This window comes from Amphibalanus amphitrite, unplaced genomic scaffold, assembly GCF_019059575.1.
Source record: "Amphibalanus amphitrite isolate SeventyFive unplaced genomic scaffold, NRLGWU_Aamphi_draft 001903F_arrow, whole genome shotgun sequence".
In the NCBI taxonomy this organism is placed as follows: Eukaryota; Metazoa; Arthropoda; class Thecostraca; order Balanomorpha; family Balanidae; genus Amphibalanus; species Amphibalanus amphitrite.
In genome coordinates this window covers 5,176-74,203 of record NW_024883396.1, presented here as the reverse complement: position 1 = coordinate 74,203, position 69,028 = coordinate 5,176, and the positions used below count along the sequence as shown (strand labels likewise).

Genomic DNA, 69,028 nt, shown 5'->3' with positions numbered 1-69,028 from the left:
CGGGTGAACAGAGTGCTGGCCGCCGTCCCGGAGCTGGGGGAGTTTGACCTCAGAGAGGTGCTCCGGTCGCCCTACTTCTTCAGCTAGTGGGTGGCGGGGCGGCAGGAGGTGCTGCTCAACGGAGGTGCTTCGGAAGAGATGCTCTGGTGCTGCGTTGTTTGAAGAAAAGAGATGAAGGCTCGCAAATTATGTGCCTGTTGCCGATTCATCACCTCTTCGGATATAAACGTGGATGGTATCTCCCGTAGTCGGATTCATGCAATAATTATTCAGCATCGTGCTGTGTCATTTGTTCTCGATGCCCTCCTAGTCTGCACAGAGTTGCTGGCATTGTTGGCTGAAAAATTTGGAGTTTTCGAGAGGTGTAGCATATGGCTGTGGTAGAACTATGCGTGAAACTAGCCGCTGCAACCACGGCGTGTGTGTGATTGCGTAGCAAGAGATTTTATAGATGTTTTATAGAGCGTATAGTCATTTGACTTGTACGAGTAGAATATGTCTGAGAAAGTTGTGTAACCGCACTTGTTTTGCTGAACCGCGAGAAGTTGTTGGTGGTCGGCTGTGAGAATATCGTGCAACGGTCATTTGGAACGCAGTAATTGTTTTCAAACGATGGAACAATTCAATCCCGATAGGTACTTACCTGTCCTATTGTCAATGCGAGTAATAGACGTTCATCGAAAAATTGATTCGTTAAGTTATTACATGCCGAGACTGAGCACTACTTTGTACGGCGGTTTCCATAGACCGGCAAGTGAGTGGTCCTGTCATTATAGTCAATATGTATTTGTATTTACGATCATGGGCGATCCACACATGGCGTGGCGATTACTGCCCAATACTGTGCTCTGCTGTCAGTTGTGCAATGAAATGAGTCGTGTCGAAAAGCATACTGTTCACAACGGATACATCTGGACTGCATTCCCGCTCACTCCGAACGAACAGTGTCATTGAGAGAGCGTGCGTGTGGGCTTATCCACCGATACCCGTGGTGCCATTTGTCACCTGTGCCGTTCTGAACCCCTCCCCAGTCGCCCATTGGACCATTTCTAGTCAGGAAGACAGGCAAACTCGTCCCTCATCTGTTCAGTACGATGCTCACTGCGTTTTTATAATCAGCGTAGACAGGTGTCACCAGAAACTGAACTCCAATACAGAACGGGTGATTCGTGAACGATATTTGTACACATTCGACAGGGATATGGTTGGGGGATGGATACGCGACAATGATAGTGGCGAGGGATCGTGCAGGCTGCATTCGGTTCATAGTGTGATCGGTGGTGAGAGGTGCACTGTGAAGTTCATATCCGCCTACGTTGTGGTTCGACGATTCAGGCCGTGATTTGGACGGCTTCCATTGTGGTCTGGCGTTGTCACCCTCCTGATTAAACATGGATGCACAGACTCCACTCATGTAGCTGTGAGTAGATAGCAGAAACGTCGCTGCCTTGAGAACACTTCCGTATTTGATTTTATGATTCGCTCTGGAAGGAAGTCCCTCGGCGACCTACTTCTCACATGCAACTCTTATGAGGTATGCTTGTGCTTGTATGCAGGAACGACAGCCCCTTCAAGGCCTCTCTTCCTGTATAGTGAGCTGGTATTTCCATGTTCCGTCCCTCAGCTCTCATGCTGACTAGCACGCTGGGGCCCACAACACCTCTGCTGCATATGTAAATGCGTGTGCCGCTGCCGCCGCCTTGACCGTCTCATTGCATTCAGTGTACCTGGAATGGGAGCGGGCTGCGGCGCCTGGGCCGCTGCCGCGACTGAGTGGTGCGGCCAGAGTGTGATGGCTGGTGAAGACTTGTGACGGCTGTTAACAACTGTCGGGACTGTCTGGTCACTGGTCAGTGGCGGCTATCTGGTGGCAGAGAAGCTGAGATGGCGGCCGAACCGAGGATGCTGGTGTTCTGTCTCGTGCTCGCGAGTTCGGTGGCGCGGACTTTCGGTGAGTGCTGACTGCTGATGGTTGGGAGGGGTACGGTGAAGGGGTAACAATTTGTGGGCTTAGGTTACGTGATCAAACTATTTTCGGTGTAAACTTTGTAAGTGGAATTGCCGTCTGTCACATCAAACACTTGTCTGGTCTCTTGTAACATCGCCCCGCTATCGCCCGTTGACTGTCACCCTTCCCCCTCCCTCCCCCAGCCCAGAGGGACGCGGGCTGCGGCCGGCGCGGGTTCGCCGGCGGCGGCCAGTGCCGGCCGCCCGGCTCCTGCTCCCTGTACGTCTCCGGACTGTGCAGCGGCGGCTGGATCTGCTGTCAGAGGTCGGAGGGAGCGGTCACCTTTCCCGGGCCGGGGGCGGACCGCCGGCCCCCGCCGCTCACCCACCGCACAGTCGGAGCCGGCGCGATCGTCTTCCCCGAGCAGGCGGTCGGACCGGAGCGTCCGCAGCCGGAGAGGGGTGGTCAGGGCACCGGGACCGGCCGCCAGCCGGCACAGGGCCGGCGCACCCTGCTACGACCGCCCTTTGGTGAGCAGTGACTGATGGTGGGGCAGTTAAATCGATGACGTACCAGTCATCGATGACGTACCGGTAGTCAGCAGGGTGATGGGGGCATTGGGCGCTACCAGGGGTTGTGGGACAGAAACAAGCGGATGAAGAAACCATCCAGTGTCTGTGACTTGGCGGGAACGTAATTATCTCGTGAAGACGTTGGTGATCAGATCTGAGGCCTCTTGCACCAAACTACCTAGCTAGGTAAAATCGAAAAACCGGTTTCAGAATAAGCTAATCTAACGGTGGTAAATTTGTTTGCAATAGCCCAATACATAATCCTACATGTGCTTGCTAAATTTTGCACGCAAACTGTTACATTTGAGGCTTGGACTGGGTATACGATGCAAAATAATCCAAGCATTGGTGCAAGAGGATTTTGGTGCAAGAGGCCTCAGATGTATTCACAGCACATCCACAGCACTGTGGCTTTTTAGTGTTGCATGCCATATCAGCATGAGCAGCATGTCATATCAGTCATATCAGCACGATGTGTCCATGTTCAATTTCATCACCGTTCCCAGCTGTCCGTTTTCATTACCAGTATCCGTTATCGTTCTTATATATCTATCACTGTTCTCAGAAATTAAATGCCGTTCTCAGATGCCCGTTCTCAGCTGTTCGTTACCGTGCTCAGATACCATTGCGTATCAGCTTACTAGATACCATTGTCTAGCTGCCCGTTTTCTTTCCCAAATATCCGTTGCCGTTCTGAGATTTCCGTTTCTTAGCTCTGACTGATTGCTTCCTCAGAGTGCCGCCGAGACTCGGCCGGCTCCCGGCGCCGGCGCTCGGCCCGCCGGCGGCGGCAGGCGCCGGGGTTTTTCTGCGGTGCCACACTCATCTCGGAGCGCTACATGCTGACGGCGGCCCACTGTATCACCGAGGAGCGGCCCGTGAACGTGGTCCGGCTGGGCGGGTTCGCGCCCACGGAGGACGGCACGCCCACTCAGTCCGTCGACTATCCCGTGGAAAAGGTGCGCGGAACGGTCAGCCCCTCGGCCGGTATATGTAGTGTCAGAACATTGGGGATAATTGATGCATACTTGGGACTCGGCCTGGAGGTTGTGTTTTATGTTCCCAGTACGTGTGCACGTCTCTCTTACGTTTACGAGTATTACGGCATTTTCTATGTGCATTTACGTCTTTCTTTCACGGTTACGTCCCGCTCCCGTACCCCAACCCTCCGTAACCGGCCCCCGTCTCCCGTCAGATCACCACACACCCGCTGTACCGGTACCCGGTGTTTTACCACGACCTGGCGCTGATCCGACTCGGCCGGCCGGTCACATTCACACCCACTGTGCGGCCCTACTGCCTGGCGGCGCCTCACCAGGACCGGCCCGGCACCGACGCGCACGTGGCAGGAATCGGAGCAAAGGAGTTCGGTACGGGACGGACGTAATGGGGCGGCGCAGCGGGTCGACGACACGTGGTGTCTAGTGCAGCTGTCTTTTTCATTGAATGTAGTGGAGTTGATTTTTTTTTTTGTCAGATTTCAGTCAGGTACTTGACGCTCTGCCGATAATAATTCGCTATTCTCATGCCCCTCCCAGCCTCTTATCTCAGCGTCTTACCCCTCTCCTCCCTCCGACAGGCGGTAAAGTCGGCGACGTGCTGCTGGAGGCGCCGCTGCCGATCGTCTCGGCCGCCGAGTGTCTGACAAACCTGACTGGCGGCCGCACCACGCTCCAGCTGCCCCAGGGGATCACGGACGGCCTGCTGTGCGCCGGCGGCGGCGAGTCCGGCCACGACGCTTGCCAGGGCGACTCGGGCGGACCGCTGCGCGTCGAGACTGACGACGGGCCGCGGCTGGTCGGCGTCGTGGCCGCCGGGGAGGGCTGCGCCGCGCCCGGAAAGCCGGGGCTTTACACGCGCGTGTCGCATTACATCGACTGGATCGACGGCATCGTGTACGGCGATGGATAACTTCGGGCATGGGCGACTGTCCTGACCGGCGTATGGAGGCTGCTGAGATAGGCACCAGGATACCGCGCGGTGGCAGCGCTCAACTGAATTGTCAGAGCTGGCTGACCTACCGTCGGGAAGACGACTTTTCGAAGCACGTTCAGTGTGCTCATGTTTGGCTGATGATGTATAGCATTGCGCCCAGATACTACTGTGCATAAGTCGTGTGTGTATATATTATATTAACCCGCATAAGTACTTACAGGATCAATAAATTACAAACTGAATAATCTTCAAACCGTCCAATCTTGTGGCGGACCAGCAGCAAGAAAGAGAATCGCCATCCGGGTGGGAGGAAGACCGGTGCTAGGGAGAAGAGACTTAGCCAGAGTTTCCAATAACTGCTCCTTTTCATGTTTTACATTTCAGAACTCTTAAAATGTCTTTCAATCACGAAATTGAGCTTCAGGCTTTCGTCGTTCACATTTGGTCGTGAGAGCTGATAACACAGTTAGGGCCCACAAATAATATAGCTGCGGCGTCCATCTTCCATTGTGTGCAAAACGGCGCGCAAACCGCGCCAGAATTCTAATGTGCGCCTTGTGAGGGAAACACGGCTCTCTCTATCGTCTGGAGGTTTCGAAAGATGCTCTCCAGAGATGGCGCTAGTAAATTTGGCTGACATGACGTCATGCTAAAAAGTGATGGGTTTTGTGAGAGCAAATGTAATAATAGTTGAAAATTTTGTACTTTTGCTTAATTAAGAAAAAATAAATATACAATTATTCAAAACAGCGTTTTCCTCATTCATCCTTCATTGTTTTAAGAGGGATATAGACAGTTTAAATATTTTTTCTTGACCGCAATTCGCACACGCACTAAATAAAAAGCTGGAGTTTTGTGCGTTCGTAAATTGTGATTTGAGAAAATAAGTTGACAATAATCTTTTGCACTTTTGCTTTACAATCATTTTTCAATGCAGATAAATGCATAAATTATTCGAAAATAGGCATATCTTTGAAATATTATGATTTTCCACAAGCAAATTTTCCCAAAAACTTGAACTACTTACAACTGACGAACGCATCCAATAATCTGGATGTCTTAGGATGAGTTCGTCATTTTTTTCCAAGGAAATACGATACAGTTCAAGCTACTTTACCGATTTATTAGGGTACTTTTGCCAATGAATTAATAAATCAATGACAACAATCAATCTCATTATCAACCATACTTGGAAGAATTTTCTTCGCATAAGCGCGAACACATCCGCGCTTTCATGAAAAGTCACGCCTGTAGATGTCAGGACTGCTGCTTTATGTTTCGCAAGGTGGCGCAGCGCGCAGGGTACCGACTACCGAGGCTGAGGTCTCCAGACTCTCCACCACGATTTAACTTGGAAATGGCCGATGGGGAAGGTCTCACCCAAAAACGGACGCCCTTTTACACAACTGCATAAAGAGAATGAATTATTGGCATAGCTGACCACACGTCCCCTCCCCCTCTCCGCCCCAGCTCAATAGGAAATATCGCCTATTTTCCGTAGTCAGTTATATTCTGACTAATTTCTCACTATTCCCAGTAAACCTTAACATGCATGATGCAGATGTCCACTGCGTAAGTCGTGTGCTTCCGTAAGTGTGCCAACTATATAGTGTTGCCTACACTCTACAGTGCCTACTGCTTCCCCATTGTCGTTATAATTGGTGATTCTCAGGTCAAAAGTTACACAGTGGTCTCAGAGAACAATCGTTTCAACAAATTAACGATTCAAACCGTTGCATTCTACTGATATTCCGGTCAGTTCTGCTACTAAACGATTCCGGCAAAACACTCTTTAGGTTATGTGTTATGAGGTTATCGGTGGAGCCAACAAATAACAAAATGTACTTACTTTTATTGACGTTTCGGTTTCAAACAACCTTCGTCAGAATAGAATTACAAGTTACGTCTCATATTTCAAAAATGCACATATTTCAAACACACTGAGAACATAGCAGAGATAAATTCAAACTGCGTCAACACTGGCTATGTTTAAAGTCTTCGTGGAACGTGACTTGAACGTGAATTTATCTCTGCTATGTTCTCAGTGTGTTTGAAATATGTGCATTTTTGAAATATGAGACGTAACTTGTAATTCTATTCTGACGAAGGTTGTTTGAAACCGAAACGTCAATAAAAGTAAGTACATTTTGTTATTTGTTGGCTCCACCGATAACCTCATAACACAAATATGTCCCTAAATAATCAGCATCTGTCTTTAGGTTATGTATTAGCGAACCACCACACAAAATTCGCCCAATCAATGGTCAGTTATTACTGCTGGGCTGAACCGTCATACGCTATATAGCCTATTGCAGTCAATATTTTCAGAACGATACTGACTGACGAAACACAACGTATTCGCGGATTCGCACATACGTTGGCACCCAGGTGGCCTGTCAGCAGCCGCACAAATCCGCACAGCGCAGCCGGGATTTGACATTGAGATGGTACACCGTAAAGCATGCCTTTCCACACAGGCACAAGCACAGGGACACAAATTCTCAAAATCCAAACTTATTCCAATACTGGTCAATTACGAATAGGCATAAAGTTTTGAGGTTTTCTCATGTTCATTCTTCTTTCAACACACGCGGCAGACTGCAGCAGCTGCAGAACATCTCACAGAGCTGCGCTGGATGCAGTCATGAGCTGGGACACGGTTTGTGACCAATGACCGATCGGGGGTGCCAGCCTCCTCCCGGCACGCGATGCACTGGCCGCCGCGCAGTCGATGTCGGGGCACCGCCGGCATTCGCCGACAGGGTTCCATCCGATTCGGTGTATTGGTGGCAGCCCGAACAGTGACCCACGCGAAGCTGGCGGACGTCGATGGCCGATGAGCGATGCCCTTCCGCGACCGGCGGTGGCAGTCGGTCCCACATCAAGAACAGATACCAGTCATGCGGTCAGTCGGCGACGGCGCTGTCGCGAGCCGATCTGATGGTCGCGCGGTGGGCGTTGCCGACGTCCACCGGGACCGTCGACTGGGGGAGCGCGGCCGCCTCTTGGCCGCCGCCTCTGGTCGGCGAGCTCGTTGCGCTGTGGGACGGCATCCACTGCAAGTCGTTCACTGTGAAGCGGTCGTTTGACCGGACCTGGCAGGCGGGGAAAGGGGGCCTCAGATGAAGTAAAACCATCCCTCAGGCCAGCTTGAACTGGCTCTCCACCTCACCATGTTAGATAAGCGGACACCCTCGTGATCATCGCAGCGATGATTGCCAATTGGTGTGTCATTATGGGAGAGGATGCCAGCCTCCTTTGCAAGATAGTCTGCCTTTAATATAGTGCAGCCCGACCCATTGCCTGTGGCGCAGACTGGGCTTGATAATGCAGTGCAAGACACACCAAACGTAAGCGGCCATCTGTACCCCCTGTGCAGTAGGGCTGACTCAAGAGCCCAGAGTTGCCCTCCCCCCACCATTCTGTGCACGTGATAACTGGATGGGACATGCCATGGTCAGCATCTGTTCAAAAGCTGCCCTAAGCATGTAAAGCTCCACTGGCATGCTCAAGCATGGTCACAGTCAGTTCTCACTTCTCAGTTGAACCTCCAATGGAAACCCATCACAAAGTAGAGATCAGGGCACCTCTCACACTGCAGCACACTCAACGACTGAGGCACCATCTCATCACTTGCAGGTGGTTCTTGCCAGGAGCAATGCCAGCCACGCACATCAGGTGATAACAGCAGTGTACAACTGCAATCTACAAGCATCCATGTTCTTTCTGGTTTTCTCCTGTTGAGATCCACTGCCATGCATGAACTTGATGGGCTTTTGTTGCGCTCCTCCCATGTGCAGACAGGTTTCTGCTGAAACAAAGCAAAGCAAATGTGATTAATAATGGCCCTGTTTCACCATCCAGACACTGTGTGCACTGGTAGCTACGGCATACCATAGCATCACTCAAATGACGTTGCATGTGATCTCTTAGTTTATGATCAATCGCGTTTGGAACAGAGTGAGAGGTTCTGAAAAACCGTACCAAGAACAGAGGTTTGAGTTCAAATACTGCTAGCATGCTGCTGGTGCTGGTACCGCAGCGTGCAGCGTTCTGGGATGCTGTCATAGCTTAGCGTCACAGTGAAGTTTGTTGACACTGCCATGGAAACCCAATGCTCTGACACACGCAGCGCACTGCAGTGCTGAGCACTGCAGTGCGTGCTCTGCCGTGAAACACCACCCATGAACGTTGGTTGCATGACCAGGATGGAGCAGTGTGGCAGACAGTGATTTTAATTTTAATTGCACTTCCTAGAGATTAAAATGTTGTTGGTGAAATTGCTATTCATTATTCCTATTACCATTGTCTAAATTTCACATTTCAAGACAGCATCAGCATTGACATGTTATATAAAATAAGGTTTAGACTTCAGGTGGTCCCGGGTTCAGCTATTAAGTAAAACAAGGGCAAAAAATTGTCAAAATTTAAAAAAATACCTGCCTTCATCAACACCTCATCTAATCTAACCTCATCCTCATCTAACAAGGCCCTAAAAGCAAAAACCGTTTGAATAACAATGTAATATTTTGCAACCGCTGCACCATTACTGTCAAGTACGCTATCCCTAGATTGGTTGCTGGTAAGTAGTGGCTGTCGTCATCAACTCGTCATGCAGCAGCTGATTGGGATGGGCGGGGCCTATTTTTATCCAGGCGATAGAGAGAGCCGGGAAACACTCATGAATATTTGCTTTCTATAATAAAAGCAAGAATAAAAGCTAATTTTCTGTGTCTATTTTCGTATGCTTCTGTAAAATTTGTTTGTTTTTGTGCCCTAGGAACTGTGATTTTGATTTCTCAAAGGATGCAGTGAGGTGGGTGATGGTGTTGTGTTTTCAAGCATCAGGATCAGGATTGAGATTTATTCAGAGCTTAGCCTTACTTAGGCATAGGTGTAGCAACGTATCTCTTTGGTGAAGGATACCTTTCACCAAAGTTTTAGATTGGTGAAGGATCCTTCACCAATCTTGAGCAATGCAGGTGAGGGTCTTCACCAATGCTAGAACGACTGGGTTCAACAAAAAGGCTATTGCTAAAACGGCAACAGGTACCCAATTACCCCATCCTATCAGTTATGAAGTGTTATGCCCACCTTCTTCACAATTCACGCCATTTAATAAACCAGTATAACGCCTTTTGGGGCGACTAACGGAGCGAGCGAGAGGGTGAGCTTTGCACGTGCGAAATTTCGACGGGGTACCTCCAGCTGACTTGTGCACGGCACCCTACTAACCGGTCTCTAGCGATGTGCCAAATTTGAGCACAATCGGCCCAGTCGTTCAGCGTTCTCGAGATCTGGAAGCGGCACCCTGCACGTGCGCACGTGCAAAATGGGTCCCAACTGACTTTTGCACGGCACCCTACTAACCGGTCCCTAACTGTTTACCAAATTTGAGCGCCATCGGTCCAGCCATTGTCGAGATCTGGAATCGACCCCTGCACGTGCGCACGTGCAGCAGCACCCCAACTCTGGCACATGGATATGCATTGCCTAGTGGGTGCCTACCTACATGCCAACTTTCAGCGCAATCGGCCAAGTAGTTACCGAGATATTGCAACAATTACAAAAGTGACACCTCTTCGTTTTGCACGTGGCACGTGCATAAGGGGTCACCCACATGCATCGGGAATAGTCCAATACTTGGTAGAAGGAATGAAGCTACCGTACAAAAATTACCGCGTGTAAATCGGTCAAGTGGTTGCTGAGATATAAGCGTCGCAGAACCGTGACCGCGGCCGGCCGGCCGACCGGTCGGCCGGCCGCTCATACTCAGAAATTTCCGTCAAAGGGACCCTCCCACCTTCAAAAAAGTTAATGAATTGGCATGAAAGTGATGTCACTCGGTTCAGAAAGAGCAAAAACGAATATCTACCAAATTTCATCGAAAAATATTCACATTAGACTTTTACTTTTGTTTACTTTTTGGGATCTCCGCTGTTCCTAGCGACTTTATTTGAAAGTGCGGCATTTGTTGCGCGCAAAGCAGCATATACCACCGCGTGCTACAAAACGTTTTAGTCAAACATTTAACGGACGTTCGAAAGCCTGATGACGTCATCAGATTCCCGTAATGGTTAAGAGATAGGGACCACGCTGGTCCCACCCTGCAAGTAAAGGGAAGAAATTTCTTGAACACCATAAAGCTGCGGGGGTTGCGACCAGGATAAATGGTGGTTTCTGAGCCTGGCCGCAAACTTGGCTATCTCAACTCAAAACTAATGTTAAGGTGGGAGGGTCCCTTTAATCTCAGTAAATGCCGTGAATATCAAAATATATTGGCTTGTGCTTGTTTTTACTCGTGGGAAAGTTGTAAGACTTTGGTCACGAAAAAAGAGCAGTGGAGCATACCTTTAGGTTCCAAAGGTATGCTTGGATAGTGGATACCTTTGGTAGGTATCCAAAGGTATGCTTGGATACCTAAAAATTCAATTTTAGGCATGTACTGAAAAGTTGGCGTTAATTAGATGATAATGGCGTGAGACATTTGCGAGAAAAAAAACAGGAGTTGACGAAATTCCCCCCCCCCCCCTCCCCCCTCCACTGCGGTAAGGTCCTGCACCTTCTCCGAAGGTTCAGGTGACTTCTCCGAGGGTTCAGGTGACATCCTTCACCAATATTTTTGGCGCTCCTACACCCATGTACTTAGGAATACAAATTGGAGGCCAAACAATAAAGCACATGAATAAAAATTGATGGCTTATACTGAAGCTATGTAACATCACAAATAAAACATTTTACAATTTACATAGTTTGAGGTTTAGCACAGCACAGAACACCAATGTCAGCTCGTAGAATGAAAACGGGAAAACAAACCAAAAAGAAATAACTAGAAATGTAAAATATGTCTGGGAAAATTATACAGAATTTATCGAATACAAGTGTAATTTATTGGAGTATTGGTTTGTGCATCAAAAAAAGGGTTGGTTTGATATCACTTTAAAAAGGTAAACTTAAAATTGATCATGAGCTCTAATTGAGTAGTTATGCGTGATTCCACTTTTCATTTTGGCATTCTTTTCTCATTTTCTCATTCTTTTCAAATAAGAATGAGAACTGAATCTTTGAGACATGATAGAGGACAGAGGCCAATACCAATGCCAGGCTGAGCTATCAACATAATTGCAATTTTAGTTTAGCCCCAGCTTGAGCTTCACTTTTGATTCTACTTTTTTGTGTTCAGTCTTTTTCTTAGCATAGGATTAATGTGGGGACTTGTGTCAAGTCACAGTTTCAAATATTTGGTTATTGAATGAATCTTGTTTCATTACTCACCCATGCTCTTGCTACTCTTAGTTGAGGTGCTAATACAATAATTTGTGTGACAGGAGCGTTTGGGACAAAGATATCTTGTAGTATTTGCATTATACATGAGTGAAAAATGTGAAACAAAGCAATATAAATGCAACACATCTTTAAGAGAATTATCTCCCATAAGTAAACTTCAAGTGCAAATGAAAGAAATCACCATGTTCCATTTCAGGTCGGCTGATGGAGGATGATGTCAATCAGGGCGGCGGCGGTGGCGAGCAGAACGGGCGTGTCAACGGCGCCGTCGGCGGCCGTCCGACCCCATCCCCGGCGGGCGGCGCGCGGCCCAAGCAGCCCTCCAGGCCGCGGCCGCCTCCGCCCACCGAGGAGAGTGACGACGAGCCCCCGTCGCCGGCCGCGGCGCGGCGCGTCAACGGCCGTCCCGACCCGCGCCTGCTGCTCAGCCACAGCGCCAGCGAGTCCGACTGCGCGCTGGACGAGTGTGTGTACACGTACAAGGGCGACCGGCCGGCAGACGTGAACCGCAACCACCACCGGCCGCCGGCGCCGCCGCCGCCGCCGGCCGGCGGGCGCGTCTCGCCCGACCTGGACTTTCTCGAGATGGACTTTGACCCGAGTGCGTTCGATACGAGCGAGGATGAGCTGGAGGTTCCGGCGGCGGCCGGCTGGACGGCGGAGGACGGCAGCTCGCCGCCGCCCCTGGCCAACGGGCCGCCGCCGCTCGAGTCGCCGTCCCCGCCCCCGCCCCCGCCGCAGCACCCTCCCCCGCCGCCGCTGGTCGCCGACGAGGCGCCGCTGGAGGTGGTGTCGTCCCCGTCGCCGTCTCCGCCGTCTCCGGCGGGTAGCAGCCGGTCTTCTCAGAGCTCCGGGTCGCGCACGCCGTCCCCCTCGCCGCCCAGCTCCCGGGCGAGCTCGCCGGGCGCGGCGGCGGCCGCGGCGCCCGCCGAGAACGTCAAGTTCAACCGGCTGTCGGCGGCCGGATCCAACTCGGACGACAACCTGCGGTACAGTGACACCGGCAGCCCGGACAGTAACGCGGCCGAGGCGCGGCCCGGCCGCCGGCCCGCTGAGCACAAAGTCACCAACCGGCGCCTGGTGCGCTACAACCTCAGCTCGAGCAGCGCCCCGGCGGCCCCTCCGGCGGCTGCCGAGCTGCCCCCGCGACTCCCTCACAGTCGCAGCGAGCACAGTGCCGTGGATGGCGGCTCGGACAAGTACCGGCACTGCTGCAGCAACGACCTGAGCGACCGCCAGCCGGGCGGCTGTCACGACCGACTTCGGCGCCGAGAGAACTCGGTGTTTAACATCCCCGGAGGGGGAGGCGCCGGCGACCCCAACCTGCAGCATGATGGCTGTCACGGCGCGCCAGAAAAGGCCTTCATGGCGCGCAAAGGCGCCGCCAACGCTGCCGACTCGGGGCTGTTTGAGGTGAGAGATGCGCTTACTGCTGAAGAGCTGCTGAGAGGAATGCAGTGACTCAAAGTGTTCTGGTGTGACTGACGGGTCTTGGTAGAAGGCATGATGATGTGTTGATTGTTTATCCAGGCTACACATTTCTATTGTCACGATCGTAGAAATGAATGGTTTCCGTTCCATGTCGAACTAGCTAGGTAATGATTACTGTTCCTGAGAAAGGGCCCATTGTGTTATCGTGGTTTGCAGCTATTTCTTTGTCATATCCTTATATCGTGCTTTCGTGGCTCTGCATCATGTGAAAAGTCTGACATCGAGCCACCTGGCTTTGTCTGCCTCTTTCGTGCATCGCTTTGGATGGATTTTTTTTTTGTACATGATTGACGTGTCTGCAGTCCATGTGACAATTTTGCTAGAATCCAGCTCTCTTGAAGGTAATATCTGCTGTGACTTTCGGTTGTCATGTTTCCTTCCTAATTTAATTGTGGACTCTGAAGCAATAATCTGACCTGGTACCTCTTATCTCCTCAGGTACCCTGGTATCTATACCTCTATCAGAATGGCTGTGATCTCTCTGAGACGGCGATGATCTGACAGTCTGTGTTGTCCCTCTCCGTCAGAATGGCTGTGATCTCTGACCATATCTGACAGTGTCTCCTGTCCCTCTCCGTCAGAATGGCTGTGATCTCTCTGAGAAGGTGATGATCTGGACCGAAATGGAGGCCTTCACGCGGCAGGTGACGCAGATCGCCCGGTCCGCCTGCGGCGCCACTGCCGTCATCAACGTGTTGGTAAGTGACCGTCCAGCGCCCGCGCCGCCCTGTCTGGGCCCCGGCGAGACAGACCCGCGCCGCCCCGAGCTGGCACCCGGCCAAATGGGAGCAGCCGCCGCGATCGACTCCAGTCCTGCATTTTGTACGACACAGCGGGCCACCGTCAATGCCACGCCGCAGAATTTACTCACCGGTTATGGCGGCGTTTCGATCGGTCCGGCTATAACACTCCGGCAATTATCTGGGGTGGACCGTCTGTCTGTCCTTCCTGTGCTGTTCCCGGTGGTGCTGGACGATTTTAGTGGTAGCACATTGGATCTTCGTCGTAATGGCCGCTGTTCTTATTGTTACGGTCTCGTGACAGCTTGATATTCAATTATAGCCATATGTTTCGCCTACCTAGTTATATAGTGTCCGTATGGTGATTACTGGTTAAGTTCTAATAAGTTATTGTGGTTTGAAGGATAGTGGCGACGCGAAAAAAAAACATACCGTAAGCAAACACCAATAGGTTGAGAAGCATAACATCGGAACCATGAACGTATTTTGGCTATCGATTACCACGTGTTCCCCAATCTGCCCACTCTCCCGTGTCCGCCCCGTCGACCGCTGACCCTCCCTGGGTCTCTGTTCGTCAGCTGGCGCTGGGCTACCAGCCGGACCCGGCGGCGGCAGCGGCGGCCGTCAGCACCCGGCTGCGCCGCGAGGCGGCCCCGCTGGCCGACTACCTGTTCTCCCGGTCGGAGGCCGGTTGTACACACACGCAGCTCATCGAGGGCGTCGAGACGCTCAGTGGCGGCGAGGTGAGAGGCTAGGAGAGGGGAGGGTTGGCGGTGTAAGAGTACAACAGGCGAGGGAAAGGCAGGAGGGAGTGTAGGGTCGATATGGATCAGGGCTCGACATAGCCAGGACAGAACAGCGACTAATTAGGTTGTTATGTGGTGTAGCCGACCGCTGGAGATTACTTGAACTTGGAGCTCCCAGTTCTAACTGACGTGTGGATGTTTGGAGGCTGTCGGTAGAAGTCCTCGACCCGCACCTATCGGGAATACGGCACCCTCAGGAAGCCTGAATTACATTCCTTCTCACTAGATGACGCGCGCGTCTGTACACAAGCCGCCGTGTGGCATTGGGATCCCTCCGACACGCCGTGTGTGTGTGAGTTGGTGGTGGTGGGGGGGGGGGGGTAGCCGTGACGTGTGTAAGGACAGCCACGTCAGCGTATGCTCAGGTGGACACCTAGTGTCATGACCCGGGCGGTGTTTCACGGCCGCTGCTGCCACGCTGCCAGCGCATTTCGCGAACTGACGTAGGCTGTGGTCAAGTCACTCAATGTTGGAGCGTCCGAGTTTGTTGATGTCTCCATGGAAATCGAATTCGCCACGTGTGCTGGCAGTGTGCTAGCAGGCAGCAGCGGCCATAAACACTGCCCCGGGCTCTCAGCGGGGTGCAGGGGAGAGTTGAAATAACTTGCAGAGTTTGTGAATGAATTGTGATCGGGTTTCAGCTCTTTTTTGGTACCTGTATTTGGTATATTTTCGCTGTCAGCTATAAAGCAATAGGTAGCTTCAGTTGTCCAACATATGAGCACATACATCACTAGTAAAATATCGATCCGTCTTCGTCACAGCGAGCTGTCTGTCGACACTTCTCCACAGCTCAGCATCAAGCTCAAAATATGAAACTGCTACCCGATATAATGACTCAGTCATCCAGAGTTTCCGAAGCATTGACTGATCAAGATGACCTCCTCTGGGACTGACTGACTAGTAACAGTCGCACAGTCGCAGCAGTTCGATCACTCGCGGAGTCGTGCTCCGTTCCTGGATCGGGCTGAGACGCTCCCAGTACCGGGAAGGCGGTCTGTTTGGTCTCGGATCAGCGGTATCGTGCCCGGCCTGACGTGGGACGGACTTTGATCGGTCGGGCTCCGCAGCTCCGGCAAATCGCGCTTCCGGGGATTAGTGTATGTAGGACTGAGGAATTTAGTAGCCGAGTCACCGCAGAGGTTCGCACGAACCCGGGATCGTGTCATCAGTCCCCGTGCTGCCTTTTGTTTTTGTTTGGGAACTGAAGCTGTTCGGCCGTTTATGCACGGTGGCATTATATGCTTCTCTTTACGACTGAGATAAGACACGACTTACTCCCGTTTCGGTTTGCTTCTTAGAGACTATTATTAGCAAATTCCCTTGCATCTGCTGCACGTGTTGGGGCACAGGTGTTCTTTCCGTGTAGAAGCGGTTGCAGTACCGACCTGCGTGATAAAGTCTGTACGTGTCCCGGCCGCACGCGGCTCTGACAGGCCGCACATGGCCGTCCCGGTGTCGGCCTGTCTGGGCAGGTGTGTGTACGACACTCGGCCGATCGGGGCCCTGTCTGACACAGCTGCCCCCCCCCCCTCCCCGAGCTGTCCCCCCACCCCCGGGGCGGCACACCTGGCGTCTGTGCCGCGGACCCGGGCAGCGACAGGGAGACCCGGGGCAGGGATGGGACGGGATGGGTAGCGACATGGAGACCGGGGCAGGGATGGGATGGGACGGTGAGACCTCGTGTGAGAGAGCAATGGCACAAGCATTCAACTTCATACGTTTTTTTTTTTTGTCAGTCTTCATGCATTTTTTATGAGTATTTCTCTACAACATTCCATCTTCGGTCTTCACCCTCCTCTGACACCCCTTTCCCCTTCTCCCCCGCCCTGTTTCCAGGTGTGCGGCCGGTTTTTCTGCATGTACCCGCGGCGCAGTTTCCAGCTGGTGCGGTGGCTGGCCGGCTGGCTGCGCCGGGGCGCCGTGCCGGTGGCCACGCTGAACCTCCAGCGGGGCGTGCCGCCGCAACAGACCGTGCCAGACGCCTGGCATCACCAGATGGCCTTCGGAGTCGGGCCGCAGGTCAGTAAGAGGATGCTGGGGAGTCGGGCCGCAGGTCAGTCGGGGAACGCTATGGAGTCGGGCGCCGGGTCAGTCGGGGGCACCGGTGGTTCTTTTCCAAAATTGGTATAGCACGGGCGTCCCAGATGGAACTCAACTCAACGTCACCTACGTACTGTAGGAATTGTGGAATGTTGGTATCTGCTTGGACGTGAAGGACAGTGAGTAAATTATCGTGTCCGTAAATTTGTTATGTGTTGGCATAAACAACGCGTCAGTTCCCTTTGGCGGGCTGTTGCTCCGGAGCGGTGCGTGTTGCGGAGGTGAAAATTTGGCGCCGAGTCGGGCGCGTGCAACCATTTGTCGTATTAAATTTTGGTGGGGGTGGGCTCGGCGGTTTGCACGTGGTGGGCGCATCTTTGCGGGAATTCGGCCGCGGCCGGCGCCGATCAGAGAGCACGCGCCTTAGGCTCAGTTTCCTCGTTTGCAAAACTGAGCGAAATCAGAGCTGGGAAGTCGTTGACCTTTGGCAATGAACACCGGCGCAGGGCACCGCCGGCCAAGAGAAGTCAACACATTTATTCTTGTGATAACTCGGCCCCTACTGGGCCGATTTTATTGAAAATTGATTTATTACGCTGCGCGTAATGCTGTCCCTCTAGTCTAAAGGAAAAATGGTCATTCTCCCATGTTCATCCATTCTGAGCGTGATCTGAGCGTTCTCTGTAGCCTATACCATTCACAATTCTGTCTGGGGTAGCTCGATATGTGCTTTTCCCGCCCACTTATCGCCCTCACGGCGTGTGCGGTAGATTGCCGCGCACCTGTGCGTATCCCCGATCGACGCCAGTCGGAGGGCGGGGGCCGCGGCGCTCCGTACTGCCGATTGGTGTGCGGCACGGGCGCCCCTCCCTCCCTCCCCGTGACGGGGGGGGGGGGGGGGCGGCTGGGAGGTTTATGGCTCTGACTAGGAGAACAGGCGGTATCGTGCCGGGACGGGACAGGGTCGACTGCCGGTGACACCAGCTGACCTGGGTGTGTCTTGAGATGTCTCGAGGGCGCATAGAATAGCGTTAGCCCATTTGTTCAGGCTCCTTGATCTTTAGTATGTGCTTATACACTTTGTTTTTTTTTTCTCTCTCTCTCTCTAGTCTTGACGTCTTTCCAACCACACATCACATTGGATATCTTCAACTGTTCTTTTTTACATCTTTTTCATCTGTGTTTGAGGAATTTATGTACAACCCGCAGGAGTTAATCTGGCGTTCTCAGTGTACGTCCACACGTCTTTTCTCTCCCAGGGCAACTGTGTGGGTGAGCATCTGCGTCTGTGTGTACCTGACCCCCGCCTCTCCACCAGGGTGTGTACCTGACCTCCGACCCCCGGCCTCTCTCCAGGGAGTGTACCTGACCAACCCGCTGGAGTGCGTGTCGGCCTCCCTGCTGGGTGAGCAGCTCTCGAGCGACTCGGTGCTGCTGGTCCGCAGTGAGGACGTCACCGCCCGGTGGCGGCACGGCTGCTCGCTACAGCCGCTCATGACGGCCGAGGACCCCCGCTGGAGCAACATGAACGTGCTAGGTACGGAGCGTGGGAGTAGGGGGCTTCGGGTTCTTGTAGTGTTTCCCCAGCCAGTTGCGTCATCCTCTGTTTAACCTTCTCTCTTATGCCGATAGATTCTTGCTTATCTTGGGTGTCGATGACCTCGGGCACTTCGGGAGACCTAAAAACCCAAGCATCCTCATCTTGGTCATAGTATGTTGCTGACGTGTCCATCTCCCCGCCCCTCGCGGCCACCTCGTCTGACCGTCCGTGTGCCCGCCCCGGTGTCCGGCAGGCCAGGTGGTGAACGTGCTCCGCGAGGCGTCCGACCCGCCGCCGCCGGGCGTGCGGCGCGCGCTGGCCGCGCACGTCACCATCCCGGCCTGGTACCGCTCGGGCGTGACGCTGTTCGTGCGCCGCTCCTCGCCGCACTGCGCCGACCTGCTGCGCGAGCCCGAACTGCCGCGACTCGAGGACTGCTAGCCGGCCAGCGACCGACGACGGCCGAAACTCAGCCGCCGCACCAGCCCGCAGCGCCCGGTCGGACTTCGCACGTGAAAAACTGCAGGATTTCGAACGGGAAAATCATCTGTGATGGAATGTTTCTTTCTTGGATTGGTTGTAATGCGGGGAAATTGGTTGTAATGCGGGGAAAGAAACTGAACAGTGGAAGGTTCTGGAGCTTTCGATTTATGAACGCCTTGTGGGTCGCTGTAGACGGAGTGTGGGACTCTGAGAAATTGTGCTGCTGTACGGCGGGCGCCGGTCGTTTTTCGCAGCGGGCCGGTCTCCGAGTCGCTCTCTGCCATGTCTCGTGCTGCCAAGTGTGTACCGGCCGTCGGGGAAGATGGGTCCTTCATTGTTTGTGTATATTGCAGATCATATATTTATGTGCGCCGTAATGCTCTATGCAAAGTGTGTTTGTGTAAATATAACCCGCCATATCGACAGTGTCTTTGATGATATTTTATTAAAACAACTTCGGATTCCCAGGCTAGCATCGGGCCGTTGTTTGATGCACCCAGTCGCGCGAGACGTGAGCGAGGTGAACTGGCCCCCATTTGACACAATCTGTCATACTCGCCACCACATCAGTGTAAGCAATGCGTAATAATCCATTCATGTGCTGGCTGTATGCTATTGTCCTGTCGGATGCTCGGCAACGGCAGTGATCCACCTGATCAACCTCGAGGCTGCTACTCTACTGTTAACGCCAGACCCCTTGAGACCCTAATTTTTCGCGATTACTTTTAAATGCGTGAAGGAATTTCAACCAAGCTCAGGACATGGCCGTTTCAAGACAGGCCGAAACTTTTACAATTTAGATATTTTATCGCCATTTCAATATTTCAGGCACTTGTCATTGACTCGTAATGTTAAATTTCGAGCAAGATTTTCATCCGGTGTGTAGAGGCTATCACCAGTCAGTCTGTGATACGTTATGACGTCACAGCTAAGCCCCGCCTCTGTGGTCTTGGCCTGCGGCGGTTTCGGGCCGGCGCCCGGTCACTCTCGCTGTGGCGGGGAGCGGGGACGGGCGACGGTCGAGCGGTGCCGAAAGCCGGCGGAGTTGTGCGTAGCGTCTTGGCTGACAGTGCCCAGAGAGCGACATGATGACTAAGGAGTCATAAATGCTCAATGCGCATTGCTTCTACAATGCTGATATGTTCGCTGATATTTTTTTTTTTTATAAGCTGCATATGACGGGCAGATGGCATATAACTGACATAAGGTTAGGAAATATTCACCTGTATTTAAAGCCTATGGCGTTGCAGATAATGTGATAATGGGATGTCGGATGTCACCAAGTAGCTGCCGATTTGTACATCGCTATGCAACCATCGAACAACGCAATAATAAGTTAATTGCCTGAGCTTCACATTATACGGCTCGCTCGTACCTATTTCAAACAGATACCCTACATCGAAAATCGTATTTGTTAGGAATCGTTAACGTTTGTTCGAAGCACGACTGAGTAGTAGGTTGAGGAGTGATGGTCCTCTTGGTCCTATATACAAGAGTCAACAAGAGCCTAACATTTACTTGACCGTCTTGCTGCAATTGACTCATAGCACGTGAAGCGTCAGCGAAATTCATAGTCCTTCACAGATGGCAGGGGTGTCGTTTGTACAGAGGTCGCTGATGGGCACGGGTCAATGCCGCAGTCGTGGGCGGAGCCTAATGTCATATGACGTAGAAAGCCTCTATCCAGGATGGAAAAACAGTTAACATTACGAGTCAATGACAAGTGCCTGAAATATTGAAATGGCGATAAAATATCTAAATTGTAAAAGTTTCGGCCTGTCTTGAAACGGCCATGTCCTGAGCTTGGTTGAAATTCCTCCACGCATTTAAAAATAATCGCGAAAAATTAGGGTCTCAAGGGGTCTGGCGCATTTCAGTTGCCAAGAAATGCGCCAGGTTCCGTTCCATAGGTTCCGCATTTCAGTTGCCAAGTTGTAGGTACCTGCTTGCCGTCTTTTCGAAAAGCAATCAAAAGACATCGGCAAGAAATTACGCTTAAGTCTTTTTCTGTATCCTCTTAGTCTTCTTAGTCACTAAAATGACATATTTTTCACAATGATCGGAAAAAAAAAACGAGGTGACACTTCAAATGAGTCGGCGAATTTTGAAATAGCAGCCTCATCTCGAAGCCTCCATCAGGGCCAATCAGCTGTTTCAGGCTTTGTGTTGATGTATCACGGAGACGTTTGCTGCGTAGTCTCTGCTGCTGCGCCATTCCGTATTTGTTTTCCTTGTAAGAATCCTCGCAGTTATTGAGGTTTGAATTCAGGAAGGTGTGAAACAAAGAACCAAGAATGTCTTATGCATATCTTTTCAAGTATATTATCATAGGCGACACAGGTAAGAGTTAATTGTTATGTTCGTGAATGCGCCGCTTATGTCTACTGGACCGTGGATGCCAATAGCCATTTTGTTGCATATGGTGTTCTGTTTTCATCATAAGGGGCTGTCTCCTGAATCCAACTTACTTTAAATACAATATTCCTAGTTAACACAATCGATGAGAATTGGTCATTTTCTTTTGCATGGATTCAGCATTGAGTTTAAACGTAGTCTCGGAAGGGTGGTGTCCCCATTTACAAGTGGGTCTTGTTCATATTGCACCCATTTCCTCAATGATTTGGCTGCTATAAGCATCAAGGTGTAATTTATCCCTAAAACAATGTGTTCTGGTTGCATCATTAGCTCAGTGGTTCAAGGTTGTAGGTACCTGGGTGTCCTGCACTGGTAGGATATTTTTGTTTGTTTTGGGTGGTATTTACTGCCTCCAGTACTCTGCCTATAGTTACATATATGTCAAATAATTTAACAATTTGGACATAATTTGCAACCAACAGGTGCTATTAAAAAAAAAATCACATGGTGCTGTTGAATAGTTATGTCTGTAGGTCGCTCATGAATGTAGGCCTACAATGCCTATACCTACAATAGAAGCTATCTATGCCCTCTTTGCGTTGAGGGCTCTTAAATCTCACAAAAAATGATTGATGTATTTTCCTTAATTTGTTTTGTTTTACATCACAATGGATTAGATTTGTACCCCTCCCCCCATGCAATGACCTCCATTGCAACTTTCTGCAAATCATTACAAAATAATTTCCTAAGTAATTAATGTCAATTATCAACTAAAATAAGTCACCTTAGTGTAAGCTTTTCATTATCCCCATTTGGTATTTAGTAAAAGATGAAGAAGGTGTACCATTGGAAAAGAGCTAACAAGTTTCAATACTGAAGAGTTACCCTAGATCAAGGTGTTATCATCTTGTATGTTAGTAAAACAGTCGGGCACACTGTGGTATTTCCGATCCATTTATGGAAACGTTTCCATTTTTGGAACAATGTTCCAAAAATGGATACGCCGTTTCCAAAAATAGAAACGATGTGTTCCATAAATGGAGACGCTGTGTGCATCGCTACCTTTAAAGCAAACTGGGCATTGATTGGTGCAATTTGGCATGCGCAGGATGCCACCAATCGACAGCCAGCATTCTAGTTTATGTTCCTGTTCTCCGACTTTCCGATCAGAAAACCGGAAGTTGACGAACGAGGCGATGCTTTTAACATGTTGATGTGATAAAAAAAATTCACACGTTTTTCTAATCGAAAATAATAACATTTATGAATGTTTTGAACAAAAAATAACGTTTTTAACAGACTACTGAAAGGCTGACCCATTGATTGGAACAACCACATCACCGGGAACTTCAGTTTTTCATTCATTTTCACGCTGCGTTTTCCGGTGTACCAGCGGCCTGGTGGTCGTCAATCTTTGATTAAATCGCATGAAAGTTGTTGCAAAGCCCTATTTGGAGACTTAAGTGGGCATTTTATGATATTTCAAATGTGCTGAATATGATCGTAGGCTCGGATCAACGTAAATATCCGTGCAAATACGTTAAAAGCATGATGGAAATAAGGTCTGCACCGTCGTCACACCAAATACCGTTGTATTCTGACGATGAATTTATTCATTCTAGCTCATGTGTAACATTTATATTAATTTTATATATTGAAATGATATCTACGCTTTATGTATTGCCCACTTTGGACCACATCTGTCCAGTAGTTTCTGGGAAATCTTAGTTTTAGTTGACTTTTGAATGTGCTCAAGTTGCGGCGCGTAAGGTATTATTATCGAACCCGACGTCCAAGGTAACTGCCGAGAGCCGAGATGCTAAGCCAGTCCCAAAACATCAAATTTTTAGTTGCATGTGAATTTTAAAAACACATTTAAGCTAAGTTTGCACACATTTGAACTTCAGCGTTTCTATTTTTGGAACATCGGCGTTTCCATTTTTGGAAACTAAGTCTCCATAAATGGATACGATTCAGGAGCCTTTTAAAGACGTGAATTTTAATGCATACGACAGCTTTCCATGCAAGAAGACAAGTGCTTTTGGTGTATCTGAGCTTGTTTTACGCGAAACAGTTGTTATACATCGAATCCAGCCACCCTTGACAAGAAAATATGTGCGGAGATGTTAGCGTTTCTATTTATGGAACGAGCGTTTCCATTTTTGGAACAGAAGAGTAGTCAAAATTGGAAACGTTTCCAATAATAGAAACGTCTCCAAAAATGAATCGGAGATACCACAGTGCGCCCGACTGAAAAGCAATTAAAACTTGGGGAAAATATGTTAAGTTTTAGTAGGGAAATAATAAAACTTATTTTTGATTGACTGCTGAAATCACTGCTGAAGCAGTCATTAACAGTCATTTGAGCTGACTGCTGATTTTGACTGCTCTTTCATTCACTATTGTTTCTGTTTCACAGGTGTGGGCAAATCCTGCCTCCTATTGCAGTTCACAGACAAGAGATTTCAGCCTGTACATGACTTGACCATTGGTAAGCGTCTGCTGATGCTAATGTTTACCTTGACCAATGGACCAATAGTCATTGGTCACTCATTTGAATTTGTTGAAATCACAACTCAGCATAATGTAGTATCTCTACAAGGGCACTTGGTAGCCAGCTCTGCTGCTGCATCATAATGAGCTGAATTGATTGCCCAAAAACTCTAACAACCCATGATATCGACGGTCTGTCAATGTGACTTGACTGAAGGCCTGGAAGCTGGTCTCGCCATCCAACCATCCCCGTTCCTTTCTTTTCCGCGCCGCTGACCGCCCTTCTGTGTGTCACAGGCGTGGAGTTCGGCGCCCGCATGATTACCATCGATGGCAAACAAGTCAAACTGCAGATCTGGGACACGGTAAGGGCTCGGCACCGGATACGGGCTGCGTATTAATCTATATGGGCCGGGATGTCCGGTTATAACGGGCAGAACTACTGACTACAGTAATAGCCAGCTAGTTAGTGGCTTTTCTTTTTTGGCAAGCGTAAACACGTTGGAGTTCCGGATTGACACCTGCCTGCTGTTTTTGTTTCGCCCTTATATCGCATATTCCCATGCTGAGCTGATTCCGTTTGAAGAAAATTACTGCCACGACTTCTGTCTGCTGTACTCAGTTGACAATCTTCTTTTCTATTTATTCATTCGATCATCATCCACTATTTTCCTGTTTAGATCGAATAATGACCTTCCCATGCAATCGCTCACATTACACACATGCGCCATCTCATCGCCAGCCCCCCCCCCCCCCGGTCCGCCACCGGTCGGTGACCCCTCCCTCTGCCCCGCAGGCGGGTCAGGAGGCGTTCCGGTCCATCACGCGCTCCTACTACCGCGGCGCGGCCGGTGCGCTGCTCGTGTACGACATCACTAGGCGCGACACGTTCAACCACCTCACCACGTGGCTGGAGGACGCGCGGCAGCACTCCAACTCCAACATGGTCATCATGCTCATTGGCAACAAGAGGTGCGTGCGCGCCGACCGCGGCCGGCGGTCTTGGAGGGAGGGGAGGGACAGGACACGGAGAGATGGCGGTGGAGGAATTGCGCTAGAGCTAATTAGGGGGTTCCTCGTACTTTTTGTCTTGATAGTGGTATCCATATTCTGTAGACGATATATATTCCAGTACGTTGCATCGTATTTTGATATCTGTATTGAAATTGGAGAAAATTTTACTCCGTTGTTTCTTGCCTGCTGGAGTATCTAACCATTATATCGAATCAAGGTCAATGGCCTCTGTTGGCACGTTTTCAATTGTTGTTGTTTTTTATGTGATGTTTGTTGTACAGATCTAAGCAGCGCTGGTGACCCGCCGCTCTACAGTAGATGTTTAACCTGCGCACGTCCCTTCCGTGACCTGTGACCTCTCCATGACATGACCCATGACCCGTGGCTGCCCCTGGCCTGTGACCCGTGTGTGACCTGTCACTGTGACCCGTGACTGATCTCTGCCCTGTGTTCCGCCAGCGACCTGGAGTCGCGGAGAGACGTGAAGCGCGAGGAGGGCGAGGCGTTCGCGCGCGAGCACGGCCTCATCTTCATGGAGACGTCGGCCAAGACGGCGGCCAATGTGGAGGAGGCGTTCATCAACACGGCAAAGGAGATCTACGAGAAGATCCAGGAGGGGGTGTTCGATATCAATAACGAGGTACGGCTGGCGCGGGGGAGGAGGGGAAGGGGGGGAGGGGTGTGATTGGGCTCGGGTATTACCGGAGATGGTTCGATGTCGAGGCCTAATGTTACAGACCAGTTTTCTAAGAGCGTGGTTAAAGGTGGCTAAATTTACTTAAGGACGCATCATCATTGTCATTTCCTTGAGAAAACTTATTTCGAGCGTTCCGACTTGGCACGGTCTAAAAACAGCTCTTGAATGTTTCGCGTCTTAATGTCTCATTCTTGCGGCATTTGTGGCGTTGTTTCTACTGCGTTGTGGTGCCATTCGCCGTCAGCGTCTGTTTCGCGATGTTTATTTAAACTCGACGGTCTCTGTGTGCCAAACGAGTGCGCTTTCGGGGTTATTTGTCGATGAAAGCAGTTCAAGCGTCCAAGGGTTACCAAACTGACCTGTTGCTATCCACCCTCCGTTTAACCCGCGCCCCGTAGGGGGGGGGGGCCGAAACGGCCCCCCCCCCTGTCCTTTTCGGTCGATATCTCCTAAACGGCTGGAGATATCGCCACCAAACTTTCAGGACCCCTCCGGGCATCAATTTTACACATTGTGACCAAAAATTTTTCCATAGGCTATGATAGGTTGGCCACAAATGACGTCAGAGTGACGTCATGTTCTGTCATTTTCGACCGAAAAAAGACCTTCGCGAGAAGACCTGTCAGGACTACAGCTTTGAAGATACAGAAAAATGATCAAGACATAAAAGGTGTAGAATTGACAGGGCTACAAAACTGCTATCTCGAATTTTTGAAATTTTTGAGTTTTGACCCCCAAAAATCAAAAAAACATTTTTTTGGATATATTCGCCAAAAAATCCAAAAAGTTTTTTGAATTTCGAAAAAACAGGAATATATGTGATAGTGCCTACCGTCTTCTATCTACATACCAAATTTCAGATCGATACCTCGTTTTTTGGCCAAGTTATAGCGAAAAAAACTGTTCAAAAATGATGACGTCAAATTTTCAAACTCAATTTTTGGCAATTCTAGAACTCGTAGAGCATAACGAAGACCACCATTAGACTCCCCGTGACGAGCTGCATCGAATCGATACCCATTTTATGCAAAAATATCAGCTTTGAAATTTGACCTAATTTGACCTGACCTTGACCTGACCTTCACAAAAACGTGACCTAGGCTGGCCCCAAAGGCTGCCTAACCCACATAATCGCATTTGTCATGTAAAATGGACCATAAAACATGTATCACACGACACATTCATATTGTGACCCCCGGTGACCTGACCTCGCTGTGACCTGACCTGGTATCAGTGACCTCAGATAGCAAGGTATGTGTTTGACGAACAATGTACCATCGATGGTTTTCAATAAATTACCAATTTACTCGCTTTCACAGCACATTTCTTGAATTGCCTGTGAACGGTGAAAATCTGACCTTTGACCTGACCTGTGACGTCATCGGTTTGACCTAGGTCAATGAAATTTGGTCACAAGGTAGTTCCCGGGTGGGGCTATCGAACGCCGTTTGAATTTTGAAAATCGGCCGGTAACTTTCCGAGATCTTAGGGGGGGGGGCCGAAACGGCCCCCCCCCCCCCTACGGGTGGTAGGGTCCGCCGGTAGCCCTACGGGGCGCGGGTTAAGTCGTCCCTAGCTACCCTGCTTTTAGCCTGTCCCTAGCTGACCCGCCCTAGCCATTTTATCTAGCCCGACCCCAGCCACGCTTCGTGTAACCATCTATTCTTTTTTCGCAGGCGAACGGCATCAAGCTGGGCCCGCAGCACTCTCCGGCGGCGGCCGGCGGTATGGCGGCCGGAGGTCTGGGTGGCTCGCAGGGCGGCGGATGCTGCTAGGTCGGTCACCGCCCCCCCCCCCCCTCTGCCCCCCCCCCCCCCCGCGCCGCGCACACCGCCCGCCGCCGGCACTGTCCGGTGTACATATTTGTGTTTGAGTAACAGCTATACACCGCAGTCGTTTATGTTTGCACGCGGCAATTATTGTTAGTCGTAATTAATCGTCGCGTGAGTCTGCCTGGCGGTCTGAGGCGCCCGCTCCGGTGGGTTGCCCTGCCGCCCCCGCCCCCGCCCCCGCCGCCGGCCGCGTCTCGGGCTACTTGCAATCAGTATCGGGTCAGCGGCGCGTCGGCGGTGACGACATTCCAGCGGGGGTGTCGTATCGTGTGAGCGTTAGCTGTGATTAGTTGCGGGCACGGCGCGCCGGCCAGCGCGCTGCCCTCCCGGCCGTGTGCTCTGTTTGTGTGCGTGGGTGTTGTTATTGGAAGAGTCAACGGGCGTGAAGTCTTACTATAAATTATATCCCGTGTGAATGCTTTGCGCCTCCTATTTGTGTGTGTATGTGTGTGCGTGTCTTTCATTTGGGGCATCGCCTTTCGACCCGTACCTCCGTGCTTTTTCAACGTCCCCTTTTCCACCGTCGGTAACTACCCCGGCTGCCGCTGCTGCGCGGTGGCGCCATCATCGCGCGCGCGTCTGCGTCTGTCTATGAGGAGAATTGGTTGTTCAATATAAAATAAAGTATATGATTAACCAGTTTGATCAGTGATATAACCAACACCGGAGCTTCACGTAGCATGCTTACTGACCACCAAAGCCGTGAACAATTTAACATGATCTTTATTGTGAACAATTCTACATTGATCGGCCTATTGAGTTACCTGGCCTGAGCAAGATCGAACGATCTTGCTGACCTGGTCATCAGCAAGATCGAGGCCAACGGAATTGCAAGTTGTATGACAGATTTCCCTGGACTCGAACCCTGGTCGAATGCTAAAAATCGAACCATACTTCGGAAGATGTAAGGAACTGCGTAAAGTCCCTCCTCCCCAGTCAACAAAATTTTGGAAAATAGCCAAGTCGAGCGCTACGAAAGAAGAGCTTCGTGGTTGCTCTTGCTTTTCAGCTACACCCACACACAATGGCTTAGGAAAACAACTGTCGCCATTTCATCTAATGCACGTGCGTGATAATGTTTTGTCTTGGTTTTGTCTTTTGTCCATTTTTCCAGATCTCAAACATCTGGGAGACTATAATAAGAGTTCTATCGGCTATAGTATATACGGCCTGAGTTATATAGCCTTGGAGGCTATAAAAGTGCCGTTCCAGATTACGAAGGTCAATCCAAGTTCGTATATTATGAATCTATTATATCGGTCAACGAAATAAGAGGTGTGCTTAATTGATGGTTGATTACTTGACCGTGTTATATCCAGACGTCTCATTGTCAGCTATCTAAAAATATTGTTTGCCATGCTGCACTATGAACCCTGAGACCGCCACCATTGTCCTAGCCGTTTAAAAATTCAAGTCTTATCAGTGCTAGAATTTCGTAAGTTATGTCTTCATACAGCACATATACAGGGGGAGCATCAAGTTTTGATCGAAGTGGTCGCTTCGAAAGAGAAAGGTCGGAATATCCCAATACAGCAAAGGAAGAACAAAACAGAAGTGGAAAGCATGCGGTAAAAAAGCAGCGTTCAAAGCAAGACACATGGAAGGGCATATTTGTGGTGACTCAATTTTGGGTCATTTGCTTCGCATCAGTTGCATTCTTAGCGGTAGCCACCGCAAGCTTAGCAAAACTTTCTGACCGCCAGATACTTGAAACCAAAGACAGAGTGCCCCAACTTCATACGTGGTTCAAAGTTGCGATATGCTTCCGGCCATTCATGACCGATACATATTTAAAAACTTTGTTTGAGGCGAAATTCAACAAAAACTTTGAAGAACACATCAAAAGCCTGAATATCTCAGATGAAGAGAAGAATCCATTCTTTGAGGATTTCTACTTAGACAACACATTGGAGCCGAAACTCTATCAAAGCTACTTCCGCCACGTACATCCATGGAAAGATGTGTCACCCAATGTTTTATGGGAAGCTCAAAAGTACATCCTTCAAGTAGCCTTTGCGGAATTCCTCATCGATGGCATCCCTATGGGAAAACCAAAACTGGATGTCAATGTAGGCATGACCGAAAACGACATGAAAATATATGCCTGGCTACCATCCCCACAAAAGACAAATGCGACAGGCGACCAGCCACCCCTGGTCGGTGAGCTTATATTGAGTCCAATCTATCTGGGATGTGCCATTTTTACACTGAATAAGGAAATGGCAAAAAAGCAAGTGTTTTTCAGCGTGAAATTTAGACCAGCGTTTTCGATGGTAACCACAGGGAAGGCTGTCGACTTAGGGCATGTGATTGTTTCCCGATACAAGGCCGCAGACGTATTTGTGCTCAATAAAGACGAACCATTCACAGAAATTTCAACTATCAAGCAAAATGCTAAATTTAGTGTTGATGCCTTTTCGCGTGAACGCCTTCTGGTAAAGAAATCAATGTTTATAAGACAAAGGAGCAAGAAAAGAAATTGCGAAGTAAGCGAGACCAACTCTGAAATGGCATGCCGCAAGCATTGCGTCTACAAGGGACTGTTGGATGAAATCAACTGTACCCTCCCGTGGATGGAGCGGTTCCGAGAAGAGCCCCAACTGTTGGCACAGTTTGCGAGTCTGCCGAAGTGCAGTGATTTGGACCCAACTATGATGCTTGAAGCAAGCACGGCTCAAGAAGCATTTATGAGCAACATTAAAATCAGGCAAAAACTAAAAGTTCAAAGCTGTCTGCAAAACTGCTTGGAGTCGTGTCACTCCTCAAGGGTACGTACTAATTGTTATGTCCGTCAAAATTACTCACGTTCAGTCCAGATTCGCCCCGTATGGTATGACGTTCTATGGGCTACCAAAAGATGTGTTTTCTTCTATGCCTATCCGTATATTCGAAATCTGTACAAGCTTTTGACATGATCCACCAATGACCTTAGGCCGTGCGGTGATATTTATAGGTAAAACGGATAATGGGGCATGTCTTTCAGATCCGGACGAGTTTTGTGCCGTTTTCAGCGTTCTAGCTCAACTGGTTTGGTCACAATCTTTCGCGCAGATTTGAGGCTCCTAACCTTTGTTGACCTCTCTGGGTCAAACAGTGGGGAGAGCCCACAAATAGTTACGGCAGGCGGCGACTAATTTATATACCTTAACGCTACATGTGACCGTACAACTTTACTTAACGTACTTACTTACTTACTTACTTACGTACTTACTTACTTACTTTACTTACGTAACGTACGTACTTAACGGTAGTATTGGCAGATATCCTTAGCTCAGTCGGCGGAGAGGGGATGGACACGGGGCGCGTGCTCACACCGCCGGTCGGGGGACGCTGTTCCAGGTACGCATCCTCTCCCTGGGCAGCAAGTCGATCGGCACCAACTACGGCATCTCTCTGACCATCTCGCCGATCGTGGACGTGGTGAAGGAGCACTTCAACTACAACTTCACCAACATGGTGTCGGAGCTGTGCGCCTCCGTCAGCTTCCTGCTCGGACTGTCCGCCATAGCCATCTACGACTGGCTGGTGGCGTTCGGCGTGTGGCTGGCCGTCCGGCTGGGACTGAGGAAACCCGACGAGGCGGAGGCGGAGGGCGCCAAGGAGGACGCGACGGTTGCCGAGACGACGGCCGAGCAGGGCGCCGACCCGGCCGCCGCCGCCGCGGGCCCGGCCGCACAGACGACAGAGACCGGCGACAGCGCGGATGGCGTCCAAAAGCGCCGCGTCAGTGTGCAGCTGCCCGGCGAGACGACAGGAAACGCAGCAGGTTCTGCTGTTTGAATGTGTGGCGTGTGAGTGGGTGACAGGGAAGGTTTGGTGACCTCCCGCTGTTCGTTCGTCGGGTGTGGTTCACTTTATCGGAGCAGTGTTGAGAAAGGGAACGTTTTAAACGGACGTGCGAATTGTATATGTACAATGTTGGCATTAGCGTTGCTGTTTGTGGTATGAATGGAGCGTGGGTTTTTGTTCCAGTGATCGTCGGCTCTTGTTCTATAGAGTGTTGCTTTGTGTGTCTCTGATCCATTCGTTTCTACAATTGCTAGGTGGTATAGGACCGAAGACGTGTCATTTCTGTTTGAATTTGACGGTATGCCAATAAAAGTTGGTGTATGTTTTGCGACTGCTTTGCAATCCTTCGCCACTGGTCATATTTCAATCTTCGATCAACGATCATGCTGTCTGAAATTGTGACATTTATCCGTACCTAATAATCACCCAACACGCTGGCTAGGTTCCATTGCATTTCAACATTCGGTCACTCTGCCAGTTTGCTGTGCTCCATTTTACGTGAAGGCAAGGCCATATATGGGCGTGAACCTGAACGTGAAGCTAACGTGTCGATAAAAAGGCCCATCTCGAGAATACTTGGGAAAAGCTTCTCGCGTCTGAGGCAGCCGCCCGCCTCCAGTCACCCCCTTTTCTGATCGAGGTAGCGCGGCACAGTCTAACTTCAGGCGTTTGTTACTAGGGACATCTAGCGGCGCGACGGTAAGCACAAGCTTTGGTGCGTCTCTTAGGTGGCTGAAGGAGCCTTCGGCGGTCACACCCGCTGGCTCGTGCGTTTGCGTTATTAGGAAAGCAAGGAAAATGAGAGAAAAGAACTACTAAACAATTATATAAGATACGACACTAAAGATAACATCAACACCCAATCCCCATCGATCTCGCATCGCCATAAAATCCCGCAGATCCCTTCAGCCATCTTCAGCTATGTAACTATTAGTTTTGGATTTAGTCGCTAGGTGGCACTATCCATCACTATTCTCCACTGCGCTGATGACACTGAAGGCTGAGTCAGGTTGGTCAGGGCTGAGGGAGATGTGTCTTGTTTGTAGATTGCAGGTACTCGAAGATGTGTATCGGAGGAAGCAGAATTTGGAAAACGCTGAATGATAATTGTTTCTGGTGGAAGATCCTAGGAGTAGCCGAGGCTGGGAGTGGGAAATGACCGAGGGCGTAGGGCCAAATAGGGCAAGTTAGCATTCAGAGGGCTACGAACGGTACGCCCCGGAATCACGAGAGATGCGACAGGAGGTCGGAGCTCGTCATTATCTCACGCTTACATTCACCATGATGGGCGCAAAACAACCAGATTGTAGCGCCTGGCTATGAGTTGATGTATTGAATACAAAGACACGTTCCAACTGAGAGTCTCAAAAGCACGGAATGCGATGAGGTCGCGACGATAACCGAGTTTTGTAAAAAAAAAAATCGCTTTGATTGGTGTCGTGACTAATGCGTGTAGCACCGTTCAGTGATGAGAGGGCCAATGCAACACGTAGGTACCTACCTATTTGCCACGCAAAACTTTATCCAGCTTAGGTGCTACTGTTGGGATTCGAAATGCTCATCATGGGTTATTTGCATGTATTCTGATGAGGAAACTTGCCATTTTTCTCTGTGCACCTATAATTTGCATTGTTTCGATAACCGCTGCCTGATGGCCGTCACATCTATATTTGCTGTTGAGCCAGCGCCGCTCAGTGCCGACCACCGTGCGCCGGCTCCGTGTGCCCGGCTCCCGTACCGTCCGGCGCACAGCCCCGCTCGGCGCCCCGGCCTGAACCTCTCCCCGCGCGGCCCCCTGCTCACATGTACTCGCTGTCGTCAAAGAAGTAGCACATCTGGAAGGTGGAGCCGCGCGCGGCGGTGAAGTAGGCCGGGTAGTTGTAGATGAGCGCCGCCTGCTCGGTCGCCTCGCTGGGGAACACGGCCTCGCTGCGGCGCGCCTCAGCCACCAGGAAGTTGGCCAGGTACTGGGAGGCCTCCACGGCGTCGGCCCAGTGCGGCACCTGGTCCACCCGCTCCAGCGTGGACCACTCGAAGGCGGCCTTCTCCGGGTGGAACTGGACGCCGTAGATGGGCAGCTGGCGGTGCTCCACGATCGAGACGTACGGCACGCCCTGGCGGTCGGTGTTGGTGGCCAGCGTGCGGAACTCCTCCGCCAGCCGCGAGAAGCTCTCCGGGGAGACGCAGTTCGAGTGGAACATGACCACGTTCGGCTCGACCGTGAACAGCGCCAGCTGCTCGGCGGTGGCGTTGGCGAACAGCCTGCTCTCGAGCAGCGCCGGCTCGGGGCTCACGGCCACCAGCTGGTTCTCGGCGTCACAGGCCTCGATCACCTCCGCGCCGCCGGCCAGGAACGCCAGCTCCTCGTGGCCCTGGCACGTGCCCCAGATGGGGAAGTGCACCTCCGGGTGCGCGTGCGCCAGGTCCCAGAACGCCCGCGAGGCGGCGCCGAAGCCCTCAGAGTCCAGCTGGCTATTGCCTCCGGGCAGCAGCAGGCCGTTGAGTTGATAAAACATGTCCTCGTAGTACTTCTGCGAGCGGTGGATGAAGACGGGCGCGGCGCGCGCGCCGGCCGACTCCACGAACTGTACGTAGGACGCCTGCACGTAGCTGGTGTAGTTGAGCTCCGGGAACAGGTCGTCGATGTCGGGAGTCGTCTCCTGCGCCAGGATGCCGATGATAGGCCGGTCGTTGGCCGAGACGGACAGCGCGGCCGCGGAGAGCACCAACAGCAGTGAGGGAGACATAGCTGTGTGTTTTCCTGGTCGACGGGTAGGTACGGAGGGGATCGGCAGCCGGTGCGGTAGAGACGGACGGAGGTCACGGAGAGCGGGGCAGACAGAGGAGGAGCGGTACCAGCCACGCGAGCGGTCAGCGCGCGCGGCACGGCGGATCGGCTAGAAGTGCCACTGCCACGGTAAGGGTACCCTGCTCGTGCCCTCGTACGCCGCCGTGGGAACGTCTCCAGACGCGCCGGAACGGCCCGATAGCGGCGCGGCCTACAGCTCCGAACAGCGCGCAGTCATCACAGCTTTGTGTCGGCCAACTTCAAGGACGGCCTCTGACACTGGAACACTTGCGGACGCGGTCACACGGGATCGGAGGAGGTGTCGAAAAGCTAGCTCTTCATTGTGCTTTGTATGCGCTTCGTTCCGGTTCGTTTTTGCACCAACTCATTTTATAGACGTGTTATAGGACCTATCTTCCCATTATCGATTGCCTTTCGAGGCCGATGACGTCAGCAGACAATACAGCTCGGTGAATTCGGTGCTGACTTGTTGATTTTGTTTATAGCACTTATCGTTCGTTTTTATCGCATCTGTAACTTCTGACACGAACAAGGCTTTAAAATTTGAGCCATCAACTTAAAGATTCGCTTTGCAATTCTTACAGTGTCCCTCAGCCGTAACTGAGGCCAAGAACACGCTAAAACAAGGCGCTGCGTTTCACAAATGGTGTATTACATACGTCATCTAGCGGTCCAGTCCTTTGCTGCTCATTCATTTTTCGGTTCATTTTATTGCTTGATTCACTTGCAGAGATGATTTCCCATACCTCTATGACAGTTGGCATAAAGCCCTTGTTCTTGAAAAATGAAGAAAGGTATAGGCATGTTTATGAGAAGGCATTGCTTTGTTGGTAAATGAACTAAAATATTTAGCAAAAGAGAAGGTAGAACGGTTCCCATAAATCTTAAAAATGACAATTGTTAATTTCGAAAGAACGCTTTCCACAAATCCAGTATCAATCCAGTCAGATCAGCCCAGTATTACAAACAAGGCCGTATAAGAAAGCACGATCGATAAAATAATACAAATTACATGCACACCACATTCAGATCCTGGAAATCAGGCATCAGTCGGTCCAGTGCAGTGTACGAAATACTACTCACCGACTCAAAGTAGGTAATACGTTATACGTTCAAAGCGAAACATGCAGGGCAAAGTCATTTTGTTATCCTATTTAGTGTTAAACATAAACAGGCTTAAACCGCTGTAATAAAAACAAAACCCGTTTAAGCTTATTCTGACAGCTTACGTAATTTTTGCACCTGAAATTGGACATGTTGCATGCGCAATGCGCATGTAGGGATATACGTTTACGGAGCCCACGGACGGAAGTTTCACACTAAATCCACCTTGCAGCTATGTATCCGGGTGGTCCTTTTAGCCAGGGGCGTGGGTTCCGGCTGAGTCCAACACACCAACTCTCGAAACCCGTCTGAGCGAACTGCTGAGCTTCTCAGAATGCGGAGTTTCAGGGCAGAAACACAGAGTTCGCTGTAGTCGCTGACACGAGTTTATGGACAAGCTGAGTTGGTTCGAGCTGCTCGATGGGTTGCCCCCTCCGGTTGCCGAGTTTTTGATGTTTGAAGCATGAGGATAGAAATTGGCGAATGCTTCCCAGAAGTCAGACGATTTTAGATTGAATCTTTATGAGGTAATATAGAACACGTATTATTTTTTCTCCTTTATCATGGTTGCAGATGCATTATCGTAAATTTTATGTTTACGTATTTATTTTCAATAATCCGAAATAAAAGATAAAAGTTACAAAAAATGCTGGCATATTACTAGGGATTGATATTTTATAATGAAGCGAAAGAGGCTTTTTTACAGATGCGTAAAATTTCTAACAATGACTGATGGGCCTCATTCCAGCCGGGCTCCGCGCGATGACCGATGACCGTCTCGGTCGGCGGGGGTTACGAGACTGCGGCCGCAGACGGCGGCGCGGGCCGCCGCCAGCCCTGTACCATATAAGGCAACGCCGTGACGCCGCCGCCGCCGTAGTGAGGTGACGTAGCCGTCCGGCGCTGATTGGTCGGTCCGCCGGCCGTGTGTGACGTCACCGGCGGTCGATTGGCGGCCGGCGGCGGTGCACGTGAGCCCCGCTCGGCCGGCGCCGGACCGCATTCGGGCTGTTGTGGTCGTGGAGTGTGGAGCTGACGGAGCCCCGGTGCGGAGTCGGGCGGCGTGGCGTGCCTTCTGCTCGGGACCTGCTGTAGCGGCGCCGGGTGGCGACCGTCGAGTGTGCTGACCCGTCGTGACCCACGGTGACCTTTGGTGACCTGCCGTGGCCGTGAGCGGTGCTCTGTGTGCGGCTGGTGCCGGCCCCGGCCGGGGGATGTCCGCCGCTGTCTGAGCGTGCAGTGCCGCCGTGCGGGATGTTGCGAGTTTGAGGCGTGTGACCCGACCTCGGTCCGCCCCGACCCGGTCCGTGAGCGTGCAGTGTCAGTGAGCGCGAGACTCACCCGGAGCAGCAGCCATGGATGTGTACCCGAGCGGCAACATCTTCCAGGAGCTGAAGCTGGTGCTGGACAAGGGCTGCTTCCTCTCGTCGTGCTCGCTGGAAGAGCGCTGGCAACAGGTGGGTCACGCACACAGCCGGCCGGCTCCGAGCCGTGACCCCGCCGGGCCTGCAGGCTGCGGCGCGCGGCACGGTGGGGGGCAGGTCCCGGAGATGACGATCGTCGATCCTGCCACTAACATTGCATGCAAGTTGTTCTCTAAGTCTTCAAAACAGTATCTTAAGAGTAACTGTTCTCAATTCTAGAAAAATGATACCTACATTGTGGTTTATGAAATTAACAATTTTTCATTCATTTCTTTCCGTTACCAAGACCTCGGTGACTTACATTGGGCTCGCTCACAAGAAACGTCCAGCTTGACTGAAGTCCCGATAGATCGTATTTACATGCGTCCGGTCAACTTTGACTCCTGACAAGTCCAGTGCGGCCTGTCTGAGATTAGATGCATTCTCCGAATTCAGCCCAAATACCGGAAATAGGCCCCGCTTGGCACTGACATTCGACAAATGGCGTTTCCGTCCGATTCCTTCGGGACCAGAATCCTTGAATTTGTTCGCCGAGATTTGATCTCGTCAAGCTGCCTCGATTCAGGTTTTATTCATTCATCCGCGCCGCATACCTTTGTCGATTGTTGCCGCTCTGTTCATTAGCACTTCTGCTGCAGTGTGCTCGAAAAGAAACCCGAAACAGGGCTCCGGAACGTGTTCAGGCACCTTGAAACGTGAAACACCTTCGATCGACTCGGGAATCGATTCCAGTCGGTTCCGTTAGCGATCTTATGCAGGGCGGCTCTCCACTTGTCGAACGCGGAGTCATGTGACCATCGATATGCATTGATAGCCAATCGAGCTATGCACGTGTGGTAATAACAACGATATAAAAACGTGGACTTTGTCACGTGCCGCTACATAGTTCAACAAGCTCCCTCATATCGGTGTTTGATCGGTGTTGAGCAATGCGCTGAACTCGATGCTCGTCAGCTGTTTTTCGAGCGGATCCCGTAGCTGATGACTACCTTGTTTGACTCCTCGACCAACTCTGAGAAGTATAGGTACACCTAATCTCATTGACCTCAGCACACGTTGACAGTTTCCAGCGTGAGACGTCACAGCGCTCACGAGTGCCCGGGTGACAACTCACGGTTTGCCCGAGATAACGGTCCTCACCACTCCGGTTGGACGTGACGTGCGTCAGTTCCGCGAACTCCGAGACCTTCGCCGCTCTCCGAAACGCGTCCGGCTCCTCCGGCCGTCCACTATGAGCTGATCTATTGTGTTCGGTTCCGTGCCTCCGAGCGGGCACCACACCGTCGACTCACGCCGAGTCACGGCTCTGAGTCACCGTCTGTGGACCGGGCCGTGACCCTGTCGTACACAGATGGAGCGATGGCGCTCCGTCTGAATTACGGGACCCGGCCGGCCACCCGGTGGCGCAGAGAACGGGACCTTGGTGCAGGCGCGGGTTGCTGAGCCGCGCTGCGGGAGCGGGTCCCTCTGAGTCACCCCCGGCTGTGCACCATGCGCTGTGCACTGTTTGTGGTGTGCACACAGTGCACTGTGCACGAGGTGGCGCCGTGTCGCTACTGCGACGAGTGCAAACACTCCGCACTAGGGTATAGCAAGGTTCGACGATAAGCAAAAAATAAAGATAAAATAAAATAAATTACATTGTAAATAAAATTTCATCGATGAAATGCATCATTTCAATCATAAACCAAAAACATCTTGCATGAAACGCAGCTCTAAAGTGGATTGAGCCGAATTCGGCCGCTTTCTGCCATTCCAACTTTTCTCCAAACTTCCTGTGGTGATGGCTCCTAACTCTGCGGGCGCTCTTCAAGGAGCTGTTCGCCTCGTGTCGGCTTCCGCTGCCAAGAGCTGGCGATCCACCGGCAGCGTTGATAAAAAACTGGTCCAAGTTGTTAGCGGGACGGTGCCCGAGTCGTTGGCCGGGGATTTGTTGTGGCCCTCGTGCTACACCCTTCACGGGAACTGGGGCATTTTTCACGAACGTAAAGCTGAGGCATCATGGGTAGCTGATAGAAGGGACAACATACCACAAAGCGGGCGAAGTTTGGTTGGTGCGGTAACAAATTTGGAGTCACCTCGAGGGGCCCGTTGGCTCAGCTGACGGTATCTACCAAACAATGCGGCCTTCCCCAGCGTGGACCAGAAAAATCGGACAGCGGCGTACGGTGGACTCAGCCCGCCCGTTCCCGTCATTGGCTTTCCTCAAGGCCCTGGCGCATTGTCCATCAGCACTTTCCACGGCGGACTGACCGGCCGGACCGCCGCGCCGCGCACCGTTCCAGTTTTCAAACGGAGCACGTGGTGGGGTTCCCGCCATTTTCGGCCGGATCGTCCGTTCCGGTTGGTGAGCGCGCGAAGGGTCCAACTGCGGACGTGGACGGCGCGTCGCGAGCCGGCCCTGAACTTCCATGAGCCAGAGGTCGTCAAATTTGTCGGCGGAACGGGCCGCTGCACTTCTGAGGTAGTTCGTCAGCGACGGTCCGGCATGGCTCGGATGACGGCGTCATCGACCGTGGAGAGACCGGATGGCGGCCGGTTTGAGGGCCTCTGACGGTGGGAAGTGGTTGCGCCGCCTGACCTTGGCGTCGCGGCGCGCGGGGAGGGAAAGTGTGGGGTGCCCGCCGGCGGACACGGCGGAGCGGAGCGGGCCGCTGCACCGCGGGGCACCGACCGGGCGCCTCGCACTGTCCACAGGAGAAGGACATAATGGGGGCACGGCTAGACAGCGGCGAGGGGTGATGGGCGCTTCCGTGGGCCAGACGGTGTTCATTGCTCACCGTGGTGCCGAAACGATCCAAAACAAAGTAATTCGCTCGCATGCAAAACAAACCAATTCTCATAATAAGTGGGGCGATTTGAACGGTGTCCGACACCCACCGAGTGTCAGCTTCACTCCAGTCCGAGTCAGAATCACACATCACCTCATCTAGCTCCGGTCGCCTGTTCATTGACCTCTCGCTCGACCTTCCCTCATCCCCATGGACATCCGGCATTCCTCGAACAGTCAACAAGTCGTCGGACATTCCCTCTGTGGGATGACGCTTCCGATCGCTAGATAGGAGACTGTCTGACCGCCCAACGGCCTCGCCGCACTATTTATCCTGTCACACAAGAAGCCCCTTCCCTCACACACGAACCCCTCCCTCCACTCACGCACTCTTCTCTTCCCTGACGCACATAAGGCACCTCTCCTTGGCGCACCTGAGAGACATCACCTGAGGCAGCTCCCTTCCCTGGGTATAAACAACACCAACGCGGACCGTCACCTTTAGATGCTATCTACCCGCCACCTCTCAGGGTCTGCTGACGTCTCCCCAGGGCCGTCCGTCACCTCCTGAAGGGCGTCCATCACCTCCCCGGCCCCCTCCGGGGTGGTCCGTACCCCGAGAGACGCGTGACGAACAGGATCAGCGGCGCGCAATTCGTATCCATCCAGCTGGAAGTCAACAAATCGCGCCAGACGAATGCCTGACGAGTAGCAGCACATTAATCTGCACGCTATAGCAAAACGAAAGGCGGATCTATAAGCCGTCTGTGAATCCCAGAGCTTCAGTACGAGTGGCACGCAGCCAGCAGCGCCCTTGGTTTGTGATACCTCATTCGACTTGCCCGGTCAACACCGCGCGTCATTTCTTGCGTTGGTATAAGCCGATTACATCGAGGATGCGACCGGAACGTTGCGAGCCAAGCGAGAAGACCGCTCTGTGTGCCGTGGGCTGGCCCACCTGCGAGGGATGTTTCTCTCATAGGTTTTCGGCTTAAGTCAGAGTCGCCCGGCCGGCGCTAGGAGTATTGTATATGTCCGGATTGGTGGATTGTCAAAGGAATGACCGAATGACTTGCCACTGATCGGGCGCCAATCCAGAGTCATTGTCGTTTGTCGTTTTGTCTTATGCAGCTGGCTCGGTCAGTTAGAAAGCTGGGACACTGGCAGCGTGTCGGCGCGGCTGGCGTATTATGTCAGTTCTCTGAGGATTCGGCGAGACGGTGGCGCGCGCCCGACCCCCGCCGCTGGCGTCGCAAAAAGCGCGCCAAAACACGCGTCTCCGGGGGCCGGAGTGACGGCTCAATGGGAGGGGGCGAGCAGCGGCGCGCCGGGCGCCGTTTTTGCCGCGGGCGCGGCAGGGCGTGCCGAGATGGCCGACCCAGATGAGCGCCGCGCCTGGGCGCAGGTCGTCCGAGGGCGGTGGACGGCGGGACAACTCCACCCTCCACCGGCCCACACCGGGTCGCTCCTCCGGGAGTGGTGTGGGAGGGGCGAGGGCTCTCGGATGGCATTGAGCCCCCTCTGGCAGAGATAACGACTTTCCGTACCGCGGTTTACAGGGGGTTTTACGACTCATAACGAATATCAAACTACGGCTAATGATCGTGCTATGAATGACGAAAATACGATGATGAAATGCAAGGCCATAATGATAGGGCTCCTGCCTCCCATCGGCACATTTTATAAGTCCACTTTTAGTAGCAAGCGGTTGACGAATGGATTAGCTCCTACTTCACTTTTAGTAGGAAACGGTTGACGAATGCATGAACTCCCAACCGTCCATTGCAATATTTCATCAAGTTTTTTATCATGCTTAAAAATATGCTCCACGACTCGCGCGGAAGCCGGCATGACATGATCTGGTCTTTCAACATTGCGAAAACATTGTATCCCCGTTGCGGCGGCTGACGTGTTTCCCTGTTTCCGCCCGTTTCCGCCCGTTTCCGCGGCGCGCGGCTCGGCTGCCCCGCAGTGCGGTCTCCGGTCTACGCTGCCGCCCCCTCTCTGACGTCACTCTGCGGTCTGTGGTCCCCGGAAACAGCCGCTCAGCAGCAGAGCGGCCAGACGCTGCGGTCTCCGGCCGCCCCCGCCCCCGCCCGCTGCTCCGGAGCCGGGTGTGATGGAGAACGTGTCTCGTTCGGCCTCATGCAGTGCAGCCACACCGCCGCTATGTCACGGGCACGGCCGAACGTGTCAGACGATGCTGCCTGTGCCAGGGTTGCCACTGAACCTATAGGGGCAATCGATACAGACGCGCCGGGCCAGTCTGGACATTGTTTGTGGAGGCGCGCTGAAGTCTGGAGCGCCCCACCGCCACGCGTGACCGCCGAGGAACCGTCTGGCGAAGGAGGGGATCGCTGCGGACCCGCCTCACGCATCCGGCGAGGATTGGTGGCCGGTGGGGATCCCCTACTCGCCTTCCTTTGGACGCCGCCTTGTCGGGGGCTCACAGTGGCGGCCGAGGGGCGATTATAGGGGCTGTGTATTGTGTAAGTGGGGTGAAAATCGCTGCCGCCGAGACAGTGAGCCGCCGGCCGGCGGGGTTGGTGGCGGAGGTGGGGGAGGGGGCAGCTGTGGGTCGGCAGGTGGCGCCGGAAGGGTGACGCGCCACCTGCCGGACCCCACCGCCCCGCCGCGCTGCACGGTTGGTCAGTCGAGGGAATCGCGTCTCCTCGGGCAGCCCCGTGGTCTGTGGGGCCGACACTGCACCCCTCGGCTGACCGTTCCTGGACCGACCCCGAGGCGGCTTCACCGGCTCGGAAAGTCATTGTCGGATGCGCGTAACTCTCCCGCCCCGCCACAAACTCCGACTCGAGGATGTGTAGCTGACCGTCCCCAGACGTTGTCTCCCTCCTCGTACGCCGTGTCTCCCCTCCTTGGACGCCGTCTGCATTCGGAAATCAACGTCCGGACGACCGGCCGACAATCCAATAAGGCGCGGCGGGCACCCTCACTGGCGGACGCGTCACCTGAGAGTTGAACTTGCCGCCGCGCGGCGCGCACCTGACTTCAATAATTCAGCCGGCGTCGGCCGCAGACGGTAATTGGCGAGGGGAGAGGCCGGACCGGCCCGGGGAGCGCCGGACGGTGGCCGCGGACAGAGCGCCCGATAGTGGCCGCGGACAGTCCACGCCGGACCGTGTGCGGGCCGCCGAGCGACCCCAACCCGGCAGCGGCGGCGCGGCTATTTCAGACCGCGGGGCATTACGACGCGCGCGTATTTGGTCCGAGTGCGGCCGCGGGGAGCGCGCGGCGCCCCGCGCACGGCCCGCGGCTCTGATGGCTCCCCCGCCGGCGTGCGCCAATATTGGCACGGCCGGAGATAATTTCAAGCTGGAATTGACCGAGCGGTGTGGTTGCCGCCATTTCGGATATTACACCGGGCCAACGATGGCAAAAAACACGGCGCACTTCCCTTATTGGGACCGACTGTTTGTTTTGATTAGATAGGCTGGTCGGTGCCTATCGGACGTGCCTACGTGCCTACGTGCCGCTCGGACCCCTCGATGGCGGGACGTGAGAGGTGAGTCGGGCGGCGCGCGGCAAACTTTGAAGCGCTCGCCGCACCTTGGCACGTTTCCGGCTCGGCCGACGTTCGCCGAGTTTGTACGAACTTGTCGCTGTCGCGTGCGGCGGCGCCCCTCGTCGGCGCGCGCGGTCTCCGTCGATGGCGACAATCAGCCGGCCGACTGGGGAAGGGGACCGGCCGGGCGCGTGCTGTGAATAGGTGAGCGGTCCGTCCCTCCCTCACCCCGCTCCCCCTGCCCCCAGTCGGCTACTTAGAGAGGGTCGGAGAGCGCGCTCCGAGGGGTGGCCGCCCATCGGGAGCGGAGATACGAGCGGCACGTGCCGGCCGGCCGCCGGTGTCCGCTGTCTCCCCGGTGGACGGCGGACGGCGGGAGCGGCGGCGGGCCTTTTTACGGCACTGGGGGAGGAGTCGGGCCGTATCGGGTGACCGATCAGTCCCCACGCTGGCCCCGCGCCGCCCAAAACGGGCCCGTGTCGCGTGCCGACCCGTGTCATGTCACAAATCACCAGATATCGCCAGGTTGGAAGGTGTGATTTAGGACGGTAAAAGACGCTGCCGTTGTTGCTAGTACCTTTAGCGTCTCGGGTATTAAAAACGACATTATAGGCTGTCCCGAACGCTGTTGCGTTTAAGCTGGCATAGTAATTTACCAGTTTCTGTTTTATCCAAAGTCACGCATTATTATTTATAGCTTCGTAAACGCCTTAGCTTATTATACGCCAGCTCATTAAGCGGTGTCTTTTTTACTTACAACTGCGTTCAGGGGTTTAATTTGTTCGCTAATGCATCTATAATGCGGCACGATTTGAGCAATATCTGACCTTCACCGGATCTATTTATGCGTAACGAACTTATCCGCGGGTTGCGTGCACTGCAGCGGCGTGCAATTTGAATCATTTTGCAACGACGGCTCTGAGTGGCGTCTGGCAGAGTGCGGACACGCCTCCTGTTGGGAAATAGGTGCGCTCTCGGCTCGGTGGCCGGCCCTGGGCGGGCTCCGGCCCTGTCAGCGCCTCACCTTTCCGCGTCACTTCCCATCAGCCGATCGAGCCCGACGGACTGATCACCCGCTACCGGTCTCCTCTGGTAGAGCCGCTACAGCCAGCGGAGAGCTGTTTCTCTAATCACGGTATCATCGCACGGACATCAGTCACACCGACCCTGAGACGATGACTGAGGTGGAGCGTATCGCACAAACAGACTGCCGATGACGTGTGAGGGGGTTAGATGTAAGGGGAGACGTTTGATAGGAGCCACAATTCCTGGTAACCGAAAGTTAGCCGCAAAGCTGGCTCTGCAACATTGCAGCTTCGTGAGCCGCCACCTTTTCACTCGCCTAACGCGACTAAATATAATGAGATTGAATCTCAGCCATAAAAAGTTGCTCTCGATCGCCCTCCACCAGCCCTTTCAGCCACCGCGGCTGTGTACCGCAGTCTCTTAATTTTTCTCCGGTTCCGCCGGGGTGCGTCCGCGGCCGGTGCTGCAGCCTCGGTCGGTCGGCGTGCCGGCACGGCGCCGCAGTGAGCTGCCGAGAGGGCTCGCTAAAAATACCGAGCTGGTCTCAACACACCGGGCCGCGTGCGTCCGGAAACGGCGCGGCTCAGACGAAAACTGGCGCACCGCAACGGGCGGAAACACGGCGGATAATTATTTCATTTCAAAGCGAAGGTATTCTGTGAGTGTTGTAGGAAATGCGGATCGGCAGCTCACGACTTAAAACGAAAATACCGGGAACATTAAGCGTAGCGTAAGCTTTCCCACGAGATCTTGGGTGTTCGCAGATCAATCGCTCGCGTCCACAGCTTAAGTGAAAAATCGTTAGTTCTGTGTAACATCATGGACATTAGACATTTAGCGCCTCATTTTCCGTCACTAGAGGAAGTTGTCATTTTGTCAACATTAATTTTCCGCCGCCATTCTGTCTGGCCGCTCGGCGTAACCATGTCCGTGACGTCACACCCGTCTGTGACGTCACAGTTTGTTGTGTCAACATTGTCGGCGGTGGGAGAGGGCCGTGTCAGAGTCGACAGAGGCCGGCCTTGACAGTCGGTCGCAGCCACCTGTCAATACCGGGCGACCGGCGGGGAACAGTCGAAGTCAAGCCTCAATCTAGGCGGTGTTTCTTTACCATTGTTTTATTTCTCGTGGGTATTACACGCTAGATGTGATTGTACCGCATTCCATTTCACCTGTGGTCCGGAACTGCGGCGATACGGAGAGTGGGCGATAAAGATATCGCCGATGCCAGTAAATACCAGCTTAAACTATAAACCAGACGGCGGACAGGGCTCTCGAAGGCTCGACACTATCTTGGGGCACTTGTGTGCGCCGGCACCGTCCACCCGCCCACCGGATCCGGTCGGTACGCGGAACGATACTTGCACTTGTCGCGAACTTTGCACTTCGAAACTCCGCCGCACTGTTTTTATCCGAGCTTTGGCGGTCCAAGTCCTCCGGATGTCTCGTCTATCGATAGTGAGTATAGCTCAGACAGCCTCAGACCTGTGCTAGGCTGGCGCCGCCGGCGGCGACCGCAGCGCGGAGAGAACAATTCCGGTCCGACCGAGGCCCGACGGATGATGTATGAGGTCAGGCCGGCATTTGGCACCGTGCCAAAACACAGCCGACGTCTAGACATATAAACATTACCGGGAGGAGAAAAGAACACCAAGAAAAGAAACGAGGAGATGGCCGGAGATGGTTCTCAGGAGATGACTGCCTGAGGCACGGTTAAGATTCGAAACGCGATAAACAGAAAGAATTTGATGTACGGTTTGGCGATTGTGGTTTGGTGATACAATGAAACTCTTTTATTAGTTACACCCATTGAAGGAGTGCCAAAACCCCATCATATGCTGCGGTTACCTCATGCTGCGTCGTTCGTTCGGGCCGAGTCATGCGCTTGACTCGTGACCGGTTTGACAGGTGCGCTGGCCTTGGTCCAGCGCGGAGTCAGAGTCATGCCACTCTGACTACAGAGTCAGTGATGTCAGCGCCGAGGCACGCCGCGCCGTGGGCGGCCGAGTCGGGCGGTTTGTCAGAGTCAGAGTCAGAGTCGCGCCGTCTGTCACCCGACTGATATCATGCGCCGAGTCGGTGCATGATGACACCCGGGCACAGAGTCAAAGACAACTCCCGGTCCAGGAAAAGGCTATTTGTTCACACACGACTCACCTAAAAATCGCAGCGAAAAGTCTCAGAAAGGGTGAATTCGTGGAGAAATTACGTGTCGCTAGCGTCGAGTCAAGGCCAGCGCATGACTCTGAGTCCGACTCAGGGCGCCGTCTGTCTGTGGGCGTGCGCTCGCATACTGAACGGCGTTGTTTCCAACTTGTTTATGGCGCCCTGGTGCCTCGCGCACTGTCGACCTCGCCTCTCGCCCCAAATATACCCGCCCACACAGGCACCTTTGTGGCAACCCGACGCACTGAGTCTGAACGGCGTAACTTAGCCGACCTACCCCACACACCGTTTTGTGTCGTTTCAGGTAAGCCCGACTGTGCCGCACCGGAGGCCTGTCCAACATCTGGCGGTGTTAGTGCCTCTCAGCCAGCCCCGGCGCGTGCTCAAGTAAGGTCATCGCTCACCGGTCCGGTTGATAAACACTCGCCGCTGAGGCTCACCGTCCGGGTATCTCCCTCGGCCGCTCTCCGCTCCTATGAGGTCCGCGGCCTCCGAGAAGCGCGGTCGTTTGCCGTTGCCATGGCGACACGTGATGCCTGGCTGACCACCTTCAGCCAAGCGATTCAGCAGCGCCGCGACGAGGCTGCGTTCTCGGGCACCCTGCACGACCGTCTTGTTTATGTAACGAGGCTCGACCTCGCGTCGAGTTGTGTTGCCCTGGCGACCGCTCACGCCGGTCTCGAGGCGCGGTGGTAACGCGTCTGAGGTCGCGCTCTCGCTGCCGCCGTTGCGCCGTTGCAGGGCCGAGCGGGTGTGTTCGAAAACGGGCGAGTCACCGCCGGGCGTAGCCTTGGGAGCGCAGTGAATGGGTGTGGGCGGCAGACGGCGCGGCGGGTGCAGCTGTGGCGCCCCTCCTGCATGACATCAGGTGATCTATGGCGCAGAGGTGAGAGCTCACAGCCTCCACCCCCGCAGGCGCGCGTTGGGAGGGTGCGACCCGCGTGAGGCTCTTGGCGGCCGAAGTACGTGGCATAACCTGAGGTGATGGTGCACCGTCCATCACCACTCCGGTGCACCATCCATCACCACTCTGGTGCCCACTGAGGTGTGCATCATTATCAGTCCCGGGTGTCGGAAGGAGCCCGGGGAGCTCCTTTGACCGGTCAACCGGAAATTCGCACCCGGTCTGAGGGCCTTCTGATGGAGGAACCTGCGTCCTCGTAACTCCGACAAGGATCTTCCGCGATGAACGTATAGCGTACCCCGTCTCAGAAAACAGCCTATCGTGAAATATAATGTCCGTCAAGGTTTTACCCGTGTGCTGTGCCGCTGCCGACCGCCGCCAGCAACTCCCCGCCAACTGCGCCCATTGCACCGCTCCGTTGATACGCGGATCCCATAAAAATTCGGCCCGTGCTGCGCGCTGGCGCCGTTAACGAAGCCCCGGCAAATTTATTAATCGCGTCTGGCTCCATTGGGTCTGCGCGGCGTGGAACGCTCCGCAGCTTATGTCTTTGTTACAGGAAGAAAACCAGAGGCGGAAAAATAGCGAACTCGCGCCTCGCGCCGAAGAAACGCCGCGCTGACGTATCTCAAACGGGCTTAGCGCGGAGACAGTGTTGTAGCTGGTCCCCGTCCCCAAAAGGCAGAGCTGTTTTTCACGTTCGCAGACAACTTGTTTAATGAAGTTAGGCTCCACAGTACTTAATCGTTGGCAGCATGGCATCGGCGCCCGGTAACAAACTCGTTTGACAAAACTAGGAAAACTTACACTGTCATTGACTTTTTACAGTTAACTTGAAATGAAATGATAGCGGCGTGGCCAGGGAAAATTGTTTACGACACTCGTGCTATGGATAGATACAGTATGTATGTCCACAGACCTTCCATCAGACGCAGACGGCATGTTCAGCTGCCCGTTCACCTCCACTCGCCATCTGCCGCCGCCTGACCTCTGGGTCACGGAGGAGAGGCGCAGCTCGGGCTCCCCGTCTCGCTGCCCACCTGGCGCCGGTTTTACACACCCGATAACAATAAAATCCAGGTTCACCAGAGACGGGACAGCGTGTCCGGCCGCTCTTTCCAGCTGCATATTGTGCCGTGATCGCCGCCAGGCCCGTCCCCCAGCAGACGCCACCTGCGGTATCCCACCATGAACTGACCCGTGGAGAGAGATGTGTTCGGCGATCTAGGTCAGCGGCAGCTGCTGGCAAGGCTTGAGAGCCATCTGCTATGCCGTCTTTTATGCTTTGGCCATTTTTACAAGGCAGTTATAGCAATAGCATTGAGTGACTACTTGATACTTCAATGAAGAAGCGGACCTCTGTGGCCTGTACTATTAAATGACCATACCTATAGCAATCACTCATTACATTTATTATAGCCTTATCGTGCGCACATGTTGAATGCTTCCCATGGGATCAGTTTTCACGCTGGCTCTCGGCCTTTGTCCAAGCTTAATTAAGATCACTGATCCGGACGCGGGGGGCTGCGGGGCGGAACGAATGCCTCGCCGCTTCCAGACGGCGCAATGGGCCAGCGCGATGGTCATGACTCCGATAAAGGTCAAGGACGCAGTGCAACTATTTGAGACGGGCGGGAGGGGGCAGAGAGAGCGCCATTCAGGTAGTTCCGTGACATACGGCAGTCGTACGAACCGACTGAATGGGACAGTGCAGGGTTCTTTATTGGAACGTGTCGCGCAACCACCGCTCACAGTGGTTTGCTGTCGTTGCCGCGTCAGACTGTCGGTTTCGGTACAGGTTCCTCGCATTTGCGCCATGTTTTATTCACTGGGTCATGTTACCAAGCCGCGAATATGTATGCCGTTGGACGCCCCCTGGCGACGGTTCTTATTGCCCACGCCCTGAGCCGCCTCGGCAGCGCGCCGCCAAGCCCCGTATTCAGGCCCAGCCATGCATTTTGGGAAAGAAATGATGGAAACGCGCTCGCATTCTGATTTCCTACTTAAGTGCGAGAGCACGATTTTCATTGTCTGGTCTCGTCGCCTTTTCGCGTGGAGCACTCGACTTTTCCGGCCCCACAGCGGCCCATTTTTCCATTGAAGTAGTCATAATCACCTCCCTCTTTCGTCATCGATTTTCGTTTACGGCACGAGTGGAGACGATAAATCACAGGGGCACTCCTTCACACGAAGATAACACACTCCCCTATGGAGGCATGGCGAAGCTGTTTTACCAAAATGCGAAAACTTCGCGGTCGGCGGCTCGCGATAATGCGCCAAGTAAACCAATTGAATACTATTACAAAATTTCCCCCGCACAAACAAATGCACGTTTGGCGGTCCTGATGGCATCGTTTCTCCCCTGCCTACTCTGCATAATGCTGCATCTTGCATCGCCGCCCAACTGCAAAATGTGAGCGTTTGGCATAAACGGGACCAATTAAACTCATCAGGCGAGACAAAAACAATGGGCCGAGCACTGCCGCTCGGGCGGCCCGCTCCTTTTCCTCCCCTCCCCCTGCCACCCTCACTCCTCAGCCACGCTGTCTGTCCGTTACGCGTGGTGCGTGCGGCCCCCGGCGCCTCCACCAAGGCCACGGTGCCTGTCACCTGTCGAGCCCTTCCTGCGCCCCGGTTCCTGCCCAGCGGGGTGCACCGCGAGGCCGCAGTGCGCGGGGAAGTGTCCTGGGCACCAACCCATTAGGAGCGCGTCGGCGTGGTTTCACACGCCGTTATGGGAGGCCATTGTACCGTCCGCACTGCCGCCAGAGCCGTGGGAACTGAGCGCGCCGCGAGACGGTTCGGTTTGACTTCCGCGCGGGACGTCCGCCGGTGGAGGCGGAATGCGGCGGCATGATGGTGTAGTTTGCTCTGCCCACCTGTTAGAGCCCTGTAAGCTGCGGTCTTAGCCTTGTACATAGATATCCGAGCAGCCAGGGAGGTGGTCAGGCCAGTCACTAGGGAAAATCGGCTGATCTTGCGACGGCTGAAATTATGGTCCTCGTTCGGTGGAATGTTGACCGCATCAATCAGCTTCAGTTTGGGTTTAGAAAACATTGAATTTTTTATTCACATTTATGGTTTTAACTTCAAAGTTGATTGAATGAAGCTTTTAGCTCCGAATCAAAAGACGACGCTTTGCTACCTGTGCGCCCATGAAACATTAGGAAGTTATCTTGATTGCGCTTGCAATTTGTCTAGATAGTCATTCAATAGTTACCTGCGGTCAATTAGACATTTTTTTGTCGATGGACAATCGAACTGTCACTTTCCACCGCAGAATTCCAGGAAAGAGTAGGCATAAATCTTGTGGTCTCTGGTAGAACGCTGTCACAGAAACTCCATGCCAACTGGCCATTTACCGCCATAAATTTTCCTCCCGCAACATGCACGGAAAGAATGCAGTCGGCTTATGAAACCGAATTCATAATCACGGAAAGACAATTAATCATGCTATCCACAAAGGTTGAAACGTGGAATACTTGAGTTCTGCGTCAGATCGCGCAGAGCTGAATGTTCAGTTGTGCGTCAGAACTCAAAGGTGCCGCCGGTGCGTCAGTTCGCACAGAGCTGAGCCGCAGTGATGCGTCAAAATACGACACAAAAGCGTCAGAGGTGCGTCAACTCGCACACAAAAGCGTGAAGAGTTGCGTCAGAACACATTTCACACAGCTGAATATCAGAGCCCTACCCGAGCGAACGCACGACATCCAGCGTGTGTTGAGCGTCTCTGATGGGGCAATGTCTCTGTCTCTGACGTCTCTGATGGGACAATGTCTCTGTCTCTGTCTCTGATGTCTCTGATGGGACAAGCGGCCGTCCGGGGCGCCGTCTATCCAGTGAGGCAATGTTTACGGAGGCTGTGAGCGGACGAGTGTTGTGCTTTGTGACTCACGGTGTCAGCTGTGACATCCACGACCGGCCTTGGCTGACACTCCGCTCAGCGTGGGGCCAGAGAAGCGACGATGAAAGAGGGGGAACGGCGGAGGGAGGGGAAGAGACAGAGAGGACCAGACGCGACGTCTAGACGGCCCGCTGATATCAGGCTATCGGCAACTTTTTTGTGATGGGTGCGAACGCTTAGTTCATAAACACCAACGCCCTGTGTGGTCTGTATAAGGTAGCGATCACGTGACCGATTCATTAGTTCACATGTCGATGGGTCAATCTCGGAATCGGATTTCCAAACTCCTCGAAGCGGCCCCGTCGGCGGCCGCGGAGTTGTGATTGGACATCAGCAGGTCTCAGAATTAGCCCGGGCCAGGGGCTGGGACGGCTCTGCTCCGGAACTCAGTTCCCTGAAATACACCGAAATAGGCCGTGGTATTGTGGCTCGAGTCGCGATCCCAGCCACTCTGACCGCGCGCGCTGGGGCATTGTCTCCCCGGTAGAAGTTGGTCAAATACGCCGGCCTTCAGGGCCAGCACACCGGTGAATGCCGGACCGGACTGTGATATTTTCTGGCAGGAGACAGGCTCGGTTCCCAGGCGGATCGGACGGAGGATTGTGTCGTGCAGTCATGTCGGATAATGATGACGTCACCAATAACTGTCGTCACATGCTGGTCCAACCGGATCGGGAGGGAGAGGGAGACCACAGAGCCTCTCCAGCCCAGTTATGGAGAGCATGGACAGATGGGGAAGTGTTCCGTTGCGTTGCTGACCATTCCTTCGCCGAGTTAGCTTGATGAAGCAGTTCGGGCGCACCGATGACAAATGTGGCACGTTTCTTCAGTGGGGCTGCAGTCAATGACGTGTAGTGCAATAATTTTAGATGACGAGTGAATGTATGTGACAGGAGCTGACATGTCGAACACATGTCAAGCGAGCCCATGATGAGATCAATCAAAACTTCCCTTGTAGTCCTGGAATGAAGTCAGTCACTCTTCAGTAGTAGGCTGCACAGATGGTCATGTCCATCCCGAGATCCGCCGGCGGTTTTATGGTGATCCGCCGCCGCCGCCGCCTGCCAGAGCGGCTGACAGTTCCCGTCTTGGTCATCTCTCCCCTACCCGGTGTATCGGGCACCAGACGCCCACACCGGCTCCAGGTTTGGCCACTGGAAGTCGCCCGGTGACTTCCGCGGTGGTCGTACTGCCGAGCCCGGCGGACCATGAATGGAGCGGCCGACGCGCCTGCCCTGCCCCCTGGCGGCAGCTGCCAGAGGCTGGGAATGTGCCGGCGCAGCTGAGCCCGGCTCGGCCGTGGTATGCCGGAATCCGGCCGGACAGCTCACACTTTCCTGTGAGCTCGGAAGGTCACCGGACGAAGCGAATCACGCGGCGCGTGCTCCACAGCTCAAACATGTTACCCGCTTACCTCCGCCGCGCACATTTCCAGTGAAACATCAACGATTATACAATTTTTAGATGTAGTTCCTACAAATCGGCGCGATGTATCAAGCCTTCCACGAAGCTGTCATCTGGCGTCGTCCACTGCTCTGACCATGTCACTGCGGTGCGTCTCGGGACCTCCGGTCGATCCCGGAGCTCTCCCCGGCCCGCTGACCTGTCTGGCCCGTCTCCGTCTGTCCCGGAGCTGTTGGCAATCAGGCGAATGGCTTCTGTCCGGCCTGCGGCGCGGTGGAGCGGCAGCCCGCTCCCCAGTCCCCAGCGGGCAGATTGGTGTAGCCCGAGGTACGGACGGCGGAGCGGGTTCAGCCGGACAGCAGTGCCCGAGGACAGGTTGGCCGGCGAGAGGTCTCTCTCTCTCTCCCTCTCTCTCTCTCTCTCTCTCTCTCTCTCTCTCTCTCTCTCTCTCTCTCTCTCTCTCTCTCTCTCTCTCTCTCTCTCTCTCTCTCTCTCTCTCTCTCTTCTTTCCTCTCCTCTCCTCTCTAGTCCCAGCTCAGCCCCGCGTTACCAGTCGGCTCAGGAGGCGCCGTTTAAGGAGCTGCAGTGTCGTCTCGGTCGGTCCACGCTGACCGCCCCGCATCCCAATGGCGGCGTCTCCCCGGCCGGACTCCGTATAAGGACGGGACGCTGAATCACCCCTGTCTGGACGGCTCCCCGGCAGACCTCCGTAGACGGACGACGTAAACAGCGACACGGCGACGGCGACGGCGGCGGCGGCGGCGGCGGCGGTGAAGAAAGACACTTTCGATTTAGACGGACGCCAACGTTGCTGTCATCAATCTTGTAGAGCTGCAGCTGCGAGTACACGATACGAATGTTTATTTATCGATGTATGTCATCATTGAGACCATTATCACTGCTGGGAACCACAGCGGGTCAGAACCAGAAAGCAAACCCTGTGAAAGTTGTCGGTGATGGGAATCGAACCTATGACCTTAGCGGACGAGCGCGGTTTCTCCGATGCAGTCATGGTGGCCCGTTTCTCATATCAGTGTTCCCAGCGCCCTCCGCCATCGGGCACGGTTCGTTTGTGGTTAACATGGGGCATCCTGCTGCACAACATCATGTCTCGCCTGCAGACACAGTCATCCAACAGCGCTTATCGCCGGCGCCGCTCTCCGAACACATCCCGAACCGAGCGGAGCCGGAGGATCGAACCCGGAGCTGGCCTTCTCTCTAAGACCGGCGAGCCCCTGTGCACAGCGGTGATGTCATCAATGTGTGATGTCATAGACGGCCGATCCGGCCGCGGAATGTGCACCGTGACCTTGAGCGCTCCTTGCACGCGCTGCACCGAAAACAGCTCCGGTGCACGCCACCGCCGGCCGGCCGGTTCCCCAGAGAAGCACTCGGCCCGGGATGGCGTCGCCGCGCAAAAATGCTGACTGGACAGGATGTGGCGGCAGTTTGTTGTGGAATATGCGGTTACCAAATCGGCAGCTTATTCATTAGGAACAGGCAGGAGATTTGAATATCAAAAGCTGTGAACTTCCAGGAAGGTGATGACGGCGGATATGACGATTCCAATTAATGACTTTTATTAATTGTGTACAACATTAGCGTTTTCTGTCGGAATTTACTGCTCGTCCATCCCACAGCTGCGTGGAGATGACTCAAGGAATTCGAATGAAGTGTCACCTCGACTTGGGACAACACATTCTTTCTTCTTTGAGACGGCAGTCACGCGTTTTATTAGCTTACCGTGACCCACCTGCTGAAAGTCAGTGGCGAGAGAAAGTTTAGACACTTTAGACCACCCGCGCTCCCGCCTCCTGCGCCGCTCCGCTGGTGTTGCCGCTGCCTTTGCCGTTGCCACCACCGTTAGCGCTGCTATTTCCGTTTCCGCTTATGTTGCCTTTGCCGTTATCATCGTTGCCGTTACTGCACTGTAGGAATGTGTTTAGCTCGTTGAGGCCGTTCTCAGCGATGCGCCTGGAGCGGCACACGTCCATACCTTCCGCTCGGCGGGGCCATTGGCTCCGGCAGTTTGTCCGTGTGAGTCGCCCGGAACTACCACCGCCACAACCACCAGGTATTTACCCACTCCGGCGGAGGCTCCCGAGGAGGCGGCCAAAGACCCGGCGCAGCGGCGTGACGGCGGCGGCGGGCGACGGTCTTCACGGCTGACTGGGCTCACGTGGTCGTCCAGTGCCCACTCCCATCAAACGTGACGGTGAGCCGTCAGACGTCCACTGCCATCAGACAGTGTGGTCGCTCAGTGTTGCCTCCCCCACTGTCAGACGTGAGCCAGTCGGCGCCCACTGCTATCATGCTGGCGGTGTGGCGGGCGCCCACGCCTCCCCTCAACCAACCACAGTCGCCGGTTAGCAGTCTGCAGTGGTGGTCAGCCATCAGAGCGCTGACAACGCGGACAGATATACCGCCCACGCTGCCTGGAGCAGAGTCGTGCACATATCTCCATCGCTGCATAGCCGATCTTGGCTGTCCATGTGCGGTCATATGTCCACCCACGGAATGCAAAGCGAGTTGCAAACAGTTCCTCTCATTCACATTTCACCGAATTCGAGCGAGGAGTTGAGCGTCGATTGTCGACTTCAGCAGCCTGATAACGGCCGTCTCACTTTCTTCACCGACCGAAAGCTACACATTCCACTGACCAAACGACTGAGCCGAGCCGAGGCAGACCGGGCCGAGACGACTCGAGTTTGTCAGCGACTATCGCCGGAAACATTCGCACACTTACAGCTCCATCGGCGTTTCCGCCGCCATTGACTATGGGAACGAGACCGTTACATTTGCCGAAGTCGGCGGGGGTGGTGGAGGCGGCGGTTTTCGGGTCGTTCGGTCTCACGTCGGCGACTGGAATTCGCAGCCGCGCCAGCCATAAACATGGCGAAAATGGAACCCGACTCCAAACCGGAGAGGCTGGTAGACTTGTGCCTCAGAATTCTGAGCTACGCCTACAGGCGGCCGGTGGAGAGCTGGAAAAGGAACAAACCAATAATCCGCTACACGGCCCGGCTGTCCGACTCTAGGAAGACAAACGATTCTAAACTGAGGACTGGACTGCGGGGCGGACAGGGGCTCCATCGCCAAATGGACGAGCATTCTTCACAATAGCTTACGTAACCGCGAGGTCGTACCCGTACGGCTGAGCGCTCGACTGCCGATCGCTCTCCGACGGATAGCCGGATAAGCAGACCGCTGTCGTGGCCGACAGTTGAACATGACAGGGACGAACCACCGCGAGGCACGGCCCGGCTCCCGCGACACCGGCCGCACATTTCCGGTCTATCCGCCATCACCGGAAGGCCCGTCCTAATTACCACATTTCGCCACATTCCGCTCATCGCTCCGACTCCACGGGCGGATTTTTGGCAATCAAATTTCATTTGTTATCGGTAGGTCTCAGCAGGGAGACGGTGAATCTAATTAAGATAGTCGTCGTGCTCTCTCGGTCGGAGGTGCCCACTGACGGCGGTCCCGGGGGCTCGCTCAGCCCGGCCCCGGGCCGACGGCGTCATCCGGCCCGCTGACATCCCATTCTCCCCGGCCGTGATATTACAGCTGAGTTATTAGGAGAATGAAATTCAGCTCGACAGACTAATCTCATTCATCAATGGCGGTGCTGATGTCGCCCTGTGCCAGGGACACCGCGGGGGAAAACAAAACGACGATGAAAATTGTAATAGGAGCTTGTCTGGTATGAATGTCACCGTTTTGATGTTTATTCATAAAGAGGACGTAACATGGGCCACGATGTAACCGTAAACTTTTTTGTGATTTATTATTCGAAACAAGCATTTTGAATGGGTGACCTCTAGTATGAAAAGGACATTCATTCACATAGAGTGACGGTGTATTGTAAGAACATGGCATTGTTAACAGCTATCGGCCGTCCGTTGCCATGCCAACGGTCATATTCGGGCCGTATCTCCGGCACAGAGCATCCATCGGTGCCTGCACGGCACTCCGTCACTCGTTTGTAGCCATGGCAACGAACCCGTTCACTGCACGGCACCCCGCTCGGGCGTCCCTGCGTCTACTGCGCTCGTCCGGGCCGGGATAACCAGTCGTAAAGCGTCCCGACCTGGTGGCCGCGGGCGGCATTCCGAGGCTCCTCTGCAGCCGGGAGTCCGTGCATACAAACACGGGTCGATCATGGACGTATACCGCGGGCCGGCGCCGTGCCTGCGGTCAGCCCGGGCCGGCCGGACGCGCCGCCGAACCGCCGCGCCGCCGCTCCCCCGCGAACCGCCGGCCGGTGCGACGGCTTCCCATAGTTGGCCAGCGCCGCGCTCGACCGGAATGATGGTAACACACACTAATAATGCATAATGGCCAGACGAGGCGACCGCAGTCCGCACGGCGCGGCGGCCCGATTCCGCTCGGTTCCGCCGTCCGCGCGGACCGGCCTCCGGCGGAAAACTCGGAGGCAAGTGAAAATGAGGGGCATCGGTTCGGCAGGGGGCCAGTGGAGGGTGACTGAGAAAATTGACATGTGATTTCAGAGAAATTCGTCCACCCCCTTGATTTGAGTGACCGTATCAAAGCAACATAAGCCGCACAGGATATTTCTAAATTCTGGTAGTTCAAAATCCGGTAGCTCATTTATGAAGAAGCTAGCAATCCCCCGTGAAAATGTGCTATGAGCTGGGATAACGACCCTCACTCCGGCCTACGACTCGCCATAGACGCCGACCTAACGACCGGCTACCGTCGCCGAGACAGGCTGCGGTGATCTGGACCCCGAGTTCATCCCTCAGCCGCGGACTTCCTAAATCACATCCCTCAGCATCAGTGGAACAGCACCGGACACACGGGAGAGCCCACCGGCCATGTATCTCCCCCCATGAGTGGACCTCCGTCTGGCGCCGTCAGCCGGACTCCGTGTCGGCCCACTCGGAGCACGTGTCTCCCCACTCGGAGCACGGTTTACCACCGACCCGGGTCATCCGCCGACTGCCGGCCGGCCCGTTCCGTCCGTCTCGATTGGTGTCCACCGCGGCTGACGAGCGGTGGCCGTCGGCGCCAGCGGTCCGCCGTACGAGCTGTGACCGGTCAGCGGGACCCGGCGGCGTTTTACTGCGGCCGCCGGCGTCGTAGCTCTGTCGGAGCTCTCTCGGTGTCACCGGCCGGCGCCCTCCACCCGGCGCCCACCGGTGACGTCAGCCGGCGCCCCGGACGGTCAGCCCCGGGAGCGGAGACCGGCAGTTACCGACAGACGGCGACCCTCCTCGCCGGGATGGCCCGATCGCCGCTGCAGCACACCGGACGCAGCAGCAGTTGGAGACGAAAATGAAAATTTATTTTTCAACTTCACAAGCAATTTCAGATGTTCGATGGCTAACCGTCCACAAGGGATTTCATTTTGTTGGTATTTTCAATTTTGAGAAAGCTGCCGCCTTCCAGAAGGGTTACCAGCAAATGATCATAATTCAGCATAATTCCGTTCTTTGTTTCCTCTGTATGCCTCCGTCTGGCGGATTGTTCAACACGTGTTTACAATTTCCACATTCCCTGGGCGTCGGAAGTCGGAATCTGGCGCGGCGATGTGCTGAGCCGCCCGCACGCGGCGGCCCGCCGACCGGGCTGTTACCATTTCTCGCACGTTCTCCCCGCGGAGGGGCGTCAGCGTGATGAATATGCGGCATTAGCGGCCGCCGAACGCGCCACGTATGCCGCCACCGAGGGTGGTGTTAAAAGCGGCGGCGCGGGCTGGATTTGCCGGCGCGGCCTGCAGCTCGCCGATTGCGCCTGAGGGGGCAGTCGGCTCGCGGCGCGCGGCGCGCACGACCGGAGGGACGGGCCGCCCGGCTGTTTGGAGCCCGAGGCAGGATGTGCCGCCGGCCGGCGTTTCCTGTTTGTTAGTTGTGAGACGGAGCGAGTAGCGTCTGGGAAGGCGCGCGCGTGAAGGAACCTCTCGCCCGTAAACACAGGTGTTGAGCGACGCTGAAAGCCTTCCTGTCCACACTCGTTCGCTGTTTATCTGCCTCTCCTGTGTCGAGTATTCTCCTACACTAGCCACTCCGCCCACGCACTCCCGACGCGGAAGTGCTCTTGGAGCGACCCATCCTGCTGACATCAGCGCCTCTTCATTGACACGGCGAGTGAGCGGGACTCCTGCGGTCGGCCAGCCCACGCGAGATATACCGATCCGGAACTGTACACCGGACGTCCCGTCCGCCGCCGGTGACCGCCGCTCGATCCAGGACATCGGGTGCAAGTGCGTGCCGTCATCGGTCGCGGTGGTGAAATCATGCCAAAGGTCAATGGAAAGGTTGCAGCTGAGGTGTCGCGCCTAATGCCACACTGCAGGAGTTACCGAGGCTGCATCCATAAGGGCTGCTTTGCTGAGACCTTGCTGAGGTCATGACTGTGATCATATGAGCTCATCGTTGCCCGTCGCTGCTCTTTCAATCCTTCATGCAGGAGGTATGCTATGGACTGCTGCCATACCGACCCGTTTCAGAGGCCTGTGCGGGGTTTCGGCCGTTTAACCGCCGGCCAGCGGTGTGATTGCGTTAGCCGGCGGCCATTACCGGCACAATTTGGTCGGTCCGTGACCCACACAGCCGGCGGCGAATCCATTATACCGCGCCCGACCGATATTTGCCAGGCCGCGGCTCGTCTGGTGACAGCCCGCCGCCCTGCAATGGATAGCAGTGTGGTTATTGTCCCTGTGTAGCCAGAGCAGTTAAACGCCTCCCCATCGCCGCTGACGTCATTCCCCCGGTGTGGTGGGAGGGGGGAGGCGTCCGACCGACCGGCAACGCACCTGGCTGGGTCACCAAGTCTCGCCGCCCGTTCCTGGCGCGATGATGTCCCCTCCGGCGGCCAGGTGCCGTTTTATCGCCGGTCCGGGGGTACGACACGGCACCAGACACGGTGCGTCGGGCACCCCACCGCCGCCGGCGGCGCCGTCCGACCGCACTGCGCCGGCTATTCTGGGCCTCGGCGGCTGCCGCGCCGGTGGATGATGTGGCCCGAGGCGAAATGGCCGCCCTGACCCCCTCGGCCGCCGGGCCATGGGACCGCCCGTCTCGCCAGCCAGGAAATGACTCCACTACAAAGGAGCACGTCATGTCGCCAGCCTGCCGGGGACCGCAAAAAGGTGCCCACTGGCCGTGTCGGTCTCGTAGGGGAAAAGGGGGCTGGCGGGAGCGACTCGACCGACGCCTTCACCGGTGTGCGGCGCGACCACTATACATTTCGCTACAGCCATGGCTACTTTCGTCGTTCAAAGATGATGTCGTTTCGTTCTCATGGTGTTGGCCGGCTCAAAAACCAAGACATTGTCATCGCTGCACCGTGTCGCCTTTGTTTCCAACCCGGCTTCTGTCCAGCGCTGCCAGCTGTCTAGCCGGCTGTCTGTATCACCCCGGAGATCGTCTAGGTGAAGACTGCTCCCGGGTGTGGGACCCAGTATACTGACGGCTGTTTGCGATCCTGTCACGATGTCCTCCACTGTTTGCCGACAGTGACGCGTCGGAAGGGTCGCTCGGTGACCTCTGCGTCTCCAGGGCGTTGCACAGCCGCTCTGCCACCCCCGCCATTGGTGACGGAGATATCGCAGCGTGTTGTGGGTCGTCACCCCCCCCCCCCCCGCCTGTGTCGTGTCACCCTCGTCCTTAAGTGTCCATCGGACGGGTCGCCTGGGCCGTGCAGTGTGCAGCTGCCTTATCCCCAGGGAGAGGAGAGGACGTGACCGGCCCGACCCTGACCTCGCTCCACTCACCGCTGAGTCTGTCACTGGCTGAAGTAGCTCAAGGGTGAGCAGCGCTGATGCCGAGACGTCACGACCACCTTAGCGCTCCCGCTGACACACCAATGTGAGGCCGATTCATCAATCCTCGGTCCGTGGCGCTGATGGTTTGTTTTACAGCCGCACCGCTGACCGGCTGACCACCTCAGGCGCGGCTCCTCTGTGAACCACGCTGCCCCTGGGAACTCTGGGCCGACCCGGCCGGTCAGCACGGCCCCGGGTCACTGCAGGGGGCCGCAGGTCACCAGAGGTCCCCGGAGGTCACCACCCCTGGGCCGCGAACGGCCGGCAGTGCGCGCGGCGGCCCGGCTGAGGTCGGTGAGGTCAGCGGCTCCAGCGCCGGCTGCAGTGAGTTCCGCGCCGACACGGCTCCCTCTGCGGCGGTGGTGGCGCGGCGGTGGCGATAGCGGCCTTCCGGTGGTGGTTCTACCGGAACGGACGTCCGGCGGCGTCGACAGGACGTGCCTTTCCGCCGTCCCAGACTCGCACGATGCATCGACATTTAAAAGCTGCACGAAATGTTCAACATTTAAAGACGTGCTGTGTTCCACCATCATAGGATTTCCTTTGTTTACGGAAACATATAAGAACTGAATCAAAAAACTCATCACGATTTGCTTTACACGACTGTATTGCACATAAACGACAATGTTTACACAGAAATGATGTAAAGGCAGTTCACGGAAAGATAGCTGCTGGTATCGGAAATGCTGTTTGCCGGAAATGCTGTCTCCTTGAACCGGCTATGTTGCAGTGATCTAATCGAGGCGTTTCCGGTGTCTCCGATCACGTCATCGCCTCATTTCCGGCACTGCAGTTTATCTACCAGTCTGATTAGCCCTTTGCATTCCCAGATTCATTATTCTTCGTTGCATGACGGGTTTCTAAAGCCCTTTCCGTCGCTATTTTTCTGTGCCGCTAACTAGCTCGCAGTGGTTGTCAGGCATTCGTATTCAGCAGCGCCCGCATTTGGGTCACTTTTTCTCCCCACTGTGCACGGAGCGTGCTCGTGTTTTCGGGCCGACTGAGGTCGAGCGGCGCTCCGGGCGGCCCGCCCCGGTGACCCGGCTCCCCCGGGGAGTGAGCGGGGCCGTGACTCAGTGCCGCGTCCCGTGCGCCGCGCGTGCCCTCCAGAGATCGATCTCGTGCGGTCCGGGTGAATCATCCGATCACGGCCAGACTGACTCAGACCGTGGCGCCGCCGCCGCCGGAAAATTACGCTCGTGACGGAAGCGGAGGCGCCCGGTGTCGCGCGTCACGCCTCGGTGCGTTGTCTCACGTGTGTCACTGTCCCCGGCGGGGGCAGGGGAGGGGTAGCTTGTGTCCAGTCCAGTGCGTGGGTGTCGGGGCAGGGGTACTGACTCAGTGACCGGTTCGTGACTCGCCGGCGCGGCCCGGCCGGTCACGGCTGTAGCACAGAGTCGCTGAGTCACGGCCGGGTCGCCGAGTGGCCCGCTCCGTGACTCAGCGGCGCCGCGGAGCCGTGTCTCGGCTGCTGGAGCTGTCTGTACACAGCCGTGTCTCCACCGTACCAACCGCGCCGGTCTCGTAAACCGCCCTAACGGCCGCCGGTGCGACTTTTATCCCCCATCGCACGTCATCTCGTGGGTAATCGTGGCGCAATGGTGCGTGGGCACAGCAGGTGCACCCCGGCGGGCCGCCTGTCTGACGATCTGACCTCATGCGCCGCAGCCGGTGCAGTGTGCACTGTGCATGCACGCGCGTACGTCGGTGGTGCGCGGCGCATACCAGGCCGCCTCGAATGTCGCGCTGCGCCGCGCGCCACTGACGTGTGAGAATGTGGGAGGGCCGGGCTGTGTTTATGGCGCTGTCGGCGGCGGCACGCAGCTCGGCCTGCCTGCAGTGACACACTGACACGGCCAGAGGACACTGCGTGAAGATGGTGTGTCAGCCTTCAACTTCCCAGCTCTTATCACCACTCAGCGGGCTCACGCATATAATTGATAGGAGTCAATCCGTTGGCATAAATCGGCAGTAAATCGACAGGCATCAGCGTCCATCATGATGTCACAGATTGACGGCCCCGTCATGCATGCACGACGTCCGTCTCGCGGCTCAGGGGCGCCGTCAGCCTAGGTCAAGCCGGCGCCCTTGCTGAAGGTTAGCTCTGACTCTCGTCACACGTCGAGTGACGGCACCGGCTGCTGTTCTTGGCACCGCGGAGAGGAAGATAAGCGGACGTCAGACTGCTCACCGCAAAAAGCCAGCAGCGGAAGCCACTGCGGCCGGCGAGTCGCGCCAACGTTTCCTTTCATTCAGACTTTCTCTCGAGTTTTCTGGATATTGTTACGCCTTGGTATCGCCTAAGATGAATCGCCTCTCGCATGCGATGTTAATATTCATTCGCCACTGCCGATCACGTCCTTATATGTCCTCCTCTAAGGCCGCTGCAACTAACTAATCCAGCTACGGCCAGCTCAATGCATTCGATCTCCGCCTGCATGATAAAACAAACCGGCAGGACCGGCTGTCGTCCTTGAACTTCCCGCTGCACATTCATGACCGGCCGCTCGGTCACGGTTTGGCGAAGGTCGCCGCTCGGTTGGCCGCCGCTCCGCCGGGTGACGGTCTCTCTCCGATCGGCACGCGCCGCGCCGGGGTGGTCTGCCTGCGCCGGCGGTGGGTGATGGACTCCACCTGCCACGAGAGGTGCCCGGCTGCGCGCACCCGGCGCCGGAGCGTCTCGCCGTGACTGGTGCCGGCCGCTGGTGTGTACTGCTGTTGGCTCGGAGCCAATGCGACCTTCACGGAGTGAATCCAGTCCCAGCCGCCGCGCAGTCGCAGTAGCGACCGTGACCGTGCTGCGGGCGCGCTGCGAGCCTGCAGCAGCGAGGGTGACCTCACCGTCCACACAGCGCAGCAAAACCCACTCCCTCCCCACTGCTTTCGGTGGTCGCCCAAAACGACCTTCGAGCGACCAGTCATCACGACGCCATCGTGACGACATTGTGACGTCATCACCCAATTGCCGACGGCTAAGTTGCGCAGCTCCGAACTTGTGAATCACCGACGATTATGGTCGTCGCTCATCAAACACAAATGATCACCACTTTTGCTGACAAACGCCGATGGAAGAGATCGCTGGCGAGCCGGTCAATCTCTTTTCCAAACCAACTCGGTCGAAATGAATTGCCGTCGTCCCGTCACCGCACGTCATCAGCTCGTAGCGGGAGCTGCCTCCAGCCGCTGTGAGCGACTCGGAGGCCGTCGTATCGGACGTGGCCCTCAACGGAGCTCGTTTATGGAGCTGTTTGCAGCGGGCCTGACGCCGCCGGCACAATGGGAGTCTGTTCCGCCCGTTGACCGCGCTCCATTCAGAGTGGCCGCACGCGCCGTCTGGGAGGGCCGGGCCGGCACGAGCGGACCGGGCCACCCAGCCGTGGGTGGTCCTCCGGACCTGCCCGGCCCGAACACTCGCCTGGGCACGGTCGGAGCTGACACGGCGCGTACGAGCCGGCAGAGTGGCGAACGGCGTTGGCGCACTCGATATTGATAACGCGTTGATGCCCCAGGGAATACCCGGGACAATATCAGCTGCTTTCGATAGTGAATCTGTTTGTAAATCACCCGTTCTTTTAGTTCAAAACACTAAGTTCAAAGGCAGTGTATGCCTTATTGAATTTACAATATGAGGTTGGAGATGAGCGCACCGAAAGCTTCGTTGAAACTTATTTCCAGTTTCGCGTTTTACGCTCCCGTAACCCCAGTCTCCACGTGTTCACCTCGCCCCAACCCTCACGCCCCACGACACGCTGTACTGCACGGCCGACCCACACAGCGGCTCCCAGGTCGGGCGAGGCGCTGAGAGCCCACGCGGCACGCACCTGGGACAGCGAACCCTCTCAGCATGGTGCGGTGGGCCGGGCGGGGGCCGGTCCTGGGACGGACGGCGCACCTGTTCCCACGCCTGCCACTCCAGGGACGGGGGGGGGGGGCAGAGTTTGTGGGACGGCGCCCACATCAGTCTGGGCTGCAGGATTTTTGGAGAGAAGGTGGATGGGAAATGGGGTGACAAACTGGACAGTGGTACTGACTACTGAGGGCCGCTTCAGTGACCATGCTGGGATGATCCGGATGGAAGCATGAAAAAGGGCGCCGAAAGTCTTAGGAAGGGAGACAGATCGCCGGTGAACATTTTGTAAAGTCACATAGATGTTCTCGAGTCGAATCCACGGCTGCATCGGCGGAACATAAAGCATCACGCGGTGTTTTCCACTACCGGTTATTGAACGTTGCTGTAGATCTCTATCCGTAAATTTATTTGCAGATGTTATCCTGACTGATCGGTTGTAACTCGCAAAATAACTCAAGGCATTCAGCCACCCTCGGAATAATGTCTTTGCAGCACACTCTGAGCCCTTTTCACAAAACAATTTCGCAGTCGGTGCACTCAGCGATTCAAAAATGCCGTCAGGCCTGAACAAGTCAATCAATCAGCTTCTGATTCAATCTGCATTAGATCGTCCACTGCGCTGTAATTCAATTACACCAGCCAGTTGCAACTTCAAGTTTGCACCGCGCGCCCTCTTCCTGTGAAGGAGCTCTTCGCTGGAGCTGGGGAACCACCCCCACCTCGCTCGGCTGTCGGCGGTACCTCTCCAATCACTCGACCACCGGCGGCAGATCGGTCATCGGCCGTCCGTTCCGGCGACGATCGGCCCGCCGACCGTCATCAATCGGCCCGCCGACCGTCATCAATCGGCCCGAGAGCGATGGCCGAAAAATGGACTCGGCCGCCGGCCGCGCGGTGCCGGATGAATTCCTGATCGCCACTGAAGGGTTGGATTGTCGTCCTGGTCCCAACGGGCACGGACCCCATCGAACTTTCCTGGAAATGGCTGCCCCTTAGCTAAGTCCCCTTCGCCCCTCGGATGTTGGATATGCATCGCCAACATCGCTTCAAATCACATGTGGGGAGCGCATGCGTGTCTGGGTCTCACTTCCGCCTCGCGGCCGTGTTTGTCATCCTCCCCAGATTCTCCGCCAGACTATTGATTTTCTGTCGGCCTAGATTTGAGGGGTTGCGATGCGGTTGCAAGCACCGGTTCCCCACCGGTCCCTCCCCGCCAGACTGCCGGGGGGCAGACAGTGGGCCGTTAGGCTGGTCGCACGGGTTCACCTCTCTGCCGGCGAGGGTCGTCGGGTCGTCGACGCCGGCGGCCGATCGGCCCTTACCGGCGGGCGCAGTGTCGCCGTGCAGTCGTTTGTCATGTGCGCCGTATTTCGCCGTATTTCCGCCCACTTGTCGCGCCGGAATGGCCGCGAGTTATTGGAGCTGGGAGTGAAGTGGCGCCCGGCCGGCCCGGCACGACGTTTACGGCGCTGATATAGATCGGAACCTGGCGCCAGTCCGCTGAAAGGCTCACCGGCACCTGGGCGGCAGTCGACGGCCGCTCAATGCGCACGTACGGAGAATCTCCCGAACTGGTCGCACCGCGCTCAATACGCCGCGTTTTCTGCGAGCTAAATATGGATTACGTTACCTCGAGCTGTAGATTACGTATTGACCGAGTCATGCCGAGCTTATTCCGAAAACAAGCAACGCTGCAAGGGTGGGTTCGTTTGGCTTTGTGTATGGACACTGCTTGCATGAGGACGGCGCCCGGATTTTGATGCATTACCCGTTGCGAAAGTGGACAAATGGGGACTTATCGCGCTTATTATACTATCGGTCAATCTAATTAGCGCCCTGCGTGCCCAGTCTGATTCACAGGTGGCCGGCCGGTGCCTCGTGTCGAGTAGTGACACTGATGACACTCGGCCGGGGCCGCCGGGCTCTTATTAGCCGAGTGGCGCCGGCCGGCCGGCCGGGCGCGTGGACCACCACCGGATATCGACACACGCACGCACCGCCGCGCCGGTCGCGTGAGCGCGCCCCCGGGGCGAGATCACGAGCTTTTTACGTCGCACGGAAGCGCCACCTTCGTGCCACTGCCGCCGCGGGTCTAATGCCGTGTCGATGACGGAACTTTGTCACCTTCGCAAGTTGACACACTGGTGGATATATTTTTGGCTGTTTCTTTACTACATTATTATTTTGGGGCCATTCATTCTCTTGATGTAAGGACTAAGGAGGACCGTAGCAGGAGTTTTTTAAAGGGTTCATGAACTGTGGTCATTTCGCTGGTGCCACTTAAGCCATTTGTTCAATGTCCTCATGACATGCAAACCTTTCGCCAGTTATTTGCACGTCTGAGTTCTCTGAAATAACGACTCGGTGAATCACTCCGCCATTCAAATCGACAAATGGCTGCTGGTAGGTAATTGAAAATGTACACGCCTTTCATGTAGCCCTGACACTTTAATAGTACTTTACCGGCACCATTTCATACAGGTGGTGAATGGTTCACGCACCTGTTCAATATTTATCGCTGGCTGGTCGGGTAGCTGGTACGGCGGCGAGCTTGTCGCGTAGCCCGGTTCCGGTGTCGGCTCGCCAGACACAATAAACACCGCTTCCGCCGCCGCGCCGGTGCGCCGTTTTTTGTCACGGCTGCGCCGCGTCTGTAATTTGCCGGAAAGTTCGGCGCGCCGCCTCGGAAAGTAGCGTTGGCCGGGGTCGGGCCCGTGTCTAGTCGTGAGCCGTGCTGGGGCTCCGTCCGTGAGCCGTGTCCCGTACCGGGGCTCCGTCCGTGAGCCGACCGCTGCCGGTCGAAGGTCCGGCGCCACGGGGTCGGGTCAGGTGGCGCGTGGACGGCGCACGGGGCCGGTGCTAATGTCGAGCGGCGGCCGATGGCGCCGGCCCGGTCCGACGACCTGACGCCGGTCGGCAGACTCACCACGACTCAGACTGGAAGGCCAAAAGAACTATCCACGCGCGCCGTAACTTCAGCGGGCGTCTCGCCCGTCTGAGAATCTACGAATCTCGCCGACTGCCCTCTAGCCTCCCCCGAAATCCCTCCAGTTCTCCGACCGTGCCTTTGTCTGGTCTGCAGTGAAGCACGTCCGCGTCCATTACCGGCGCAGCTTCAGCGGGCCGGCACGTTCACGCGCCGCTGTGTCCGACCGGCAACTTTTCCATGAAGAACTTTGATCGCCGTCCCGGCCGTCAACAGCTTCCACAAAGGCTGTGGAGCTCTGTCGATGCAGGATCTCCGGGGCAGACCGGCAGACGGGCTGTCAACTTTCCGACGTCAAAAATCACAAACTCGGGACACATCCGCCACTAGTTTCTGTCAGCATTAGCTCTTTGTTCTCGTCGCCGACGGATTTATTCATGTGAAAGTCAATCCGGTAATGCTGAGTGCTCGCTCGAATTTCTGCGTGGCGAGGGGCTCGGGTGTTCTTCAAATGGCATGTTTGTTGAATATGCTGTTACTTGTCGTGTCCCATTAGTTTCAGCTGACTGCTTCTCTGGAAGGCGGCGATTCCCCCAGACTTCGGTTATCGCATTGGGAGAGTTCTTCGATTGCATTATGGTCTTGTGCCGTCGGTTTGCTGAGCAGTAGTTCGTCGTCGCCTCAGGAAAACTCGGCAATCATATTACGTGACTAGATTAGTCTGAGGCTCTGATCGTTATTGTGTTTGGGCGACAGACGTTGACTGGATGTTTCTCCCCTTTTTGCAGACATGTTACGAGATGGAGAAGTACCTGAAGGACGAGCCGAAGCTCAAGTCGTACAAGAAGCTGCCGTCCGAGCTGGACTCGGCGGCGGCGCGGTGGAAGTCGGAGCCGGAGCCGGACGACGGCGAGTACCTGTTCTCGTCGCGCGACTCGCTCGACTCGCTCAGCGTCAGCTCCGGCTCGTCGGCCAACTGGGAGACGGCCAGCGTCAAGACCGAGGAGCCCGAGTCGGAGAGCGACTCGGAGATGGAGGACGCCGCCGGCCGGCTGCTGGCCCACTCGCTCACGCCGCCCTCCAGTCCCGAGTGGCCGCCGGCGGCGCGGCTGGCCGGCCGCGGCACGCTCCAGGTGCGCTTCACGTCGCGCGCCGGCGGCCTCATCTCGTGCCTGCCGGGCCTGTCGCTCAAGGCGGGCCACGGCCGGCCGGCGCGCGCCGACTCCTCGCCAGATGGCAAGCGGCGGATACACAAGTGCCTCTTCTCCGGCTGCAAGAAGGTCTACACCAAGTCGTCCCACCTCAAGGCCCACCAGCGGACACACACAGGTGAGATCGCGACCGCTGCGCAGACCGCGACCACCCACACCTTCGGCAACTTCCTATACCCTTCCCGCATCAAAACGTCTATCATAGCAAGAGGGTCGATAGCATAGCTTGATACATCATCATAAGAAGGTCACATGGATGCGGCGGCCGACTTTTTGCATCCGGCGATCACCATTGGCATTCCTGTCTGGGCAGATATTGCGACCATTTAATGTCCTCATCCGCAAAAACAGCTGGCATATGACGGTGACATATCGACTCAGGGTTTCCGCGTCGGCTCAGACCAGTTGGAGACCGGGATATTAATGGTGCATATGGTCGAGGTAATGGCGTCATTTTTGCTCGTCTGCGGAGCCATTTGGCCTATTTGCCGGGATTGTATATCCGGAAACACGCTCGCAGGTGCCCTCCCAGCGGGGTCTTTGCGCCCGGAGTCTTTAGCGGAGCCCATTCCAGAGCAGCACAGGAGCAGAGGTGTTCTCAACTCGCGGACACTGGCTCCGATTGCCGTCGGCCGGCTGATGGCTGCCCCGTGTAAACCCGTCACCCGACGGCGGCTCGTGATGAAGCGACTCCCCCGCGGGAGTGGGAGGCCTTCCCGTCGGCGGGACGATCCTCCCCCGCTCCCCTCTGGCGCCAGTAAACAGTGGCGGCCGACCCGGGCAGAAATAGCCCCGGGGCGCGCTGGGTCAGCGGCCCGGTCGGCAGCCCCTCTCGCAGACGCCTCCCCTCCCCTCTCCAGCCATTCCAACAACTGACGGCGCATGGTAATGAAGATCAGAGGAGGGTGCATGTACACTCGGCTCTCTCTCTCTCTCTCTCTCTCTCTCTCTCTCTCTCTCCTCCTCTGTCCCTCCTTATCCCTCCTCTACCCATCTCTCTCATTCTTCTCTCCTTCTCTCCCCTCTAATCTCCATCTCTCAGTTGGAACTTCCTGCGACAAGCATCTAGTTATACCTGGCATGCACCTGAGGCTCGCTGACGCTCCAAAGCTGCGATGCAGAGCGCTAGGATGACGGCAGACATTCAGAATCGCCACAGAAGAGCACAGCCTTAGCCCTTAGTGCAGTAT

General features: G+C 54.8%; 6 protein-coding genes across 8 annotated transcripts in view; 5 read left to right on the top strand and 1 right to left on the bottom strand.

The window, feature by feature from the left end:
* LOC122375721 (DNA-directed RNA polymerase, mitochondrial-like) overlaps positions 1-1,174 on the top strand; it is a 17,251-nt gene extending 16,077 nt beyond the window's left edge. Inside the window, exon 23 of the mRNA XM_043355221.1 lies at positions 1-1,174. This exon is cut by the window's left edge and continues 156 nt beyond it. Coding sequence (XP_043211156.1) covers positions 1-87 — 87 coding nt within the window. The 3' untranslated portion in view covers positions 88-1,174.
* A 479-nt stretch (positions 1,175-1,653) lies between these two features.
* LOC122375722 (trypsin-1-like) lies at positions 1,654-5,083 on the top strand. Its single transcript, XM_043355222.1, has 5 exons — positions 1,654-1,951; positions 2,152-2,478; positions 3,256-3,479; positions 3,716-3,890; positions 4,100-5,083. The coding sequence occupies exons 1-5, from the start codon at positions 1,885-1,887 to the stop codon at positions 4,429-4,431; spliced, it is 1,125 nt and encodes a 374-aa protein (XP_043211157.1). The 5' UTR covers positions 1,654-1,884; the 3' UTR covers positions 4,432-5,083.
* Positions 5,084-9,116: 4,033 nt separating this feature from the next.
* Positions 9,117-19,268, top strand: LOC122375723. The gene is made up of 7 exons (XM_043355223.1): positions 9,117-9,271; positions 11,939-13,155; positions 13,815-13,931; positions 14,552-14,716; positions 16,619-16,801; positions 18,179-18,359; positions 18,616-19,268. Exons 2-7 carry the CDS (start codon positions 11,947-11,949, stop codon positions 18,801-18,803), a joined length of 2,043 nt encoding a protein of 680 aa, XP_043211158.1. The 5' UTR covers positions 9,117-9,271; positions 11,939-11,946; the 3' UTR covers positions 18,804-19,268.
* A 1,724-nt stretch (positions 19,269-20,992) lies between these two features.
* Positions 20,993-31,356, top strand: LOC122375720 (ras-related protein Rab-2-like). Of its 3 annotated transcripts, XM_043355219.1 has the most exons (7): positions 21,001-21,185; positions 23,620-23,691; positions 23,991-24,058; positions 24,490-24,665; positions 25,167-25,347; positions 27,081-27,179; positions 30,576-31,356. In XM_043355219.1, exons 1-6 carry the CDS (start codon positions 21,140-21,142, stop codon positions 27,177-27,179), a joined length of 642 nt encoding a protein of 213 aa, XP_043211154.1. In that variant the 5' UTR covers positions 21,001-21,139; the 3' UTR covers positions 30,576-31,356. The 3 variants fall into 3 exon arrangements, with proteins under 3 accessions (XP_043211153.1, XP_043211154.1, XP_043211155.1); XM_043355218.1 differs by lacking the exon at positions 30,576-31,356 and having other exon boundaries at positions 20,993-21,185; positions 27,081-27,868; XM_043355220.1 differs by lacking the exons at positions 21,001-21,185; positions 23,620-23,691; positions 23,991-24,058; ... (1 more) ...; positions 25,167-25,347; positions 27,081-27,179 and adding an exon at positions 28,274-30,004.
* A 973-nt stretch (positions 31,357-32,329) lies between these two features.
* Positions 32,330-34,516, bottom strand: LOC122375724 (gamma-glutamyl hydrolase-like). Its single transcript, XM_043355224.1, has one exon. It carries the CDS (start codon positions 33,770-33,772, stop codon positions 32,825-32,827), a length of 948 nt encoding a protein of 315 aa, XP_043211159.1. The 5' UTR covers positions 33,773-34,516; the 3' UTR covers positions 32,330-32,824.
* A 1,433-nt stretch (positions 34,517-35,949) lies between these two features.
* Positions 35,950-68,063, top strand: LOC122375719 (Krueppel-like factor 6). Its single transcript, XM_043355217.1, has 2 exons — positions 35,950-36,395; positions 67,416-68,063. The coding sequence occupies exons 1-2, from the start codon at positions 36,294-36,296 to the stop codon at positions 68,061-68,063; spliced, it is 750 nt and encodes a 249-aa protein (XP_043211152.1). The 5' UTR covers positions 35,950-36,293.
* The last annotated feature ends 965 nt before the right edge of the window (positions 68,064-69,028 follow it).

Coding starts and splice junctions, on each gene's coding strand:
- LOC122375720 (XM_043355220.1), top strand. CDS start 28,679: ATGTCTTCATACAGCACATATACAGGGGGAGCATCAAGTTTTGATCGA. Junction 30,005..30,575: donor AGTCGTGTCACTCCTCAAGG/GTACGTACTAAT, acceptor ACGCTGTTCCAG/GTACGCATCCTCTCCCTGGG.
- LOC122375719 (XM_043355217.1), top strand. CDS start 36,294: ATGGATGTGTACCCGAGCGGCAACATCTTCCAGGAGCTGAAGCTGGTG. Junction 36,396..67,415: donor TGGAAGAGCGCTGGCAACAG/GTGGGTCACGCA, acceptor CCCTTTTTGCAG/ACATGTTACGAGATGGAGAA.
- LOC122375722 (XM_043355222.1), top strand. CDS start 1,885: ATGGCGGCCGAACCGAGGATGCTGGTGTTCTGTCTCGTGCTCGCGAGT. Junction 3,480..3,715: donor TCGACTATCCCGTGGAAAAG/GTGCGCGGAACG, acceptor GTCTCCCGTCAG/ATCACCACACACCCGCTGTA. Junction 3,891..4,099: donor AATCGGAGCAAAGGAGTTCG/GTACGGGACGGA, acceptor TCCCTCCGACAG/GCGGTAAAGTCGGCGACGTG.
- LOC122375724 (XM_043355224.1), bottom strand. CDS start 33,772: ATGTCTCCCTCACTGCTGTTGGTGCTCTCCGCGGCCGCGCTGTCCGTC.
- LOC122375723 (XM_043355223.1), top strand. CDS start 11,947: ATGGAGGATGATGTCAATCAGGGCGGCGGCGGTGGCGAGCAGAACGGG. Junction 13,932..14,551: donor CTGCCGTCATCAACGTGTTG/GTAAGTGACCGT, acceptor TCTGTTCGTCAG/CTGGCGCTGGGCTACCAGCC. Junction 16,802..18,178: donor CCTTCGGAGTCGGGCCGCAG/GTCAGTAAGAGG, acceptor GCCTCTCTCCAG/GGAGTGTACCTGACCAACCC.